At 31.6% G+C, this 60272-nt stretch overlaps 7 protein-coding genes and 1 non-coding gene across 9 annotated transcripts; 3 read left to right on the top strand and 5 right to left on the bottom strand.

Moving 5' to 3' along the window:
- Positions 1–10082: 10082 nt before the first annotated feature.
- LOC107432548 (transcription factor TCP4) lies at positions 10083–11489 on the top strand. Its single transcript, XM_016043705.4, has one exon. The coding sequence runs from the start codon at positions 10086–10088 to the stop codon at positions 11469–11471; it is 1386 nt and encodes a 461-aa protein (XP_015899191.1). The 5' UTR covers positions 10083–10085; the 3' UTR covers positions 11472–11489.
- Positions 11490–13911: 2422 nt separating this feature from the next.
- Positions 13912–18035, bottom strand: LOC107432526 (protein IQ-DOMAIN 10). 2 transcript variants are annotated; one of them, XM_016043676.4, is made up of 6 exons: positions 17881–18035; positions 17337–17435; positions 16832–16945; positions 15505–15765; positions 14538–14651; positions 13912–14444 (listed from the first exon to the last, which is right to left on the bottom strand). In XM_016043676.4, exons 2-6 carry the CDS (start codon positions 17403–17405, stop codon positions 14160–14162), a joined length of 843 nt encoding a protein of 280 aa, XP_015899162.3. In that variant the 5' UTR covers positions 17406–17435; positions 17881–18035; the 3' UTR covers positions 13912–14159. The 2 variants fall into 2 exon arrangements, with proteins under 2 accessions (XP_015899162.3, XP_060668801.1); XM_060812818.1 differs by lacking the exon at positions 17881–18035 and adding an exon at positions 17639–17795.
- A 275-nt stretch (positions 18036–18310) lies between these two features.
- Positions 18311–18384, bottom strand: TRNAI-UAU (transfer RNA isoleucine (anticodon UAU)). The gene has a single exon. It is a non-coding gene; the product is annotated as a tRNA-Ile (tRNA).
- Positions 18385–21273: 2889 nt separating this feature from the next.
- On the top strand, positions 21274–24314 carry LOC107432536 (uncharacterized). The gene is made up of 5 exons (XM_016043686.4): positions 21274–22755; positions 22867–22992; positions 23381–23544; positions 23631–23829; positions 23944–24314. The coding sequence occupies exons 1-5, from the start codon at positions 22132–22134 to the stop codon at positions 24118–24120; spliced, it is 1290 nt and encodes a 429-aa protein (XP_015899172.2). The 5' UTR covers positions 21274–22131; the 3' UTR covers positions 24121–24314.
- Positions 24315–25640: 1326 nt separating this feature from the next.
- Positions 25641–31793, bottom strand: LOC107432535 (sodium/calcium exchanger NCL). Its single transcript, XM_016043685.4, has 7 exons — positions 31222–31793; positions 29470–29655; positions 28538–28719; positions 27439–27584; positions 27051–27327; positions 26670–26978; positions 25641–26117 (listed from the first exon to the last, which is right to left on the bottom strand). Exons 1-7 carry the CDS (start codon positions 31616–31618, stop codon positions 25869–25871), a joined length of 1746 nt encoding a protein of 581 aa, XP_015899171.1. The 5' UTR covers positions 31619–31793; the 3' UTR covers positions 25641–25868.
- Positions 31794–41404: 9611 nt separating this feature from the next.
- Positions 41405–43907, bottom strand: LOC107432478 (L-type lectin-domain containing receptor kinase IX.1). Its single transcript, XM_016043625.4, has one exon. The coding sequence runs from the start codon at positions 43774–43776 to the stop codon at positions 41758–41760; it is 2019 nt and encodes a 672-aa protein (XP_015899111.3). The 5' UTR covers positions 43777–43907; the 3' UTR covers positions 41405–41757.
- A 1940-nt stretch (positions 43908–45847) lies between these two features.
- LOC107432477 (sodium/calcium exchanger NCL2) lies at positions 45848–52295 on the bottom strand. The gene is made up of 9 exons (XM_048465180.2): positions 51638–52295; positions 50107–50298; positions 48485–48666; positions 48059–48204; positions 47457–47721; positions 47213–47358; positions 46793–47081; positions 46382–46684; positions 45848–46230 (listed from the first exon to the last, which is right to left on the bottom strand). Exons 1-9 carry the CDS (start codon positions 52092–52094, stop codon positions 45982–45984), a joined length of 2229 nt encoding a protein of 742 aa, XP_048321137.2. The 5' UTR covers positions 52095–52295; the 3' UTR covers positions 45848–45981.
- A 4076-nt stretch (positions 52296–56371) lies between these two features.
- On the top strand, positions 56372–59842 carry LOC125418171 (glutamate receptor 2.7). Its single transcript, XM_048465179.2, has 5 exons — positions 56372–56745; positions 56868–58123; positions 58215–58527; positions 58727–59124; positions 59229–59842. The coding sequence occupies exons 1-5, from the start codon at positions 56469–56471 to the stop codon at positions 59634–59636; spliced, it is 2652 nt and encodes an 883-aa protein (XP_048321136.1). The 5' UTR covers positions 56372–56468; the 3' UTR covers positions 59637–59842.
- The last annotated feature ends 430 nt before the right edge of the window (positions 59843–60272 follow it).

Genomic DNA, 60272 nt, shown 5'->3' with positions numbered 1-60272 from the left:
TAAAGCAAAAGTAAAATAACAAAATATGCATGTTTAAAATATAGTATGGTTAATAATTTTTGTAATGGGAATAAAATTACCTTTTGAAAAATTGATAATTTTGACCAACTTTTTACCGAATCTTTCAAGTATACCCCTATTTATTTCTTTAATTTATTCGCGGAAGAAGATGAAGTATTAAGGAAGAGATGCAAAAATTTTCACACCCCCTTCTGATATAAATATTGGCCAGTTTTCAATTAATCAGGGATTTACTTGGAAGAAACAGCAAAAAGCTGGTTAAAATTAATATTTTTTCAAAAGTGAGTAAATTTTAATTTTGCCCCTGGAATGTGTCTATGACATGTAATCTCTGCACAATGGATTATTTAGTTGTAAAACTACTATTTTTTTTCTTATAAAGCTTCCAAATTCAAATTTATAGATATACCAAGGTAAAAAAAAAAAAAAATGGTTCAAATATTTAGTCTCCAACTTGCCTTCCAAGATACGGGGAATAAGGTGGGAATGGAAACCCCTTTTTCTACACACATGGAGACAAAAATTGAAAAATGTCTCCATCTCTTTTAAAAGTAGCAGGCATCTTTACTAGCCACATTAAAAACGTCTATTTTGCAAAGAAAAACTAATTAACTAGATTTCTTTTTCCCGAAGAACTGACTAGAATTATTATCAAGTTACGGCCATATATACATGCATCAAAAGCCCAAATCAACTTTAGTTCATATTACAAGTTATTCAAACAGTAGCTTTCAAATTTGTTATTATAATAAAACTAAAATTCTTCTATATATATATATATATATATGGAAATTTTGATCAACGGCCTATTGAAGTAAGAGATTATATATACATACATATATAACATGCACACAGCTCGGCATCTCTCCTCTTTAATTTTGTTGTCCTATACTGGATCTAGCTTTCTGCGTCTCCTTTTGTTTGCCGCTTTCTTATGGGAGAAGTATATGTAAGGAAACCCCACAATCACATAAACCATTCATGTATAAAGATAGCTTCTTTTCTTTATTCAACTCATTCGAAGTTTTCAACCCTTTCAATTCCTTTTGTATAATACAGAGTCAGAGAAAGAAAAACTTTTATCTATCTAATCCCTTTCTCAATGCTTATTGAATTACTTAGCGAATTCTATTTATTCATCGTATTAATTAAAAAATAATAATAATATCAATATCAACAATAATAGAAATATATTGGAATTCGGAAGATCAAAATCAGAAACTCCTAGCATATCTGCAAAAAAAAAAAAAAAAATTAAAAATCAACAAATTAACCTTTGAATGTCAAATTTACGTTTTCAACGGAACAACTGTATCTTCCTTGAACACCCATATTAAACTTCCATGAAAACAATATTTTTTTACGAAAAAGTTGTTCAGAAACACATTGTCCAACATTTATATTTCAATTTAATTAGTGACTGCTAGCTCTATGCAATTTTATGCTAACAACTATTTGCGTGCATCTTTACCGTTCTTCCACATGTCTTTAAAAGTGATGATCTTATAACGTTAACGGATCAATATGACTACATATGCACCATTCTGAGCTTCACTACACTATTTCATTCTTCTTTTTTTTTTTTATGTTTTTTTTTTTTTATGTTCAATGTTAGATCCAAATCGAAGTTGATGAGAGACAGCAAAGATTGAAAATCATAAAGAAAATTAATGCATGATAGAGACCATTTTTAATAGTTTTGCTATTAAAACTAGATTTCTTAGGATTCCAACTAAGATTTGTCTATGCATGTACATATATATATCATCAAGGGCTAGTTATCTAGTTAGGCCTAGGCACAACTCGTAAATTAAAATTATCAGAACATCAGCATGAATTTGAGTTTTAATTGTTTAAAGAGATCACTGGCTCGAAATTGGCTTGTTGGATTCGTGAATTTATACAACTTTAATTTTTCTTCTTTTAATCTAAGAATAAATTTTCTATTCAAATTGATTATTGAATAGCTGAAAAACTAGGCTAATTTTGATCATTAAGTCCAAACTCAAACGTGAACTAGGCCTTCACTATAAAAATATTCTTTTGGCAACTTGTATAAAAAGAACAAAAATGGGCGAGTGAGCCGGGTTGGTCGGCTGTGATTCCCAACTTTTATGGTAGTATATGCCTCTCTTGCATTCATATTTTTGAAATCATGAATTTGACTCACTCCATTTTTTTTTTAATTATAAAATTCTTGTAATCCTCATAAAAATTAAAATAAAATAAAATTAAACTTATATAGAAAGAACAATCTTCAAGAACTTTCCATGCCAATTGAAGATTCATAATACTAGTTTAGACATTTCATTAATCTTCCTAATAGGAATTTTATAATGAATATAACGAAACATTGGAAGATTGAAAATTCATAAAATCCTAGTAAACATTGTGAATTTAATTTAGGATTAACTGGGAGGAACAGTAAATATTCCACATCTTAATTAAAGTTCCATGAAAAACAGGGGTTCAAAAATAAAAAAAAGTTTAATTAAAAACGCAATTCCCAAAATCTCTTTTTAGGACTGCTCTATGTTATTTATCCAAGTGTTTTTGCTTGCATTACTGTTTTAGAACATGTTACAAATTGACCGAATTTAGCAATTAGCATTAACTGCTTGTGATTCCCAATATAATATATTCCCTATCTTCAAAAACCTTAATTTACGAACTTTGCTTTTAAAACATGCATGTACGAATAGCCCTTACAAGAATAAAAAATAAATAAATAAAAATAAAAACATTAGTCTCTATCTAGCTAGCTATATACCTCACACCATAAGAAACATTAAAAGAATGTAATAAAAAAATTAATAAAATTAATCATAAGCACACGCGGACACACTAAGTACTATAGTCAACATTAATAAAATAGTTTAGGCAGCATGTGACATATCTTGGAAAGATCAAACTTATAAATATAGATAAATATATTTTGAAAGTATCCTTAAAATTGATAAACAAGTAACTTTTGATTATTAATAAAGTATGCTTCTTTCTATGTTTTTCCACTTTGGTTTTGTTTGTTATTAAAGTTACTTGCCTGTAGATCTGCAGTGCGCGCGTGTGCAAATGAATTATATAAAAAATTAGTTTTGTTTACTTGAAGCGAATGATTTCCTGTTAACTGCTTTTGTTATTTTATAATTAAATATTTATTGGAAGTTTGATTTGGAAAGATGATATTGAGAAAGACATATATTCTTTATAATTATTTCTGCACTTTGAGAAGGAATTAAAGAAAGGATAAAGTGGATTTAATTCATATATACATTTCTCAAAATAACTTACTTTTTATATATTTTCCACTCCCTTGGTTTTTAATATTTGAAATGGATTGATTACGAAAATGTCAATAGTTATTTGTACATTTTTTTTTTTTGGGTAATATTTATTTGCACATTTGGGTGTTATTTGTTAATAACTAATTATATTTCCAATGAGTATCTTTTACAAATTATGTATTTTCTTTAGGCATAAAATACTTTGTTAATTGACAAGAGACAAAATATTTGAGATTATTTTAGATTCAAAGTATGTATACAAATAATTCTTTCAAAATCATGATGACAAAACTGTAAATATAAACTAATCGCAATAAAACATATGCGCTCTACTAATTAATTTTAGATATAACAAAAGTACAAAAAACACCTCCATTAACAACTAATTATAATTTGTAGCCCTATCTTTATGCAATTTTTTAGTACTCCAATAATTTGTCATACTCTTGTCCGTTATATTATTCACAATTTTATTTTATTTTTTAATTTGCTTCTGTTACATAGAGACAAATTGCATTATACTCGATCGTTTGCTTAAATTTAAGTACTCTATTGTTGACCACAATAATTTTTGCTGATCAACATGAATTATTATGTACGATCAATTTTCATCGCAATTAAATTGAATACCCATTAGCATTTTAAATTATGAGAAATGACATAATCCTTCATTATATTAATAATTGTTTATCAAGCAAGTGGTTATCCTTCTCTTTTCTCCTTGAAAGGACAGGACAAATGAGACAAGTATGAAAATAAGAAAGCGTAGGTTAAGATATATAGTTGATAAAGGCTTGTAACAATTTTCAATATGTATAAACTATAAATACGCATACAAACAGAGAATAGCTCAGCTGAAGGTTTTAGTATTGGTTATACAATAGGATTTGCAAATTACAGATTTGTCTAAAACTAACCAAATTAAGTAAGGAAAAACTTTGTTCAATCAAGCAATTAATTAATAACTATTAAATCATTAAGTAATTGTATATTGTTAGATTCTTATCATGTGTCTAAATTAGTTCATTTCAACTACATTGTCTTTAAACTACTTTATTCATAGCAACATGTTTATATATATATATATATATATATCAGTGGAACTAATTCTGTCCGAAAACAAAACTAGAAACAAGCAAAACGATCCTTCTATATGTGCAGGACGTATAGAAATCTAATATAGATTTTAAATATATACATATATATATATATATATACATATCCTAGTTTAATTTTTGCTAATATTTTACCATAGGAGATACATAATATATCATATCAATTGCCGTAAGTTTATGTATTTATCATTATGATGGGGACTTGGCTACATAACCCACAATAATAATATTTTATGTCGCCCATGGTGCCCTATGTGCCGGACACACGTCATATGCTGTCCCATAAAAATTGAATAAGCTAAAAATGGATTAGAATAATTTATATTACAATAATTAAAATGTACAAAATGAACCAACCGTATTGTTGCTATGTGGTTTTGGTTCCAAACAACTGAAAAATTGAATTGAATTACGAACATGACAAAGTAGAGTATCAGCCAGTATCTTGTTATTTATTTATTTTCTAAAATGAAAAAAAAAAAAATTCCTTGCTGTTTCTATCTTTCATCTTTGTCTTGGGCCTTTCCCTACGTATAGTTTAATTTAGAATGATCATTAGAAGTATAAATATTATTACTCATGCATGTCTTCGTTTAACTCGAAACAACTTCGTTAATTAATTTGATTTTTATCATCCTTTTTTTTTTTTTTTACCTTCATCAATATATAAAATTGTAGTTTTGCTATTTAACTGTTTTTAAGTGGACCATTTGATATGAAATTTGATAATTTGATGATACAAATTAATTAATAAATAGAGAATTTTTTAACTTTTTTTTGAATACTGAGAAAAAAAATTCAAAATCAGATTATTGTTTTAAATAATAATAATTTTATTGTCCAACTATTCCACGTGGACAATTTTTCTATCTTTTAATGCTTATATTATTGATATGTGATTTATTATTCTTTAAATTATAATTACATGATAAAAATTTCATCATCGATCATGATTATATATTTAAGAAATATGTTGGAATATGATTATGAATTCCTATTCTTCTGTTTGTAGATAAAAAAAAATGTATATCATGAAAATAAATCAAAACTATGAACAAGTCTTGCATAATTTACAGGATCAAAATTAATGAATTTTTTTTACCCAAAAAAAGAAAGTAGAATGAATGAGGTTGATAAAAGCGAAGGAAAAAAAAAAAAAAAAAGTGAAAACATCACAGGAGAGAACAAGAGGGCATTAATGTTATTTGATGGGATGGCTTTTTAAGAAGCCGAAGGACGTTGTGTCGCTTTCCAAAGCATTAACTAAAAATCAAAACAAGTGGGGCATTAAACCCAGCCACACTATCTAATAACCCTTCTCTTTCTTAATTTGCCCTCGCCCTACCCATTATTTACCCCCTTTTTTTTTTTTCTTTCTTTTTTTGGTTTTTCCACACGGCACTTCAAAGAAGTCTTCTAGCTCTATATTAAATTAATTTTTCCCCAAAAATAAAAGAAGTATTCTATGAAACTATTTAATTTATTTACTTGGGTAGGCCGACGAACCCATCCTTTTTTCTGTTTTTTTTTTTTTCTTTCACTTCCCTCTTAATAGTTTATAACTTGTGGTTCAGAGGAGTGCAGTACCTTTAGTAAATGTATAAAACATATATAAAATAAAATATTTTTCTGAATATGTATTATGTATTAAAAATTTGAAAATTTGTTTGGAAAAAAAAAAAAACAATGAACAATTATTTATTCTAACTTCTTTTCATATAGCACGTAACCAAATAATGACTGATATTCTTTTTTTTAGATCTGGCTAACACTATCTTAATTAGCATCTTTATCTATTATGGCCTGAATTTTCGTAAGTTGCATAAGTTGATTCATTTAATTCTTTTGTCATGTTATATATATATATATATACAAATTGATGTGATGTAACCAAAATCAATGGGGAAATTTCTGAGGAACTTATATGTGTACATATATGTGTGTGTGTGTGTGTGTGTGTGTGTGTGTGTGTGTGTGTACATCCATTTCAAATGCAGGGAAAGAAGAAGGAAAAAATAAAAGAAAAGGACTATTAAAGCTAACTCATTGGCATTGCCCATCATTATTGAATTTGTACACCAAAAAGTCATTTTTGACTCCATGAAAAGGATACCTAGAGTGGTATAGTTGCTTCCTTCCTAGATGCTAGTTTGGGAATCTTAAGAGTATAAATGATTGTGACTCAGAAAAAAGTTGGCGTGCAATCTAAGGAAAAGCTTGAAAAAAAGAATATATCAGGATGTTTCAATTTAATTCACCATTTTTTTTTTTGTGAATAATTTAATTCATGATATTTTTTATATCAAACATGTCACAACAAATTTGCTTCTTATTTACTTTATTTCCTAGATTTAACTTTTTTCTTCTTCCATAATAAATTAAAGTTTACTCTTTTAATACAAAACTTTTTTTTTTTGGGGAATATTTTAATATGAACATTTAAACTTAAAAGTGTTAGCATTTGAAACTTAAGCTTTATGATTTTTTAGTGTCCCACTTAGTTTTGTTGGTATGGTAATGACTTGGTATAAACATGAATAAGTTCAAGTACTAATCCTTTGAGATAATCTTTTTACGTATCCAAATTTTCCATAGATCCAATTACAAATTCAATGATCTTCCAATTTTATTTCAATGTGTTCGTAGCTTTTTTTTTTTTTTTTGGGTAATAATGTTATTCATTGTTTTAGATGAATAAGACCAAAGAAAAATAATACGAACAAATGCGCTTCAATCATGTCCTACCATCAACTTAATGAAGTCCATAAAAGTCATATATGCATATATATAGTCACTTTTGATACATGGATTGTTGTGGGATTGTCATTCTCTGTGTAAAAGAAAAAAAAAAAGAAAATTGGATTCATTGCAGCCAATCAATGAAGCAGGAAACCCATTCACCAAGTCCGAAGTAGGAAATCAAGTTTTTTAGATGACCAAAACGAGTAAAAATGTACAAAGTGTTGAAAATCTTTAAATTATATTAATTAATTTTTCAAAATTGAATAGAAGATTTAGAAGGTATATTTTTACATTTTATAAGCTGCATAATTTTGTAAAAGTTATTATATTTTATGAAATGCTAATTTATAATAAATATTACATGTTTAAAGATATCTCTTTATTATTTAAAAATATTTTTATATATAAAAAGACATATTTATATTAAGAGATATATTTATGAATATGTTTACTGGTTTATATCCTTTCAATTTTTATAAATAGATTTATTATATTTATATCATTAAGAAGAAAAATTTATTTTTTAAAAACAATTACATATTCATAACACTTAGAGAATATTAAATATTATATATATGAAGGAGTTCAAATTAAATTTGGTTCGGTGATCTTGTTGATGAAGTGCTACTATTATTAATAGAGATCATTATATCTTAAAAGAAGATTGACATAAAATTATAAACATTAGGATGGGACAAATTCATATTAAAATTATTAATTTTTCTATGAACTCTACTTATTTTTATATGATTATTATTTTTATATTTGACATGCTATTTGAAAACAATTTAATCACTGTATTGGTATATATTATTTGATAAATGTATAGTTAATGCAAGCTAATTTTCTTAACACAAAGTAGATGAACGGTAGAACTTTCTCGTTGTGAGAGGACTGAATAATATATGATGAAGAAACAATAATAGAAATTTATTGCATCTCTTCAGTTATTAATAATCTAACATGGATAAATAATGTAGAAAGAATGATAAAAAAGATAAAAAAAAAAGAAAAAAAAAAGAATAAACCAAACTCTGGGTTTCTGACTAAATGGATCAGGGTTGTCAAACACAAGCCCACATGGGCTTTAAGGTGTGGCTGAGTTGGAGGAATTGGGGATATTTGGTAAAAACTGAAAATGTGGAGGGACTATTGAAGTCATTTTGGTCACAAACAAAAAGACAAGTAAGCAAAAAAATATAAATATCAAATTTGTTCCCAAAAAAAAAAAAAAAAAGACAGGCCCTTGAGATGCCATGTTAAGTAATCCAACGAACCAGAAAAGGGTGAATTTGAAAGAAAGATATTGATGGCAAAGGTGATGGTGTTTCTTTGAAGAGAGAGAGGTTTCAAAGACGTCACTTTCAAAAGGGAGGTAGTGGGCCTAGTGGTGGCATGTTAAGGATCTTAATCTAAACCAAAGCATCCAGACACTCCCTTGAGCTTACAACCAACGGTTCTAACTTCTAACTAGGAAGTAAAAAAAATTACATGCATAAAAAACCAACCAAACGAGACAGATATAAAAAGTAGCTAGAGTGAACGGTGAAAGTTGGAAAAAGGAGAGGAAGAGCGAAGATTGAGCTTGACTGAAATTGAGTAAAAAGAGTTTGATTTTTGGTGTAGCGAGAGAGCTAAATAGATAGTACAAAGAACAGCAGCAGAGACGCAGTGATGAGGTCACAGAGATCTTTAATCCCCTTTCTGACCAAACACTGCCACTCTTACCACTGCCATCATCAACCCCTCTTATAGGCTGAGAAAGTATTTCTCTTCCCCATATACCCCACTTTTTTACTTATTGTTCTACCACCTCCACACACACACACACACACACACACACACAAAAAAAAAAAAAAAAAAAACTCTCTCTCTCTCTCTCGCTCTCTCTCTTTCTGTTGAAAAATAATGAAAAATTTGCAGGAAATTTCCCAAGATAATCCTAGTTGAAAAAAAAAAGAAAAAAAAATCTCAATCTCTCTCTAGTGTTTTTTAGGTCCGCTTTTGTCAAGTGGGTATTACCCCATATTTACCAGTTTGAAACAGTACAGAGGCAAGCCAGTATTAGCGTCTTAAAAGGGCACAGATATCAAAAGTGTCTGGGAAAAAGAGAGAGAGAGATGGGTTAGGCTGGCGAATAGAGCTGGTTTAGCTAGCCTTCTGGGGTTTTATCTTTTTGTATTATTATTATTATTATTATTATTTTTGGTCTCTGGTTTTGTGTTTCAGATTTAGCCTGTTTTTGGGGGGGTCTGGGGGGTGGGACTTTGATGGTGGTGTTGGTGATGGAACTGGAAAAATTGAATGGCAGGGCCTTTTGGGAGAAGCAGCAGCAACAGTATCAGATTTCACAGTGTTTGCAGCAGTTGCACAAGCAACAAGAACAGGGGGAGAGAAGGAAACAAGAAAGAAAGGAAGAGATTTGTACCACCACCACCCACCACTAGGAAGAAGATAAAGTGCCCTCCATTAAAAGCTGGAAGAGGAAAATCACAACAAGGGACTGAGTCTGGATCCTCAAAGGAACCATCATCATCATTATCATCACCACCATCATCTTCAACAACAACAACAACAACAACAACAGCAAAACCAAAGCCCAGTTCTGAATTCAAGGCATGTAGTGGAAGAGGAAGAAGAAGACGAAGAAGGAGTAGTAGGAGGAGGAGGTGGAGAGGAAGAAGACCAAGATTCCCCATCAAAAAAACATCAAACTTTCTGCATTCAAAATCATCCTTATCTTCAAAACTTGCAAACTCATCAACATCACCAACACCAACATTTCTATGGAGGTTTAGACACTACGCAGATTCAACCTCCACAGCAGCATCGTCAACAACAACAACAGCCACCCAAAAAACGTTCCTATTTTCCTTCATCATCTTCGACTTTTGGCGAACAGAGCATCGAATATGCAAGAAAAATGGGGGAGAGCCACCACCAAGCAACAGCATCGTCAAGATTGGGGATAAGGAACACCGGGGGGGAGATCGTCGAGGTTCAAGGAGGCCACATTGTTCGCTCCACCGGCCGAAAAGACCGACACAGCAAGGTCTGTACCGCGAAAGGCCCCAGAGACCGACGAGTCAGGCTCTCTGCTCACACTGCTATCCAATTTTACGACGTCCAGGATCGCCTTGGCTACGACCGACCCAGCAAAGCCGTCGATTGGCTCATCAAGAAAGCCAGAGCCGCCATAGACGAGCTCGCGGAGCTACCCGCATGGAACCCAACGTCTTCAAACGCCGCAGCCACAGCAACTCTGAATTCAGCGGCAACCCAGCAGCATGTCAACGAAGAGAACGAGAACGCAATTGGGATCCACCGCGCCGGCACCGGCGATGCGGTGGAAACTATCGCTTCTGTTAGTCGGAGAGCGACGGCGGCGACGATGGTTGGAGGTGGAGGAGATGGGAGAGTCTCCATCGAATGTAGTAGTAGCAGACTCAATCTGCAACAGCAGCAAATGGTCGAACACCCAAACACTAACTCTACTTTCCTGCCACCGTCTTTGGATTCGGACGCCATTGCCGACACAATAAAGTCGTTCTTCCCAATGGGTGCATCAGCCGAGACTCCGCCGTCGTCGATTCAGTTCCACCAGAGCTATCCGCCAGATTTGCTGTCCAGAACGAGTAGCCAAAGCCAAGATCTGCGCCTTTCCCTCCACTCTTTTCAAGACTCAATGCTTCTCCACCACCATCAAGCTCAGACTCAGGCTCAACAACAGCAACACCACCATGCGCATACTGCACACCAGACTGAGCAAGCTCTTTTCTCTGGAACCGGAATCCAACTGGGTTTCGATGGGTCTTCCGGCGGTTGGCCGGAGCACCACCACCATGCGGGTGAGATGAGCAGGTTTCAGAGAATGGTAGCGTGGAGTGCTGGTGCAGATACTGGTAGTGCCGGAGATAGTGGAGGAGGAGGGGGTGGTGGTGGAGGTGGAGGAGAAGGCGGTGGATTCACATTCAACTCGCTGCTGACTCCGTCACCACCGACTCAGCCATCGCCGTCGCCGCCATTGCAGTCGTTCTTCGGCCGAGGCCAGTTCTTTTCACAACAGAGGGGACCCCTTCAGTCCAGTAACACGCCTTCAGTTCGCGCTTGGATCGACCCGTCTATTGCCGATCATCACCATCACCTTCAGATTTCGCATACAACACATCAGTCTTCTCATATATCAGGCATGGGATTCGCCTCCGGCGGATTCTCCGGGTTTCGTATTCCGGCACGAATTCAGGGTGAAGAGGAACACGACGGTATCTCTGATAAGCCGTCCTCTGCTTCCTCTGATTCTCGCCATTGATTGAGCTTTACTCAACCCGAAGTTATCTCTCAGAACAGTAAAAAAAAAGGTGCTATTCTTGAAAACCAGTTCTCATATTTCAATTTCAACCACTGTGCACTTCTTCTACAGATTGTTTCACACAATTAGTCTACCAGTCGATCCAATGTTCGTGCAGGAGTGTGACTTTGTCTTTGATTCAACATGGAGACTGAGAATTGGGTCTTTAGCTAGAGAGAAAGATTTCCGGTTGTTGTTGTTGTTGTTTTTTTTTTTTTTTTTTTTTTTTTTTTTGTTTAATTAAATTCAATGGCATTGTTAACCGTGTGGACGGAAGAAAATCTGATGTGCATTTTCAGGTTTTTCTTTTTCCGATACCTTGGTTTTGTTTTAGCACCTTTGTCTTTGTATCAGTTGCTTATGTTATTTTCGTTTTTTTTTTTCCATGTAAAAGTTGGGTTCATTAGAGCTCAATCAAACTATCTTTTAGTTTCTTTGTTTGGATTTGCTTCTGTGTGCTAGAACTTGTATGCTATTTTATTGCTTTTTTTAAAACTTTTTGCAATTCTAGAGTTTTAATGGAACTTTCATGTTTTTGCTCATTATGTTTTTGATAAATTCTTTTGAAATAAGGTAAAATCCAGATGACCAAATATAGAAAATGCTGCTATGTATTTAGTTTTATGTTAATCCTATAACTTTCATGTTTTTGTTCGTTGTGTTTTTGATAAATTCTTTTGAAATAAGGTAAAATCCAGATGACCAAATATAGAAAATGCTTCTATGTATTTAGTTTTATGTTAATCCTATACACATGTTTATGGTTGAGCTAGTTGTTGCTTTCTCAATTCCGAAAATGAGAGAAACGCATTGGGCCTCTTTCCTCTGTTTTAGAAATGGAGATGGTCAATTTCTTTGTAGAGGGTGAGAGTTTGTGTTTGTGATTGTTTTGTTGCTTTACTGCTTTTCCAATGGAACATTTTCCACGCCCTCTCTCTCCGACAACTTCCTTAAACCTGCAAAAAGAATTGAAAAAAAATAAAAAATAGAATAATTGTTTTACATCTTTTTCCTTGCTTTGATTTTGGGAGCATTAAGCAGAGGAGTCATTTTCCATGAACAGTGAAAATTTGTTAGTGAAGGAAGTGGAAGCAGTAGTCTGCTTTCTCTTCCCCTCCCAAGCTGCAAAATTGGGAAAAACTTAGTTCAAACTTTCAGTAAAAGAAATCCTTTATTCTTAGCTGTGTTTGTTCTGCTTTATAGCCCATTATTTATATCTTTGACTAAGACTATGAAATATATATATATAGACTAGGAATGTGAAATTTTGCTAAACAGCTTAGATATGAAAGGGAAAGCAAAAAAGATTGCAAAATGGGGATGAATCTGAAAAATACCCACTTACCTAATTAGTGCAAGTTGAAAAACAATCTATCAGTACCTTTCAACTTTCAAAAAGAATAATCTTCTAACATTGAGATCCCATCTTTACCTAATTTAGTTAGAAAACTTCCATCAACTTGTTAGTCTAAGGTTCTCGACTTAGTAGTTTCTTCTTTGAAAAATGTTCTGTTAGGCTTTTTCCAAATGGTGGGAGAGAGAAAAAATTTAGGGGTGCCTGTTGCATAAGACAGCTTTAACATTAAGTCAGGGTCTTGAGGGAAGAGGCATCTGAGGGTCGTGGTCTTGTGCTCAATAATGAGTACGATAGATAGATAGATTAAACTCGTACGTCAAAGTGGGACTCAGTGGAGTACATATGCAGGGATAGAGAAAAACCATGAAAGAGGAATTGAGAAGGAGAGGAACAAGCTCAATTATGGAAGAATACACAGATGGATACCACCAAAATGTGGTACTTGGCCATCTGTCTTTGGTCCCCTACCCTGTAATCTCAGTACCTAAATAAAAATCACCCAAGAGTCTAGCTGGAAATTTAACCCAAAAAAAAAAAAAAAAATTTCTTCTAATTAAGATAGTGACATTTGCATATTATGGTTGTTGGTGCTTCTTTATTGTCGGTTGATGAGAGTACTGTTGTTCCAGAATGGTCATTTAGACTATTTCACACTGCACGACAATATAAATGAAGGGTAGGTTGGAAAAAAAAAAAAAGGGGTTTCCAAGAATATCTGATCAAAAGGTCTTGGTTGAAACTTTTTATATGAAGGAAGCTGATTCTGATTTAGAGGAAATTTGAAATGGTTTTTTTTTTTTTTTTTTTTTTTTTTGGTAATATGAAGTGGGTTTTTCATGGTAAAATATATGGAGGTCATCATTGATAAAGGTTTTGAGGGTACAAGGGTAAATATCCCTCTTGGAATGCAGATGATCTAGCAAATGGACAAAATGAGTTTTTGATCATGTTTATGCAACCCAGGAAGATTTCCTATTGAGAAACTAAGCGACAACAAAACTAAAAAAAATCAATACATTTTCACAAGAGATAGAGAGAGAGAGGTTATGTACACAAATGTATATCCATTTATTATGTGCATAAAAAAGATAAATCAATCATAAACAAGCCATGGTACTTCTACATTCCAACATAGAGATTCACACCAAATCATCAAATTAGCAAAAACCAGAATACAAAAACATGAAAAGATTTCAATGAATTCATGCCACTGATTCAAAGCTATTTTACAATATCTGCTGGTTCATCTCTTCTTCAGTTCCAAACCTTTTTAAGATTTGAGTTATTTTGGCTCAGCTATTGAGCAGATGTGTGGAGCAAGTTTTTCTGTTTTTACAATTCCTATTTGACAAAACAGGATTTGCAGAAACTGATACTTTCCTGTCTGACTGGTTTTCAATTTTATCTGATTTGCTTACCAGCTTGAACTGAACTTTCTTTGGATTGGTAGAGTGAGAAGCCAACCGGGTTTCCCATGGTCGGGCTGCTACCCAACGCTCCACCCAGCTCCAGCCCCAGTTTTCTTTGCCAACATTGAAAGATGTCTGGCCAAGATACTGGCTTGCATTGGCTCTCCACTGCAAATGATATGAACAAATTCAATTGAGATAAAGAGGACCCTCAATTGGATTAAGAAATTATGTAGTAAATCTCAACAACATTTTGCAGACCTGATGCAAAAATGCATATGCCATGGCTCGCTCTCGCTTAATTGCAGCTTCTTCTCTCTGTTGTATCCTATTAATGATCTCCTCCATGGTTTCAGTACCACCACACCATTCCACCTGTTGGTCAACCATTTTTTAACCATTGCAATCCAAATTAGTCTATAACATCCCCAATGATCATATTGGTTCACAACTAAGTTCCCTATGCATTAGGTTAGTTCACTTCATAAATTACAAATTACGCACTTTAATTCGCTTTCGAAACCATATAGCTGACATTAATCTAGTTCAACTCGAAAAAACAAACAGAAATGGTTGGCTGAGAAAGTAAGAAATAAATAGCAAAACTATCACAGACAATACTCAGCTTAATTGTTGTACAGCATTTTATTTTATTTATTTATTTATTTTTTACACTCTGTTTTTTACTTTTAGAGGACAATGTAACAAAACAAGATTGCCAAACATGTTTTTCTCATCAAACAAAATCAAGAATAAGAGAACAAAAAAGTGGAACTTAATTTTGTCAGGGAGTGAAAATGTAGGTATCTAAACAAGATAAGAAAAAAAAAGAAAAGAATTAATGATTGATGGAAATCTTTAATTGTAGTTTCAGTGGGTTTTTTTACTCTTAAAACGCTATAAAAAACTCCAACTTCCTTACTTGGCTGACTCTGACAATTGTGTGTACCTATAATATACATGTCCCACATGACATGTGCAGCTATAAGCAAACAAATTTTGATCAGAATTAAACTTTGTTATGGAGTTTGTGAGAAAATGCACGTGACAATGATATGAGAAGTATCCCTCTTTCCATATTCTGAAAGCAACAACTAACCAATAATCCAAACCTTCTAACTTTATATGATTTTTAAATGCCGTAAAAAGAAAAAAATGAAAAATGACAAAAAAAAAAAAAAAGAGAAAAAAAAAAATGAACCAGTGTGACGAATTAATTTATTAGCACCTCCAATTCATGAAGTTTAGCATCGAGCTTTAACTGGTTTTCAAGTCTCTTTTGCCTAATCCTGGCTTCTTTGACCATCCACTGTCTACGGGCTCTGATTTCTTCTTGTATTCTGCACCATGAATGTATATAGCTTAGTGCAGCTGTTGCTTGCTCTTTCACCGTCAGACCTTGAATCAAATCCTGATATCTCACTGTGCATTTCTGATTCTGATGGGTAGTAGCAGTAGTAGTAGTACTGCTCCGTGATCTTTTTTTTGTCTGCAACAACCAGAATTTATTTATTTATTTTTTTTTAATTTTTGAAACCAATAATTCACTTGAAGACAATATATATGAGTTTTTTGATGACCTATTGAGCAGAATTTTTTACCTTATTTTTAAGTTTTGAACTGATTGAACTAGCTTTCTTTCATTCTTAGCTCAATTAGAAAAACTAAACTCGAATGTAAGGATGGTTTTATTTCAAGGTGTTGAACAAGAAAGATTAATTTGCATATATATATATATATATATATATTACATAGATAAATATTCTCTTATCTAGATATTGGCAAAAGTTAAAATTTAAATTAACTTATTATCTAAGATCAATTTTTATTTTATATATAATCCTAATCATATTAATAATATCCTAAATTTGATAAAGTACAGATGTATATATCCTATCAACGTTGGGGTGACGTTTATACTGAATTATATGTTATACCAATGTTGGTGGGACGTATATCCACACAATTAAAGTTAAAACATCCTAATTTTATTAGAATTTTATATAGTTTAGGCCACTCCAAATATTTCTTAAGGAAAAATTGGCTGTAAGTCAGAGACAAATGATAGGAATTTGTAAAAAGTGGAGATCATAAATTCACTGTGCACTCAAAAATGAAGAATAGCTGAAAGTTAGGTAAGATGAGCAGCCATTGTCAATGCTTTTATGGTGAGAATATAAGGGAAAAAAATGAACATTTCATATTCCACGGAAAATCCAGGTTTTGATTCTTCACCAAAGGTGGTGAAGGTGGCGACAAAGATTACAGAAGCAACCTTTTATCTTCATTCATTCATCAAAAAAACCTTTAATCTTCATTCAATGTGAGGTGCACTAAAGCAATATAGGGAATCATGGGGTGGCGGAATTTTATCTAAATTTGGCCACTGAACTATCATCTAGTCCATTTCAGATACATTATTTTCTTGTATGCAAAAACTTCGAATATATATACACACACACACATAAAGAGATAAGAATTGTTTTCTTTTTTTAATTGGTCCAAATTAAAGCGCGTTGATGATTGTAGAAAGTGTTTCAAGATCGGGTTCATACCAGGAATGCACGAAAAGCAGATTGAATCCGAGAGGCAGCTGATTCTTCAATTGGCCTTCCATGATTCTTTAGCTCTTTCTCACTTTGATTCCTCAACTCACTACTTGAGTTTTCCTATTTCAAACAAACAGTCACAGAGAAAATATCTATATTCTATTAAAACATTATTTTATTTTATTTTCAAATATTATATGAAAATATTATTTAAATAAAAAACAAAAGAATGTCTAATAATGACTTTGGACTAGAAAACTTGTATTGGAGTGAGCAGGCATTGTTTCCTGGGTTGGGCTTGAGCACAAGTCCAGCAAGCTTTGTGACGTGGTCTGATTTTGGTATAACATCTAACAATATTAATTTGATCATGCATCTAAGTTGATAAAGAAAAAGATTAATAAATCAATATATATATATATATATATTTTTTTTCTTCTCCAAAATATAAAAATGAAACAAAATTAAATATACGTTGCAATTTTTTTTTTTGAAATATAATTGCCCTTACTTTTTTGGATCTATCCTTTTTCGATTTCTTCGCGCATACTATTGTTCTAAAACAATTTGCTATTCCCATTTCTAATGATCAAGATGTCGAAGCATGAACCTGGCACAGGAAATATTTATAAGCATCCTTTGTGAAATTAAATACAGCCAACTTCATATGTTATGGAACTCTATAAATAATTCTTCCACACAGGCATATGAAAAGAAATAAGACAGAAAGGTATAGTTTATCAGTTTTTGTTTTGTTATAAAAATTTCCATATCAAAAAAATAAAAAAAACCATGAAAGCATTTAAAAGTTACCATTAATTCTTTGGACCACTTTAAAGACCCAAGAGAGCATAAATTACTGGAGCAAGAACACACACATAACCATTCACCCAAAAAAAGAACAAACACATAACCATTTTATAATTGAACATGAGAACGACTAAATGAAATCATTCTTGATGTGGGTCTTAAGTAAATAAAAAGAAGAAAGCAGAAACAAGAAATGAAGAAAATAAAACAAAGATAACAAGGAATTAATGTGTGAGAAAACATACCTGAAGAGAGGGTAAGCAAAAACAGTTATGGATTGAGGATTAGAGGGGAGGTACTTCTGGATTGGAGAGATGGGTGGGTAGTAATAGAAGATGAAGTAGAATAAAAGCAAAAGCATAGAAAGAAGAGAGAGTTGCATGGATCATTTCTTTCACTCATTGCATTTCTCACCATCTTGACAACCCACCTAAACTGAAGCTGCTGTCTGATCTTTATGAAAGATTAAGAGTCAACAACGCACAAAAATACACTTGGAATCACCCTATAATGAGCTATTCATATAGCATTACATATATATGTACTGTATATGGAAAAATAATTAGCTCATTAATAACGAGTTGAGCCAAAGAAAAAAAAATAATAAAAGACAACAAATAGAGAAAGAAAGAAGTAGTTCACTAAGTCAAAATTTCCCCCCAAAAGAAGAAAAACTGGTCCCGGCGGGGCTCGAACCCGCGACCTTCGGCTCATAAGACCAACGCTCTAACCAACTGAGCTACGGGACCATGTTGTCTGAGATTTCCCATATCTTATTTAACTATTTTGACAAATACAATTTTTGATTAACCAAATGCATGCAATACAAAGAGGGGATGTGTTCTCGAAGATGAACAATTGAGTATGTTGGTTGACTATTTTGATACCTACCATTCATTGGTAGAAATAAACGATTTAGAAATGATTGCTTGTTTATGCACTATACTTAAGCTAGGTGGCAAAGGGAGGTCTTTTCTAATGGAGGCACAAGATCCATTGTACATATTGTTAGCAGTTGGACAACCAGTACTATATGACTTATATATATATATATATATATAGATGAGAATTTTTGGGAAAATTAATAAGACCGAATGGGATATGCTGAAATTTACTTACTAATTAATCATGATATCCAATGGACATCTAATCTTTATTATGATTCAACTTCATGGCATTATTTGTGAAGCTAAAGAAAATTATTTAATGATTACCACATAAAGGTTTTACTAAATGGGAGTAATTAGGTTACGTACAAATTAAGAACAAGAATTAAATGTAGTTTTGGATTATTGAATTGTTATATAATTGAACTAATAAGAGAAGATATTAACCGGGGTTCCTGGCTTTGTGGGCCTGATGAGTTGGGCCATAGTGACCCTCTTCATTGAACAATCTACGATGTATTGAACAAATACACACACACACACACACACACATATATATATATATATATATGCGATTCTCATTACCTTTTTCCTATTCATAAATATAATGGCATCATGGTCGTGTCTCCGAAATTCATATACCAACGACAAATATTGTTAAAAATATTATATACATTAATATATTTAAATATAATTGGACACAGCCAGTAATTAATGCAAACCTCATCATCCATTTTGATTTCATCATCAAGTTGATTGAAACATTAATAAGGCCATGACCTCTGATGAGATAATCAATCCTAAAACAAAAGGCCAAAACCATTATCCAATTGATAGATATACATTATATTTAGTGTATCTAACAAGATCTTGGCAAACTTATTATATGAGAGGAGAGAAGATGTCATATTGTACTATACCTCCTTAAAGGGACGGCGGGTAGCTGGATTTCTTCAAGGCACAAGTTTATGTTTTCTTATTGGTAAGTTGGGATTGTTTGTTTTGGGTAAGGTGGGTCCCCTTGGAAAGGTAGGATAAGCTTAGCTCATTGGACTAGATCATATAAATATATATATAACACAATAAAGATTTGAAGTTTCAATCATCCTTTTTGATAAACGAAGTTTCAATTATCTTGACCTTTCACCTTGTGGTGTTTCCTACTTCTATTCATTTTGATCCAAAGTTATCCTCACTAGTACTACTAAAGTTAAGAAAAGGAATGGTTACCCTTAATGTGCCTTATTGGGAACTTTGGTTAGGTTAATTTGATTCTTTTGTGCATGTCAAATTTTTATTATCAATTGTAGTTGATAGCTAGTCAACATCCTTGGGTTTCAAAGCAAAAAATTAAAAGAATGGTATCAAATCATAATTGATCCATTAAGTATGTGTATATTTTTCAAAATAATTAGTATTTTGTGGAAGAAAAAGAAACTTCCAAACCAAGTATAACACTTGCATATGTTAAATATGTTACATTCTTACAATTTACCTTGGTTGATTGTTGAATCATATGAAATTGAGCAAAAAATGAATTGAAAAAGCTAAATAAGAATATTTAGTTTGAAAAAAACGATTAACATGTATGAAACTAATTATCAAACATATAAAATAAAGAATATTATATTTTATTTTTCTTTTCTCCTTTTTGGCAATTTGACATTTCCCCTACCTCCAACCCCCATATTTGTTAATGCTCAAAGAAAGCTTGCTCGGTTTGTATTTCACTCAAATAGGTAGGCATATAGTGTAAAGACATTTATGATAAAACCATATATGTATATATAGAATAATTAAATGCATAGTGTAAAGACATTTATGATATTGCAATAAAAAAAAATAAAAAAAGTAAAGATAAAAAAAGTAGAGACATTTATGATAAAAGTTTGGACAGCTTATTAATGGAGAAACCCCAACTATCCCAACTCAAGGAACGAAGTGGACCAATTATCGTCTAAAAAGTTTATATGCTCTAAAAAAAAAAAACTAAGAAGTTTATATGGAAAAAGGGTCATAGCTAAGTCATTGAAAAAAAAAAAATAAATAAAAAAATACAAAGAAGGAGAAAGAAAATACATAAAACAACAAAAATATTGAAAGAAAAAACAATCTTTCAACTAAAATGTCCAACTCCCTAGCTCTCTTACAAACATGAAATCTTGTACCATCTTACGAAAGAAAAAAATAACAAAACCAAAATTGGCATGAACTTTTGGAGTTTGGACATCAAAATACATACATTAATATTGCTTAAAAGGTGTTTTTTTTTTTTTCTTGACTTAATTTACTACAATATATATACCACTTTACATATCGTTCAATGTATACACATTCCAATCGAAACCCATTTTTAGTAAGCAAAAGTGGGTCTTCAAGAAGCAAGGAGGTAAATGTGTACAGAATATGTGTGATTATAATTCAAATAATGGATAATAACTAAAATTTGAAAAATTAGATAAAAGGGCATGATTTATTAAAAATCTAAACTTTCTGTAATTGGTGCTTCAGCTTGGTAGTACCCACAGGAATAAAGCCAGAAACTAAAGATTAAAAGTTTTTCTGTTTGCTGTTGCTTATTTTTTTTTCTTCACTAAATTACAACGTTAATGGGCTGATGGAGAATTTTCATGGTGCTGGATTTTTCCCAATCGCCATCACCATGCATGTGCTTAGAGAGGGCACTATAGGAGGGCCCCACAGGTGGGTCCTAATTCCGAATGCTGCAAAGTCAGGCTCAGAGGATGATATACCCAAAATAACAAATGAAACAGAACAGGGTAAGGTGACACTGTCAGCCATTACTGGCTCTTTGGCACCCTTTTGGATTTGGAGGTGTCTCAAGCATAATTTAGAGAGAGAAAATCTGAGTTGGGGTTTGGCTTTTCTCAGAGAGAGAGAGAGAGAGAGAGAGAGAGAAGAGAGAGAAAATGGAGACTTCACTTTCATGAGAGTCGGTCTAGGAAGGAAACAAGGAGTGGAGCGAGGATTTGGGCGACAAACGAGATAGAAAATATTATTCATAGTTGCTCTAGATTTGCATACTTTGAATTCGAAAATGATATTAAAAAAAAAATAATGTATTAGATTTTTGGTTTCTCTCTGATCTGATCTGTCTCTCAGACAAACAACTGGGTTTGAGAAAAATCCGAAAATTTTGAGATACTCTCTCTACTCTTCATTTTGTTATTTTTTATTATATATTTGTTTTTATTTTTTTGGCTGAAAACTTGGCTAAGCTCTTGGGTTTGTTCCTCCCTCTGCGAGATTGTGGGTAAATTCCTTTTTAGCTTGGATTCTTCAAATTTTTCTTTACCTTTTGCACTCACCCCCCGAATTTTAATTTTCAAATTATGAGAGAATTGAGTATTTCCTTGTTTCTCTAACCTCTGTATCTGGGGTTTTCTTCAAATTTCATTGACAGATACAAGAAGAGTTGGCTCAGTAAAAAAATTGATTATAAAAACACAAGAAAAAGTTATTAAAAAAAAAAAAGAAAAGAAAAAGAAAAGGGTTTTCCTCTAATATCTTCCTATGTAGATGGGTTTGCTCCAAAATTGGTTTTTGGCAATCTGTTTATTTTTAAAATTAGATGGAAGATAAATAGGAATGGCCCAAGACGATCAAACTCAGAAGTGTAGCAGTAGTAGTGGTGGTGGTGGTGGTATTGGAAGCATTGGTAGATCTTCTTCCAAAAAACCAAAGCAAAAAAAAGTCCCACAAAGAGGACTTGGTGTGGCACAGCTTGAGAAAATCAGGCTTGAAGAACAGCAAAAGAAAGATGCAGCAGTTGTAGCTGCAGCTGCGATATTATCATCCCCATCTTCTTTGTCACCCACCAAATCTTCATATATCTCTCTCCCTATTCCACATTACCATCATCACTCCCATCAATCATCCTCTTCAATCCAGTTCTCTTCTTTACCTTCAGTAGATAATTCCTTATTTAGACCCCCTCTTCTGCCAGCCCAAAACATCGATGTTAGGAAGCCAAACAATGTTCCATTCACAAACCAGGTAGCAAATAATGATGGGTTTGAGATTCCAGGCCATGCCAATGTTCCTAAATTGTGGAATCCTCGTGAGTATAGTCTTGAAAAGGAGATTTCGTCTGGGTTGGATCCTGGATTCGCACATCGCTCTACTTTGAATTTGCCTTATGAACCCATCACCGTTTGGCCCCTCAATGCTTCGGTGCGCAGAGCACAGCAACATTACCAACCTCCTTCTATGGTTAAGACAATCTGCCTGTGTACTTTTCGATATATTTTTTTCTTTTTTATTTTGGTTAAATTTTGCTCTTTTTGTCTCAAAATTATGTTTTTGGTGTTGTGGAACTTGTAGGTGAATGTTCCATTATCAACTTCATCATCATCGTCATCATCATCTGTATTAAGCTATCAGATGGAGCCCCCTTCAAACCAAAGCTATAATGGCAACTTTACACATATGTGGCCAGAGGAAGAAAAGGTATAATAACATGTTTTCCTCCCTAATTATTTCCTTTGATCTTGTTATTTTCCATTTTGATTGTGTATAGACATATATATATATATATATATATATATTTTTGTATTGGCTGTAATTCAATATGTTCTGTCATCAGGAGCATAAATCTTAAATATTGAAATTTGATGCTGGTGGATTTTGTGATATAGTATTATCTCTATTGTAAGTTAGTCCCAACTGCTTGCTTAGAGAGAGAGATGAGCAAGAATGATAGTTTTCCTCTGCGATTATGAGCGTTTTCATTTATGTACATATATTTCATTTCGTTGTTTGTATATTTGTAATTTGGATTTGAGCCATAGTTTATATTGGTGGATTCTTAATTTTACTTATTTCAAATTTGGTATAGATAGTTGGCATGAAAAGGCCATATCCCTTCTCTTTAGACAATCCACCGGGTCCTCCTTTCAGCATCAAATTCCCTGCCTTTGTTGCTCCCATGAGAGTGGATGAACCAGCTTCATGCAGGAATGGAGGCAGCTTTAATTTGGAGACTAGTCACCCAAAGTTAAGGTTAGCTTCTTGTCATCTTTTTGACCTCTTTTATTATGTATTGACATGTTTTTGTTCACTAGTTTTTCAATTTCTGCCACATTCAGAGAAGGCCCTTCATGCTCAACTTCCATTTTGGAGTCGTATTCAAAGAATAGCATCCAAGAAAATGGTGCTTTCAGTGGAGATTTTCTCACACTATCCCTCCCTACTTGGACATCTCAGAGCCCAAAGTTCAACCTCCCTTCTGGGCATCTATCGTTCCACAACTGCGAAATCCCCAATTTCGCTACACATCCCTTTCAAGTGAGACTAAACAACTCAAAACCCGCTTTCCTAGTTCACTAATTTGATATCATGTTTTCATGGTGTCCTCATTCTTCTGCTGCATTTTGTTTGTTTCTACTTGCTTTCTTGAAGGGAAGTGTGAATGACCCAAAGACGAAGTTCCAGCCAGAACCAAGTGTCCCAACTGAACAACAGCGTTTCTACAGTTTCTTCCCACCAGCAACGCCACAAATTGGCCAAGCAGAGACCACAATGCATAATTGCCATGGAGAAGTACGAGAAAATGTTGATCTGAATCTGAAGTTGTAAAAGGCTAAAAACCTCATAATTGCCATGGAGAAGTACGAGAAAATGTTGATCTGAATCTGAAGTTGTAAAAGGCTAAAAACCTCCATTTATTGTAATGTAATTGGCAGGCTAGTTGGTCCTGTCCGTGAAGACCATACTAGGAAATTTTTTCTTTGAATTGATTTCAACAAGTAGGGTTTTTTGCTCTTTTTTTTTTTTTTTTTTGGTGGCAATATCAACAAGTAGTGTAGATATGTCTAAATTTGCATATATGAGAAAAGGACCTCAAATCTTGGCCATGTGAAGAGCATAGAGATAACGATTGTGTTGGTGTAGGGCAGAGTTTGGTTGGTGATTATGTTTTGGGGTTTCTTGGGGTTTATGGAGTTTTCTTTTTATATGTTTCTTTTATTATTGTTATTATTATTATTTTAGCTTGATTGGTTGGTTGGTCGATGATATAGGGGATGAGTGAGGCAGTGGTCACTGGATTGGCAACAAACTTTTTTGCATATGGGATTGTATTGTGAGGATCTGATTTGTGCTATCTTAGTAGTTGTTTCACATGGGGTTTCAAGACCTTACCTTTTGCTATGGTTGCATTGTGAGATTGACCGAAAAGGCCATCTGGCCTGGGTGTATGAAGGAAGAAAAAAAATGCTAAGAATGTTTACCAAAGGAAATAAATAAATAAAGAGAATGAAACCAAAATAAAAAATAAAAAAATGCTAATGTTAACCAGAAAATACCATGCAAAACTCATTTAGTGTATGAAAATAAAAGCTGAATGCCTTTTAACCTACATTGCAAGGTTGCAATTTTTACAGAATTACAAAGACATCTATTATTTTAATTTCGTTACAGTATCTGCCTTTTCTTATGTAAGAGACAATACAAGAAGTTAAAATGAGGTTTATGGGTAAATTCTACTCATTGTGCAAAAAGTGGGATCAATGTATATTATCTTCCAAGTTCGAAAAGCTACTCATTCATGAAAATATGAAGGCTACATACAAGAAAGCACTGCAAAGAAAAAGCATCCTCTGGTCACAAAGTTTAATCTGTGAATAAAAGTAAGTACTAACCATAAAAGGGATTACAAATCGAGCTGTGATTAAAAATTAGTTACAAAAAGTTTTGTTACAGTTAAAATAATTTTTTTTTAGGAAGAGTTTTGGTCTTTAGCATAGTATTCATCATATTATATTTTTAGTTATGCGGGCACAACTCAATATAACATTCAGTATCTCAACAAAAAGTCCTATCTTTTGGCAATAAAAACTGTCCGTATAAAAATTTATGAAGTGTGGACTAGGCAAATATTAGCTGGCTATTAAACATGGAAGCTAAAAATGCAAGTCAACGACAAACTATAAAAAAATTTCTACTGCGGATAAAATTTCCCATTTTTCCTATAATTTAACACTAACTTGTACCATTTTAGTTGTTGTTTGATTCAACAGCCAACGACAGATCAACAGAAATTTAACCAAGTCACGATTTCAAATTTAAAGATTGCCTCTCCAAATTGAAATTACCAGTAGATGTAACAATAAATATATATTTAGAAAACTTGCTGATCATAGAGGTGCTCCAACACGTCTCAAAGTTACACAAAGTAACTAATGGGAATAAATCTTCCTACTAATCAAATCTTAAAAGCAAAATATCTTTCAAATATGTAGACAATACAACAAGTGAAAAAGGAGAAAAGATCCATGAAAGTATTAAGATAAGCCGAAGAACACCCTTTAATATGACTTTTAAATCTATGACCAGCCAAAAACATAATCCAGAACATACACCAGAGCAAGAGAGAATGGATAAAGCAAGAAAGCCAATGAAGATGTCCAGAGAGGGAAACTAGTGCGGAAGCTGCCAAAGATTCCCATGACAACACATACGATAAGAATTACCAGCACTTCCGACGAGAAATCCCATGTTAATCCCCGAACGTAAACAAGGGCCAAAAACACAGATAGGCAGAGAACATTGTTCATTGTTACTGCCCCATACAGCTGCAACAACAAAAACAAGAACAGTGACTTTTCCTTTTCAAGCATTAAAATCCAGTTGACATTTTTTCCTCTTCCACGAAAACAAATTTTAACTTATTTGATTATGTGCAGCAATCCAACTTAGGTTCTATCAGCAGATTTCCAAACAAAGAATAATTACAATGTACTTAATTCATGCTAACAGAAAAACATTACAAATAATATCTGTACATACACATACATACACACAGAATCATAAAGTAACTTGGCAAGAGCAAAATAAAAGCAATGTTTGCCTAAATATCTCACAAAAAAGTGTAGCTGACTTTAACAAATTCTTAAAAGGTCTCAAATACTAAACGAATCTGTTTAGGATGGTTTTCATAGACTGCAGATTTGTTCACATGTTTGTTCCAATCAAATTTTAAATATCAAGGAATGCAGTACAGACATCTATAACTTAATTTATAGGACTCCAACTAATAAATTACCAAAGCATTATGAATTTATCTTACTACTATTAAGTTTACAGAGGTAAAACATAAAGGGAAGAGGAATATGTAAGATGCAAACCTCAGAAAACGTTAAAGAGGCAGTTCTAATCTTCTTTCTGCTAGCAAAGATTATAGCGGATACAGCTTCACTAGAGTTAGTAGCCAGAGGGAGTGCAATGAATGAGATAAAGAAAGTGGGAATGCTTGTGGCATCTGAAAAGTTGTCGACAACATCTACCAGCGGATCTGCAAATGCAGCTGCTATAGCAGCTCCTACCAGTAACATTAATATGGCTCTGAAAGTTACCCATTTGGCATCTTCAACACCCTCAACGACCTCATCACCTTGATCGCTCGCCCCCAAAAGGCTATGCTCATGCTTTATCCGCTGTAAATGAAATACAAAATTGTCAGAAGATTAGCAGGAGTAAATCTAAATGTCTGCATATGCAAAACTTACCAGGTGAAAATCATTTAAAAATTTCATTGTACGAAATCCAGGGTCTTCGTTGGCATCCCCTACACGCTTTGCCTCATCTAGCCATCTAGAGATACCACGGAAGAATTCATCTGCATCAACGTATGCATTATTACTAGTATCAAAATCTTTCATCACTTTCTCCACAGCATCATCCTTATCCAAGTCAATTTCATCAAATCGGATTCCTATAATCAGTGCCTTCAATTCAGAAGCTGAAAGATGTCCATCACCGTTCTCATCAATTCTCAAAAACAACCTAGTATAACAATCATTTGAAAACAAAGCTATTTTAGGTCATTAACACCGCACCCCAAAAACAAAAAGTGAGAGCAACTAACTAATGCGTTAGCATATAACAAAAACTCACTTATGTATAACTTCTTTGTTGGGTTGGCCATCCTCATTAAGTAGCTTTCCCATTGCGCTATTCTTAAAATGTTGCAAAATTCCTGAAATAACATGCTTGTGCTTTGCATAAGCTAACCGTCTTCTCTGTATCCAAGGCTGAAAAACCTGCACCAACAATTAAAATATAGGAAAGTCAAAATCAATCCAAATGACTACCAATATGGTTATGAAAACAACAGGAAAACAAAATTGCATACAGATTACAGTTAGCTACAGAACTTATCATATGTATGCCTTATTCAGGATACATAGCAAACCTTTGAATAAAACATCTAATTATTAAATGCTGCAAATTAGGGCACCAGGTTCCTTTAAGAACTGAAACTATTGTAGGCAGTCAACCTTATTCAAGAACAGGGCTGTCTAATGAGTCAATAATATTGCTTTCCCAGTTAATAATCTTTATATATCCAAAATCATCTATGTGAAACAATGGAAACATATTCCAGGCTAGGCATTACCCAGAAGCCTCAACGAATACCTGAAGTTAATTGGAACTAAAATTTTAATCTCTCAAATGACAACTTCCACCCATTCAGTGAGAATTAATCTTACGTGCCAGCTTAGTTTGTATAAGCAGAACATTTGAGGCCAACTTAGGTTGTAAAAGATTAATAGCACTTTACCCTAGACAAATGTTAGAGCCCACCACTTTTACATGGCTGAGGGCTCATGCCTACTACAGGCAAGGTTTATGTTATAGTAACACATATCAAAATGAAAGATAAACTAACCCCTCTCCTCGATACCTTCTAACCAGGCCCAAAAACATAATGCTAATTATTTTTTTATTAAAGATTTTTTATCCACTTTAATGACATTTATTTTCCTCTGGCTTAAAACAAGCATATTCAAGCTGAGTGTAAGAATGAAGGGGCAAAGCTGTCAGGTATACGGCATAAACTACAACTGGAGAACAAGAACGAACTTTACAACCTATCAGCCATCAATTATATATATATGAATCATGATTATGTCTATCAAACAAAGAGGGGGAAAAAAATACACCTTAAGAACTGTATATGATACATAATTACAATAAAATAAGTCTACTTTACCTGATAAAGGCAATATGAAAGTAATAGTGCAACCGAGACAATAAGCGCTATCAATACTGCTAAATGTCTTCCCGAGTCTGAATGGAGAAGTTGTGGTAGTTGAACAATAATAAACGGGAGAACAGATACAGCCATAATCCTTGCAGCATAGCTAGTCCAGATATCAGTACTGACACCAGAACCTGCATTTATCAAAAGTTCCTTATTTCAATTCTCTTCCACCAAAATTTAGAGTTTACAGTTATTAATTTCATCCGTGAAAGACAATTACTTAACATTCAGTGTCTAGTTCCATTAATCACACTGTTTTGCTGGGTTGTACTGTCTTCTATTACTTGTTCTAATATTGCAGGACACATGGTTGGGGAGGACAGCTTTTAGTCTCTTCTTCGTAAGTTGGACAGTTACAGAAATATCATAGAAAGATATGGAAAAACACTCCAAGAACCATTGAATTTTCTTTTTCTTGGCTGACAGGCAACATAAATGTAGCTAAGATGGGGCTCCCTGTTATGCTTAGCTTGCTGGAAAAAATTCTCTGACACAGTATTTATCTCTTTTGAGGCAAATTTCTTTATGTTCTTTTATTTTCTCCTAAACTTTCACTTTTAAATAATAGTTCCAGTAAAAACAAAACATGGAGAATCCGCTTTCTGACAAGCATTTCCAAATATTTATTTTTCCTTTGTAAGTTAGTAATGTATTTATACACCATATCGATGATGCTGAGGAATGGATGATTAATTATCCCTTGCCACCCCCAAACCCCCCGGGAAAACAGAAACAAAAAAAAAAAAAAAAAAAAAAAGTGTATATATATATATACATACATATATATATATATATATATATATATGAAATGAGACCTTTATCTACGATGATAATATTTGAGAATGCCTAAAACTAACTATTTCTAGAAGATACTGGCATACCAGTCAAACTAAATCCTTTTGTATCCTTTCCATCAACTGCAGCTGGACCTTCAATATCGCATTTGCCAACGAGAACACAGGATCCCCATATTACTGTAAGAAGCATGACAGTAGACCCAGATAGCAAGCCCATTCCAACAGAAACCTGACTTTGCGCGGTTTCTCGGCTTCCAGAAAGTCCAGATACTGAAAGAAAATAAGTGGAAGAAAGGAGAAGCAGTTAAGAAATGAATCATTAGTACATTACCATTATCAGTTGTTATACAATATAAATTGCAGTAATGCACAGATGCGAGAAAAACAGAGAGAAAAATTAATTTGTAGTAACCGCAAAAGTTACAATTCAATGGGTCTCTCCTAATTAGTTGGCACTATATGAGATACTGTCACTTTTTTTAATTTTCTTTTCTTAATATGAATAGCTAAAACTACATAAAACTCTTTATGTTAGCACGTAGCAGAGAGAGATTTACATAATTAACCATTGCTGAGAACAAAAAAAATAAAAAAATAAAAAAATAAAAAATAAAAAATAAAAAAGGAGCTAAAAATGTAATATTGCTCCTAAATTTTAGCAAAACTTGATAAACAAAGTTTCCAGGTCAAATCAGGTGGTGTTCATTTTAAAAAGCTATACAACAAGGATTTTCATGCTTGTCGGCTGCCTGAGATTCAAATAGTCGGTATTTTATAAAGAAAATGTTTCTTATGCAGGGAGTGGTGAAAGCAAACACATGAAAACTGCATACATGCTTCATCAGTAGTCAGTATCATTATATTATTTACATCTTTTCAGGGTCAACCCATTTTGATGTTCCGTTAAGTTTTCTTTTACCAAAAAGAAAAATAATCATATTTTCAGTAATCCCATGTGAAAGTTTTATTACCAATTGAAATGAATGCTATAATTGTATATCATATTTCTTTTCACATAAGCAGAGCTTGACTAAGCCATCTTTTAATGTTGTTCTATTTCGTCTCCGATTCTCTACAATCTAAGTTCCAAATTTGTTTTGCATTCTGTTTTTACTTAGCTAATAGCCATGTGCGAAGTTCAGAATCAACAAGAGAAAAGACAAAATACTAATAACAAATAATGATTAAAATTTTCATTTTTATTCTTTAATTAAAAGTAAATTATGAATGAGAAAGGAAAAAAAAAAGATAAAATAAGAAAATACATAAATAGGATTTTATATATTAATTTTTTTTTTGTTTCAATAAAATTTCTATTATATAATAGGAGGGGAAAAAGATATGGAAGCAGAAGGAACAGAAGTGAAGAAAGCGAAAGACCAAAAATAAAAGGTCATAAAGCACAAAGCAGTGCACAACTTGTAAAAGAGAATAAAACAAAAATAAAAATTAAAGTAGGAAAAGCCACATTACATTGAATCCAATCAAAAGTTTCAAAACTATGTGCAATTGATAAATTTAATATTTTAATAAAATTAACAAAAATCCACAAAATATTCGGATATTTACTGAACTTTATTTATTTATTTTTTAAGTACGAGCCATACCTTCTAGAAAACAGACAACCACCCACCCCTAACACCGCTTTTACGCATCAACGTTTAAACTTTACCAAATAAACAAAAATAAAAATAAATCTAGATCCACCCAAAAAAAAAAAAAAAAAAATCTTCCTTGATTTTCATTTTCCTACAATTTCTCAGCAACCAAACACAGAAAGAAATATATTAAAAGAGAAATAAATTTCGAGGAGAAAAAAAAAAAAAACGAAAGTACCGAGAATGAGCATGGCGTCAGGAAGCGCTCCGAGAACAGGAAGGAACAAACCACCGACAATCCCGGGGCCGAGAATCTCAAGCAAGAGCTCACTGCCATTGGATAGGTAGGTAGCAGAGGTGTACATAAGGTAGCCATAGACAAGGATCAGGAAGAGATTACCGAGCACGGTGGTGGTGCAGGGCAAAAAACCATAGGTCTGCTCGCAGGTAGACTCAGCGGCATAAGAAAACCGGTCGAGACGAAGATACGATGTGTCCCGGTGATCATGTACCCCATCGGATACCAGATCAGATGACGATGTACGGTCGGTGATGGAGCGGCAGTGAGATTGACCGCAGAGGATTAGGAACAAAAAGAAGAAGAAGAAGGTGGTGAATAACAGTGGTTTAGACATGGCTGGTTGTTCATCTAAACCAACTGAGCGAGAGAAAGAAAGTTAATGATTTGCTGATTATTTATGAGTGAGAGAGAGACAGAGAGAGAGCGTTTCAGCGTTTGAGACGTGTATTTTTTTCTTTTTTTATGGAACACTTCTAATAATTTAAAATTAATTTGCTGAAAAAAAGGAAAACGGAACAATTTGTTTCTTTTCTGGTGAAAAAATTGAATAATTTGTTGGATATTAATGATCCAATCGATGGAATGCAAATGGATCGACATCGACCCTTCTATATTTAACGTTTCGTTTTTACCCTTTTTTTGTTCTTTTCCCATTTTGGCCCCGCTGTATCTCATAAATTACAGGTGGTTTAATAGTAAAACAAAAAATGACTATGTTTTGGAAAGGAAATGATTTTCCTTCCTTTTTCTGGTTCCTTCCTTTTTCTGGTTCTCCAAAATCCATAAAGGAAATCATTATGGAAGTGAAAATGGGTGAGGAATTGATGGATGAATGGGCCAGTTTAATTTTATATTTATCTAAAAGGGTCTTGCTGCCCCTGTTTCATTTATAATAATTTGTTTTCTATTTGTATGTTTTGAATTCATGACTTTATTCCTGTTCATTGTTTTAAAAAGTATATATATGCTGGAAGTAAATTAAATATATATATATATATATTTACACTTTTTAACAAATATTTGACCCCTACAGTTTATATATATATATATATATATAGGTGATTAGAGGACTACCAAAACAGGTTATAAAAAGAAAATAACTATTTATAATTTTGAAGCTTGAAGAAATAGAAGAAACACTAAACATCATATATTTTTACTTTTACCATTTTTGTTATCATTATCTGGATTGCTCCAATTGGGATATTTTTTAAGGTATTTTCATCATTTGTTTAGGAGAACATTATAGAAAAAAAACAGTATCTCATGTAAATCATATACATGAGAATATAGTCCGTCTATGGTGTGGATGGTCCTCATACAAATCACAGTATTGGTGATAATTTTCTAAAAAACCGTCGTTAATACTATGAAAAATCGTCACTAATACTGCAGTCCTCATGCAGACCATCTTCACCATAGAATTTCCGCATAAGAATATACTGTATACATTCTAAAGCATTTAACCCTTTCATGAAAACATTTTAAAAAATTATTATTCTTTTAGATTTGTCTTATTACTAACAACTTAAACTCTAAATACTCTTCTTCATTTTTTATGAATCAAAAAGATATTTTTTAATAGTAATATAGATATAAAATGAATGATTTTGTATTGTAACATGGGACAAAGCATATTAAAACTTTTTTTTTTTTTTGGTAAATAAAGCATATTAAAACTCTTAAACCATAAACATAATGATGAAATTAATTTTTTTCGGATAAATTACCACTGTCGGTATAATACATCCTTTTTATTGAATATTTTCAAATATTTTATCCAAAATAATAATAATATTAAAAATAATAAAAAAATATGTGACCATACTCAAGCCACCTGTCTTTGCTTGTAATTATGTAGACTTTTGCTCACATATATACAGAATCATTATTGCATTTCCATACATGCCTACAAACGAAGATATTGGTTCTTATCTTATTCCCATTTTCGCATTTTTTAAATTAAATTCCTTCTAACTTTTCCTTTTGTGAAACAATTAAGGAATTTATATTTTGCCTTTCCATTTATTCTCAAAAATTCCTTGGCTGATCTTACTGTTAAATTAGCTCTTTATGATAATGTTGTTTTTGATTTGAATCTCTTTTGTCTTGATTCCCTCCCTAAGGAATTGCTTGATACTATGGCCCCTGATATGCTTAGCTGTGGCCTTGTCATGGAGTCCTCCTTTTGGAGGTTTTGTTTTGTTTTTTCTCTTAATGAATGCTCTATTTACCCAAAAAAAAAATTATTCCCAAAAATTCATGCATTTTTTTTTTTTTTTTGGGCTGTGACGAGTTTTTTATTCCCCATTCACTCTGCAGTCTGCACTACGATTCCTAAGTGTTCTTTTTTTTCTTTTTCTTTTTTTTTTATTTCTTTTTGTGTGCAACACTTTTTATTTATTTTTTGGGTACTAGCTCGGGCAAATATGAAGCGGTTATTAGTATATAAGCAGCTTTGCTTTATTTCACATAAGATAAATATGAAACGACGGATAATAAGTTCAGAAAATTTATTCCATATATTATAAATGATTTGAAATTTCATGTAATAGTTATACATGTATATAAATTGCTACTAATCAAAATATTAATGATTTACAAAAAGAAATATAATTTTTAACTTTATAATATAATATTTATTCAATTAAAAAAAAAACCCATAATTTAGGATTGAAATGGATGGCCTGGCATATCAGTCACATCCCAAAGTAAGGTTATTTCTAATTTGTAAAGATTTCATACAACTTTTTTATTTCTTAGAATTGAAGTTTTAGAAAATCTGGGATCTCATCCAGCGGCTTTCACGCGTACACCTAAAAGAATATCCAAACCAAAAATAACTTAGGAATGATAGCGATGTTATAAAGTGCCTAAAAAAACAAGTGCCTTTACATGCTTGCCATTTAAGGTTAGCCCAGTGGCATGGTTTAACACCTACACTTGGAATTCAAATGTTTGAAAAGTGTCAAATTCTTAATGGAAATTAAATTCGACAATTTAGATTTTTAGAATTAATTTTCTTTTCAAGAATTATAATTTTTTTTTTGAAAAATTGATTTTTCTCTTTTTTAGTTAGTAATTGAAAATTTAGGATTTTAAAGTAATGAAGTTAAATTTTATGTTACAAATTAAAAATAATTTTTTAGTGATTTTTGAAATGACACACAATAGTTTTCATTTTTTTTTTTTAAATTTGAAAATTTATTTATTTTTTAAATCCGTACCTTTTCATTTTCTAACAACTATCTAAGCATTGAAAACTGGATTTAGAGTTTCAAAAAACTTTACTCATGAGATAGTTTTCACTTCTCTAAAACAGTTTAGATTTCCAAAAACTTGACCAAAAACGGAGTTTTAGTTGAGAAATTATAGTAATTTGATTAAAAGAATAAAATAAAATATCCGGATCCCGCAAGCAGCAACAAAAGGACACGTAGAGAAAATCAAAACGATACACTCTCCACTATTATATATACTCAGAATCCGACGTCGGCCGGCAAAATATGTGCTGCCACGTGTGGAGTAGAAGCTAATTACCTAATGTCAACGTCATAGTCAATTCCTAAACAAGGCGGTGTGACAGTTTGAATGGCCCACATGGATAGACTTTTAGATAAGATTTGTTGATATAGTTGAACAAGGTCCCTTCTCGATATCTCACCCAACTAATACATTTTCTTTTCTCAAAAAAACAAAAAAATAATAATAATAAATTTTTCTCTTTTTTAATAAAAAAAATTCCAGTAAAATTACATGCCTATATATAGATATATAAAATTATAGTGGTCCTAATAAATATTGAATGAATAGGGACCATTTTCTGTGTGCTGAGGTGGTATTATAATCGATAATAACATTTTCAGAATTTTTTTTTTTTTTGGCATAACAGAAAATATTTTATTGGTAAACTATCCGGAAAAGTGTTTTGTACATGGACAAGCCACCTGGCTTCTTCAGACAGACAACCTATATTTTCGTTCAGACAAACCAAAGCACCATAGGCATTGTATCGTTTAGTTCTTTATACAGACCTCTCACACTTGTCATTAATTGAATTGGATAATTTTTTAGGGCAAATTTTATTTACATTTTTTAGATTTTGTGATAATATAATTTTAAAAATTCATTTTTAATCTCTTTTATTTTTTATATCTATTAAATTTGATTAATCTGTCAATTTTTACCCATTAAAAGTTAAATAAATTTTAAAAAAAATTTATAAATTGAATAACATTATAAAAATATAATTTTAGTCTCTAAATATTAAAATTAATTAATGAAAACTTATAAAATTTAATAGATAATTTTTTTATATATTTATAAAAATAAAGAGGGACATAATAATTTTTCAAAAATAAAATCTAAAGGGGTAATATTTTTAAATTTTTTTATTGATAAGTTTTATTTTTCATTAAAAGAGAGAGAGAGAGAGAGAGAGAGAGAGAGAGAGAGAGAGAGAGAGAGTTTAGATCACACAATAATGATATAGATGTTTCTAAAATGTAGTAGAACTTTTAAGTCACGTTTAATATATAGCATGCTTATTTCTACAAAATAGAACTACTTATTTATAAAAATAAAAAAAATATATTTTCCTAACATATGTTTGATTATTATTTTAAATTAGATTCAATTATTAATTTTTATAAAGAAATTTTTTTCTTTTCAAAAATATCAACTTTGGCAAGAGTTAAGTCAAATTTTAAAGTTATTTATTATATGTAAAAATATCAATCTTGATATAAATATATTTTACATATAATAAGAATATTTATCCTTCAAATAAATGAATAACAATCCAAACTTTTTGAATAAAATAATTATTTTTTAAAATAAAAGAATAAATATTCTAATGAAATAAATAATTCTTAAATATAAAATTGATCAAAGATAGTAATAATTAATCATATAGAATAATTATTATATTTATACGTCTATTCTTCATATTAAACATAATCTTAACAATAAATAAATAATTGTTATAGAAAACAATCGAACGGCTCACTTTTTTTTTTTTTTAATAATGATTATGAATTTAAATTTCACTTCTAATATAAAAAGTAAAAGACCAATTAATAAATAAATAAGATGTCTCTAACGATCCATGGTTAATTGAGTGATGTCTTCTTATATATATATATATATAATTACATTGAGCAATGAAAAAATTCCACTCGTAATAAGTTATGAAACTTTGTCTAAGGTTTATAGGCGAACGGCTTCCCGAATATCATGTTGCTCAATCGCTTCGTTAGTCAAATTTTGATTATTTTATGAGGTATAAAATATTCCATTGATGGAAAAGGTATTAAATTATAAATATTTGGGACGCCGGCGTTCCAAACAGAATGCAAAACAAATTTGGAACTTAGGTTGTAGAAAAAAAAAATATATATAAATATATCAAATGAAGTATAATTTGAAATTATGTTAGTTTGTGTTTTATTTTTTTTTATTTTATATTTGTAGTTAATTAATATGTCTATTAAACTATAAACACTTTTAACTAACATTAATAAACAATACAACTAAACAAACTACACATAATTTAGTTAAAAAAAATAAAAACATGTTTATTAACGATATTTTTCCAATATAAGGACCAATAACTAGATTAGGGAGAAAAATATAGTTTGAGAAACTTTAGAAAATAATTTTATTTACTTTCCAATAACAATAGCTATTCTGGGGGATAAAATATAATTTTTAAGAGTACTTTTTTCGTAAATAAAAAGAATATAATACATAATTTTGAATGAAAATACTGAAAAGGCACTAGTTAAAAGAGGTGCTAGTTATTTATTTTGTCTTTTAAGAGTGGCAATATTTGTTCTCTAAAATAATTTTTTTTCCTAGAACTAAATATAATATATTATATATTAAAGGGGAAAAAAAAAAAATTCAAAAGGCAGTTGTCCCCCTATTTCCCTTCGTACATCCACCCCTGAATTACAGGATATATATGTTCTATGCACCAATTAAATAGAGGGTAGTTTAGTAAATTCATTTTTATCCTTTTCAACACTTTTATCTTTGTTTTGAGTCCCCACCCCCAAAAAAAAAAAAATAAAATAAAATAATTGTTTATTCCCACATTAATTTTTTTTTTTTTTGGGGAAAAAATTCCCACATTAAATCATCGCCTATAATATTCTCATTCTTCACATGAGATTACCAAATTAATTATTCACTATGTTTCTTTTTACTTTCATTTCACACGATATTGAGAGCTCTTAAACATTTTTATATTTTCAAATTGAAGATGTAATAAAACCATTTATTCATGGTATAATAATCCCAAATTCTAATTTCATTACCTCTAGGATAGAGGAAAATACAAATTTATCTTTCTCATAAAGAAATTTACAAAAACGTCATTCAAAAGTTTACTTACCATGTTTAAGTATGTCCATAGGAGTCAATTCCTCTTATTGCGTGTATTCTTCATCTACCTCTATATTTAAATAGTTATAATTTTTATTTTATTTTTCACTTTGCAAATAAAAGCGAGTTGATTGAATAGCAATACATTCACCATCACATTTTCTCCCTCTTAAAAAGAGAACAATGTTCTTTTGCTTTTATATTCACTTATCTCTGAAGATTGTCAACTTCCTTCTCATTAACGTTGTCATTATTTCACCAACCCAAAAAAAAAAAAAAAAAAAAAAAAAGGAAAAAAAAAACAGAAAGAAAGAAAGCATTTTGGTTGAAATGGGTTGCAATGTTAGTCTAGTATGCAAATAAAGTTCCATACTGACTGGATTAGAAATTATTTTTTTAAAAATGTTGAGTCACTTTTTTACGTTGAATAACCTTTCATTTTTTTTTTTTTTTGGCATTTAATTTCCATTCTTTTTATGGTGGAATAAGAAATATAACCAAACGAACCCCAATAATTGAAGGACAATAAAATGGAACGTGGTCCCCTTGCAATGAATGTTTGGGTTGGGTTACTATCCAAAGGGGGCCAGAGCACCAAGGCAAAAACGTGCCCATTTAATTAGTAATTAGCCCACCATACCTTCCAGTTCTGTCAGTAATACATACAGGGGAGATAGCCTAAAATTTTAAAAATAACAATCAAAATAAAAACAGTAATTATTAAATTTATTTAACAATTGATAGTTAAAATATTATTAATTTGTATATTTATATAATTTAATTATAAAAAAATAAAATATTAAATAAATAAATAAATTAAAAAATTAAATTGATTAAATATTATTATATCATCTATAATATTATTTGTTAAGTATATTTAATAAATATTTTAATAAATTGAGTATAATTGAAATAAAAAAAACCTAAATTATAACCAGAAATCTCAGTTTTATGCTAATTTAATTAAAAAAAAAAAAAAAAGGGCAAAAGGGAAAGGGTCAGGTTTAGTACTTTTCAGGTACATAACGGAAAGAAAAAGAAAGAAACCTGCAATTTTTTTCTTATTTATTATTATAAGTCTGCTCGGTTGAAACAGCGTCTTGTTTATGCAAAACACCTAACACACGAAAGGTAAAAATTAGGACATGTTAGATGGGTCCCAAATCCTGACTATGATCGACAAGGACGAATTCTAATTTATTGCCTTTCTATGTCGGCATATGGCGATTCTGACTTTTGCCCTTTTTTTTTTTTTTTTTTTTTTAATTTTTATAAGATTTGGTTCGCCTGCCCCATATGCATAAAGGAAGTTATCTGACTTAAATTTTTTTTTCTTTTTAACTTTTTATATTCTTTTTTTTTTTTTTGGCAAAATTTTTATATCCAGTAGTTTTAAGACACTACTTGATCCATTTATTGCGGCTTCCATGTTAACAAAACTAATTGATTTGATATCTTTGATGAATCTTCAATATATTAACTGATAGTGCCATTTATTCTTTTTGGGGTACTAGGTTGTCAGGCTGAATTATTGGATTAATTAGTCATATAATGTACGACCCTTTTGATTGAACCATCTCCAAAACTTTTACTTTTTTTCTTGGAATACAGCTTTTACTTGCTTTGAGAATGAAACGGTATATGTAGCCTTTTATTACGTCAAACTATGGTTAAAACCATCGAAACTATTTTTTTTATGTCTTTAAATTTCTTCCATAATTAAGATTTAGAATTTTATTTATAGTTTATTAGATTTTTATAGGTTTATTTTTTCAAATAAATTTTTAATATATTATTAAATTAATAATAAATTATTTTTTAATTTTTATTAGTTTAAAAGTTTTTAAAGGAAGATTTAGATGTCAATTTTATTAGAGATTTTATTATAAAAAAAATAAAATTTTAGTTTGTAGAGTTTTGTATAATAGATTTTTTTGAAAAATTTTTTTTATTAAAAAGTAAATAAATATTTGACTGTAAAAAAAAAAATATATTAAATATTTAATGAGTTTCCATATAAGCTAAAAAAACTGTATTAAATGCTCATTAATGCTTATTGAGTTTTTATATAAATTAATTTTTTTTTTAAAAAGTATAAAATTTGGACTTATCTAAAACAGTTTTTAAAAAAAATTATTTTTTTCATCAACAAAAATTTGTTAATTTTTACCAAATATATTTATTTTTTAACAAAAAAGCTTTTAACCTTCAAATAGAATTTTTAACCAGAAAAAAAAAAAAACTCCATCAAACAGTCAAGAACTCTCTCTGTATGTATCTCTTTTGGTTAAAAAAAAAAAATGTAATGATATTCCAGAAGAAAATTATGCTATTTTTAAGGGAAAAAATCTAGAAAATTATAGTCAATATACTACTTTAAATTTGCATTTACAAATAAAAAAAAATTGTATTTACAAATTACCATTTTATTATTTTGTCTTGCTTTTCAGAAGCCTTGAATCTTATGCACACAAAGTTATAAGGTTTTGTCCCAAAAAACCAAAGCCATAAGGCCCATACTAAAAAACGCTCCTGATCCTGAAAGTCAGGCCCAAAGTACAATTTTCTTGTAGCCCATAACAACTCCACGTGGGCACATTGTAAAAGAACCATCTTCAAGAGGTTCACCTCCCTCGTCTAAAAATTATATGGCCACTAAAAAGAACATTCTCAATGAGTCTTTTTCAATGTCTTATTAAGCTGTGGAAAAAAATAATAATAGTAAACACTATCATAATAATTTTCTATTTTTGAGGGCTCTTTAGATATTATTATGAAATTTCATAAAAACTAATTTTTTAAAAAATTAATAAAAATATATATAATTAATTAATAATCATAAATAGTTTTCTTTACATTATCATTAAAAATTTATTATAAATTTATACTATTTAGATCTATACAATATTAATTTTTATATTATATATATACGACAATTAATGTTTATATTAAAGATGCACCCACCACAACCACTTCAAACACTTTCAATAGGGAAAACAAAAAAAATACCTAATAAATTTTATTTATTTTTTCAAAAAAAAAATCAGCTTTTTTTTTAATAAGATATAATTTATGATTATTTAAAAAGTTGGATATTTTAAAATCTTTAATATATAGTCATTTATACTTACTGACCAGCTTAAACCGAATTAATAAGGGCCATAGATCTTATGTAGTAAATTTTTTATTTTCAAAGATTCTTTTTCTTGGAAAAAAAAAAAAGATTAATTTTCTTTCCTACTTTAATTTCAGGTAGCTTATTTTTTCTTCTTATTTTTCTTAAAGGAATTAATTTGGGTAGTTTTTATTTTATTTTATCAATTTAATTTAATTAATATAATTTGGGCATTTTTACACCAATAATTTGAATAGTTGAGACTTAAGGTCAGAATGGGATAGGTCCCTCGACTATAATATAATTTAAAAGTATGATTAATTTGTTATTTTCTAAACAATGTTAAACTCATTTTAATAGGAAAATAAGAAATTTCACCCTATCAAAATTTGAACTCTTAATTTGAGCTAATAGTTTTATCATTAGACGATATCTACCAATCAAAAATATGATTTATTTCAGCAACTAGTGGATAATCTACTATAAAAGAAAATACTGTATCAAATCTCCATTAATTAAAAGTTCATCCTGTTGTTAGGCCATAAACATCAACAACAAAATGTAGATTTTACCCCCAAAAAAACAAAAAAAAAAAAAATTTGCTGAGCTAATAAAAATTGCCTAGCTATTTCATAGAAAATTGAATGTCTATGTATCTAAAACATCAAGTAAAAATATAAACAAATTGGATTGCAATCTCTAAAATGTTAATGGGGGAAAAGTCTACAGAAAGATTCATTTTTCAACAAATTCTAAGCCTATATAAAAAAGCTCCTTTGAAAACATTTTTCATAAATTTGAATCCGGAGTCAATATACAGCTTCATAAAAAAAACAAAATATGGGTTTTTTTTTTTTTTTTTTTTTTTTTTTTTTTTTTTTTTTCCAATGAAATTAATGATTTATAATGAAATTACATTTAATTTTCTTACAAAAAAAAAGAAAAAAAGAAAAAAAAAGGAGGATACTATTCTAACGACCAACATTATAAGAGGCATAAGACATGACTTCACCGGAATGCTGCAGTGGTTTGGAACCCGAACCCACACCCTCTGAAGAACCCGACGCTTCGCGACCATCCGAATCGGAATAAACAGGAAAAATAGGAACAGGCAATTTCTTGGCAAGGTTCGGCAATGGCGCTTCGAAATGCAGAACCTGCAGAGCTTGTCTGATAGAAGGTCTCTGATTAGCATCCGGGTGAGCACACCACAACCCAACAATCAACAGCCTCTCCATCTCTTTCGTCTCGAGCTCCGAACCCAATCTCTTATCCGCTGTTTCCAAAACCTTGTCATTTCCATAAGATCCCCAAACCCATTCGACCAGAGAAATTTCATCCTCTTCGAAATTCGGCTCTACGGATCTCCTCCCACATGCGATTTCCAGTGCCACAACCCCAAAGCTATAAACATCGGACCCTTTATTCGCTTTCCCTGTTCTCAGATATTCGGGTGCCATATACCCCAATGTCCCTGCTCTTTCCGTCGTCAATTGTCCAGCCCCTTCTTCCAACAGTTTTGCCAATCCGAAATCACCGAGCTTCGTGTTGAAGTCTGAATCCAACATTACGTTGCTTGTTTTAATGTCTCTGTGAACCACGGATTCTTCGGATTCTTCATGGAGATAATAGAGCGCTGAAGCTAAACCCAGGATTATTTTGTACCTTGTTTCCCAAGAAAGCATGCTTCTTCCTTTGAAAAGGTGGAAATCTAGGCTTCCATTGGGCATGAATTCGTAAACCTGAAGGAACTCATCATGTTCATGGCACCAACCCAGAAGTTTCACGAGGTTTCTGTGTCTTAATCTGCTGATGATTTTGACCTCCGAAATGTATAATTTTCTTCCCTGGTTGGATCTTTTTGATACCCTTTTGACTGCGATTGTTGTTCTGTTCATGTCGTTTAAGAATCCTTTGTAAACTCCTCCGAACCCACCTTCACCGAGCTTTCTTTCGTTTGAGAAATTGCTTGTTGCCTGTAACAGCTCGTTGTATGAGAAGCTTTTTGGTCCCACATCGTTTTGGAGCTCTTGATCCATGGAAATTTTATGATCGGTCTTTGCTTTCTCTGTCTGTTTTGTTCTGTTCCTCTTCTTCAGGAAAATCAATATGAACAAAATCCCGCAAACTGAGACAAATATTCCACCGGCTACACAACCAATCACCAGTCCAACATTGACATCTTTTTTACCTGACCCAATATCTTGTGCAAATTCGGATTCGAATTCCCAGGAAAATATGTTATGGACTGCTGATCTGAAAACAGCTGTTGAAGAAGTGAACCCAACCGAGACACTTTGATGAGGCAGAATTTTTGTTAGATTGATATCAAAGAAAATGGTGTCGTTAGCTTGGACGATTGGGTTTGGAGGGTAATCCAAAAACACCTTCAGTTTGGCTTTTTGAGAATCATAACTTATAGTCACATTGATTCTGGTTTTGCCGAGCAAAACTTCACTCAAATCCACTAATTTTGTTGATTGAATGGAGTTGACATTGATACCAACATGGTTACCACTTGCATCCCACGTATTCTTATAGGAATCGAATTCAACGGCAAATATTGGGTTCTTTGGTGTTTGGAAATCGGAACAGTTGCTGATGAGTGCAAGGCAGCCACCTTCAGCATTGCTTGGGAGAAGAGAACCATTCTTTTGAAGAAAGAAAGCAAAACCTTCTGCTCCATCTTGGTCAGAGAGGCTTGAAATGTTAAAGGAAAATTTAGTGGTAAAGTCAGCAAATTTACCTGAAATGGGGTCTTGAAGAAGCAATTCTTCAGAATAAACAACTCGGCCTGTGCTATTCCAATTGTTATGTGTCAATGGTAGAGCTTCATTTACAGGGAAAGCATTACCAGAGAAGTCTAGCTTGTCTGTGTTTTTAAAACCAGAGAAGTTGAACGATAACGAGTGATGAAAAGGAAGATGGGAAAGCAAAGAGAAAAAATATAGGACGATGGATAATTGAGTTTTGAGGTTTCTGAGAACCATATTGTGAAGAAAACTTAATGCAAATTTGTAACTTTACCGGATGATATTGGAGGACGGCCTAGAGATCAATAGGGAGTTTATAAATTACCAATGATATATAAAAGGTCCATGCAAATTTTGGAAGTTTATTCCAATTATATTTTTTCTTTGCCTTATCAGATATTGAATTTGTCAATTTTGGATTCTGGAGTGCTGCTATCCAGTAAATACGTAGGGATCTCTAACTACTCAAAATTGAGTGGTGAAATGGTCCATGCAGAGGACTCTAGCTATAGGGTCGTCCACCACTGCTTCGAAGTTTCCATATACAACACACATGAAAAGAATTTGAGATTAGCTGTTGTAGCCTAAATTGTTGACATTTTATCCCCCTATTAAATAAGATTTTGGGTTATCAGAGTTTCTTTCTAGGCATGCAAAGTGCCATATCAATTAGTATTTATTTAGTTATTTATTTTTTAGAATAAAAGTAATAAACCCATCAACTGAAGCCAAATAATTAGACAAGAAAACTTAAAAAAAAAAAAAATGGATATATGCATGTATTTATCTATCACGAGGCATTTTATTGTTATTATTATTTTAGATGTTCTCTTTGTCTTAACAACTTTCAACTCGTTAAATCATATGCTGATAATTTGGCAAATAAAAAAAAAATGCAGCTAATTCTGCGCTATGACCAGTTAATGTATAATATTCAATATTGTCAACTAAAAAGAAAGGTGAGGAAGTCCATGATAAAGACAGATCTAGAAATCAAAGGGGGGGTTTTAATAAAGAATCCATTGACAAATTAATCGAACTTGGAGCTTTCTCTTTCATCTCTTCCTTCCATTTTAGTTAATATGTGGTGAAGCATAAGACAAGACTTTACAAATATAGATAGAAGGATAATAGAGTTTTGAGGTTTCTCAGAAACATATTCTTAAGAAAATTTATGCACATTTGTAGTTTTAAGTGGAAGAGGACTAAAAATAATCAAGAAAGAGTTCATCATATATATATATATATATATAAATGGTCCAAGCAAATTTTGAAAGTTTATTCCAATTATCTATATTTTTCTTTGCCCTTTTCAAATCTTGAATTTGTCAATTTGGATTTGGAGCGCTATCCGGTAAGCATATAGGGATCTAGCTACTCAAAATTGACCGGTGAAAGGGAACATTGTTAGTTTAATATTTGACTTAATGACTAATCAACTAAACCTGCTTTTTTTTTTTTTTTTTTTTTTTTTTTTTTTTTGGGTTTTTTGTGTGTCGGGGATAGCAGGCCATTGACACGACTCTAGCCTAGGGTCGTCCACCACTACTCTCAAAGTTTCCAAATACTTTTCCCAAGAAAACAATTTAGGATTTATTATTTATAGGAAAAGTCCATTCCTAGCCATTGTTATCTGTATTCGGATTAGGCTTTGCCGGTTCCAAAATTATGGAATAAAGTTTTGAATCTGCCGTGATCCCAGGAGGGTTAAAAAAAAAGAAAGGCATTTCCAGCGCTCTAATTAAAGCATATATTGCCTAATTTTTTGACCTTTTTTTTTTCTCTATTGAATAAGATTTTGGTTTTCAAAGTTTCTTCATAGGCATTTTTTAATTGCCACATCAATTATTATTTATTTATTTTTCTTTAAAAACCATCAACTGAAGAAAACTGAAAATAAAATTAAGATATATGTCTTAGGAGAGCATATGTTGTTGTTGTTGTTGTTGTAGTTATTATTATGTCTTTGTCATAACAACTGTTAAATCGTAAAACTATATGATGCTATTTGGCAAATAAAAGCACAAGCAGCTAATTCTACGATTAGGAGTTACCGTATAACATTTAAGATTGTTAATTAAAGAGAAAGGTGAGGAAGTCTTTGATAGATACAGAACGAGAAACCAACTGGAGGTTTTGATGTAGAATCCATTGACAATTTAATCGAAGTGGGAGCATCTAGTTTGGTTCATCAAATATTTCCAGTTTAACATAATTTAGACGATATGTGTTGACTATATATATTTATATATTGCAAAAAAAAAAAGAAGAAAAATTGACTTTTATTTTTGGAATAATTAATAGCGTAGTAGATTTTAATTCTTGACAATTAGTCACTGATTGCATATAACATTACAGAAATCAATAAATTTAATCACAATTAATCACACGGTGGAATCAACATAATACATGACTAATCTCCAAACAGGAAATTGACGTTAATCAAGTATAATTGAGAACATTATTGAAAACATAAACCAATAGAAGTGAGAAAGGATAAAACAAATATGCCATGAATGATATCCAAAGAGGGAAGGAGGACTGCAAGCTTGCAATGAGACCCATTCCTATGCATACAAACACAACTACCAATACTTCAGCAGAGTATTCCCACCTCATCTCTCGAGCATAAATAATTCCCAAAAGCACAGAAAATCCTAAGATGTTGTTCATGAAAACTCCACCATATATCTGCATTAACATATTCGAATAGAATCAGATAAAATTGTAAAATATAATTCTATTAAAATATTTTATTTTTCTTTTATAAGTCAACCATGCAACCAAACAAAAAAAAAAAAAAAAAAAAAAAAGGAATACAGAGATTGGAAATAAGAGAGACCTCAGAAAATGTCAAAGACGTAGTTCGTGGAGTTTTGTGAGTAGCAGCGGTGATGGCAGAAGTGGCGGCTCGAGCATTGGTAGCCAAAGGCACCAACACGAAGGAGACGAAGAAGGAGTTAATGCCAGCAGCTTTGGAGAAATTCTGAACGCTTTCTATAAGAGGTTCTGCTAAAACCGCCAACATGCAAATTCCAGCTACAATGTACATTATAGCTTTCAACCAACCCCAAATAGAGTTATCAACTCCTCCATTCTTTTTCTCCTCATTATCCACCACCTTATCAATTTCCTCCCAAGTTTTCTACATAAATACTTAACACTAAAATTTATTATCATTTCAATCTAATTAATTAAAGTTTTAATAGAGAACATAAATGAAGATATATATGTTTAATTTTTGTTTACTTACTTGGAAGATATCTTCTTGAGACTCATGATTTGAGGTAGTCGGAGAAGGTTTGGTGGTTTTATTGTCACTATTATAAAATGTATTTAGCCAATTTGCAAACCCAGTCACAAATTCTTCCTCGTTGATCAAATGGTCTCCACTTGTGTCCAATTCTTCCATCATTTTTCTAACTGCTTCCTCTGCTTCTTCACCATCCATCTTATTACCAAATTTCATACTTGCAATAACTTCTTTTAATTCATTTTGAGATATGAAATTATCTCTGTCTTTGTCTATTCTTTCAAACAACCTGTTTATCGTTTGGTGTAGAAATTGATAATCAGTCAAAAGAAAATTTAAAATGTACGTTCATTAAACTAACTCATAAAATTAAATTCTGAATAGGGATTCGAACTCAATATCATTGAAGATCGATTTAACCTTCTAATATTACGTATATCAGGAGTTCCATCTTCTGTTAATAGACTTCCCAATGCATTGCTTTGAACATATTTTTGTATTTCTGACATTAAATTCCTCTTGATTTCTCGTTCTTTTCTTTTATTTTGTATCCAAGGTTGAAAGACCTATATGCAAAACAGTCAAATAGTGATCATAAAACAAATCAAATATCATGTAATAAAAAGTAAAGAAAGATTATTTGAAACAAGTACTAATTAATTACCTGATGTATGTCACTTAATGATCTTGCAGAGTAAGACTGCTTATCCTCAGAACTCTCCATCTTACAAAGCCATTTTGTGAGGGCATTGACAAATTCATCTTGAGCGATTTTTCGATCGCTATCAAGGTCTAATTGTGTCATTACCTCTGCTATAGCTTTATTCATATCCACTTCTACTGTTTCAAATTTGATTTCAAGAAACAGTTCTTTTACTTCCGAAGTCCATATAAAATTGTCACGATCTTCATCTATTTCCTCGAACAGCCTGTAATATTATGCACATTTCCATGTTCTTATTGCTAATGAGCCAGCTATTATGAGAGAACTTTTATGCCCCTAAAATTAAAATGAATACACACACACACACACACACACATATATATATATATATATATATATTTAAAACTTATATGGACAAGCAAGCTATAAATGATTTGTTCTCATTTCTAAGCAATGTCTACCATTTCCTGACAAATTTTTTTTTAATTAATAAATAAACAAACTAGTAAATTAATTCCTTTATAATTCATTAGGTTCTGAAACTGTAAACACAGCCTAACAAAGTGATTTAAAATTAAGAAAATCATATCCTAAGGCCTTACCTTCTAATGGCAGACACATTTGGTGCTCCAGTGTTAGTTAGGACTCTTCCAAGAGCACGTTTTTGGACATGTTGTAAGATTCTAAACATCAAATGCCCATGTTTCACGTATTCCAAACTTCTTTTTTGAATCCATGGCTGGAATATCTGATTGTTTTTATCAGCACAAATATGTGAGTTAATTTCAGGACTCAAAAATTAACAAATATCAATTTTCCATTTTTGTTTTGTTTTTTTGACATAACAACAGCTTATTTCAAATATTGACCAGTTTGATTTCCAAAATAATTTTGTTAATTTTGACTACAATACAATGTCGGACTTTGAGCCCAATACACCAATCTTTACGGCCCATCTAAGCATTTGTTTTTCTAAAGCAAGAAGAGCTACGAACGTTATGCATGAATGTGAAGAAATTGGAGAATACCTGATAGCAAAAGAAGAGGAAAAGAAAAACAAGTGAAAAAACAAGTGAAATCAAGATTGCAATGCGTTCCACAGAATAGATTTGGAAGATATTGGGGATTTGCATTATGATAAATGGTATCACTGACAAAACCATGATCCTTGCAGTATAGCTAGTCTCTAAATCCGTAGTAATACCACAACCTGCTAATATTCAAAGAAGACAAAATTAATTGAGGTTGGTTTAGTGGTAAATCCACCACATCTAAACCATGAGATTATGGCTTCGAAATAATTCAATTATAAAAAAAAGATGAAATTACAAATGTATTCTATAAACATATATAGAAATTTATGACTGTCCAACAAAAAAAAAAGAAAAAAAGTGGTGCATTATTACCCCATCAATTTTTTTTTAAAAAAAATTTAATCAAACATTAATTTTATTGAAAATCACAATTATATTATTTTCTTTTTGGTGGAAAAATTTCATCTATATTAGATGAAATCTCAATTATTTTGGTAAGAGTCGCACATTAATCTATTACATATGTTGACCAAAAAACAAGTTTCTAATTTGAATGTAATAGATAAATAAAAATTAGGCCTTTTCAAAATATAAGATAAAAAAAATTTAGTATTCTCTCAGCATTGGGGAGTGGAGGTGTTTATCAGTCCAAATCTACTTAATTTGTGAAAAACTGAACCAACTCATTTACTAGTCAGTTTAATTTTTCAATCGAAACCAAACCAATCCATACATAAAATTTAATTCAAACCAAGTTTGGATTGGTTTAGATTATTGATTTTGGGCTTGGGTTTTTTTTTTTTAAAAAACTTTTGGACTTTTTGTTTTAAATTTTGGACAACAATTTGGGCTTTTTTTATTATATAAAATATATATTTTTCATTTTATAGATAGATTGTTTAAAAGAAAAAAGAAATAAAAAAAATTAATAATACATAAAAATATATAAATATTTAAACAAAAAATACAAGTTAAAACTTAATAATAATGATACATCAATTTTTAAGCAAATATAACAGCAAATATAAAATGCATAGATAGTAATATAAAATTTAAATACATATAATTTCATTATCTTTTAAGGTTAATTAGTTCGATTTGGATCGGTTTAATCAGTTTTTCATTTTAGAAATTGAATCAAATCGAACGATAATCAAACTTTAATTTTGAAAATCAATTCAATCCAATTACATTGAAAAAACCAATCCAAACAAATTGGATTAGCCGACTTATTAGTTGGTTGATTTTTTTGGTACACCCCTATCGAGGAGTGAAAACACAATTGAACTTTTAAGCATATATGAACTACTGTATATCACTATCCAATGAAGTGAAATTTCAGCTGTAATTTCGACTTTAATAATATATTAATTGAAAATTTCAATTATATTATATATATTATATTGTAGTAGTTAGAGTTGTCTTCAACTGATTTTCAATAATAATAAAAAATTCTGGTATATATATATATATATATATATATGCATGCAATTTGAAGTTCAACTCTTCAACATTAACGACAAATCGGAAAATTAGAAAATGAAAAAATAAAATAAAATAAAAAGGGCCATGCAAAAACAAAATGGAAATAACGAGGAGAGAGTCAGAGAGATGACTTGTCAATAATGATAGGAGTCTTTGCCAAGGTGTCAATGCTGTTGTGGAGACATTTGAAAAGTCTTGGCGGCCAGCAATAACACAAGTTCCCCAAAGCAGTGTTAAGACCAGAATTGATGATCCAGCCAACAAACCAACCCCAGTGAACACATATTCTTCTGCAATCTCTTTTTTGTTTAGAAGCCCCGAAGCTGTGAAAAGTGAAATTTTTAATAAAGTATATTAATTTGTTCAATAACTTTCCTCTTTACTATACATGTATATAAATTTTTTCTATTATATGGACAACTATATTGCCACATCATAGTAAGCGTTTGACAATATGAATTTAGATGTGGTCAGACGTCCACCGTAATATGGACAACATTTGCCCTTATAAGATTGGTATATGTATACATATATTGCAATATAATATTAAAGTTAAATCAACCTAAAAAGAGATTAATAAAAGAAAAACAACATTAATTAGCCAATTCTGATAGAATTGTTCATTAATTTATGAGATTATTTAAACATATAGAAGTGCTAAATTAGGATGAAAGAACCCGTTTTAATTACCTCATAGATTTGTACTTGTTTTCTGTTATTCGATCATCTGATAATTAAAATAATCACTAGTCATATAATGGTTACTTGTGGCTAAACCTACAAGGCAAAACCAACTAGTCATATATGTAAAATTAATCGATAAGCAAATTAGACAAGATGGAGAGATTATCCGATCGAGTTCAAGTTAGAATTCAATGGTCATAATAATGAAAATTGAAATATATATATATATATATATATATATACACAAAAGAAAAATATTGGTTAATTTGTTGCGTGTTTAGACTCTTTCAAGCAAACAAAATGTACGACTTTTTGCCATGGTCCATGGAAATGATGGATGTAATTAAGTATAGGTTTTTTCCACATGGGAAATTTTCCATCGCGTCTAATAGAGGCTACGCCTCCTTTATAGACTATTGATCAACAATTAAAAGACTCCATGACATATAAATTCAAAATATATACAATTGTTATTAATTAACACAGGCATCTTAATTGGTTTTATATCTATCTTTATATATACACAAAATAAAATATCATGAAAGTAATTAATCAACTTTTTGGGAATTAAGTTAATTTTGTAGCCAAATTAACAACAGTAGTATTTATAGCATTTCTTGCAGCTTTTGATTTAAATCAAACTTAAAACATGGACATTTATATTAAAGTAAACTGACTCTTTTTTGAAGACATCAATTAGCAACTGCTTTAATTTAAATACTTTGTTTTTTTTTGGGTGGTAATTTTAGTCATCTTGTGGGACACTCAATTTGGTTAAGATTGGGATTATTGGAAGCAGGTTTAATTAGCTAGATTAAAACCCATTAGCTAGCATTTAACAAGCAGGCCAGGTTTTCAGCATAAGTTTTATAAAGAAGGATCAAATATATATATATATATATATAATGGAAATCAATAATTTCTATATGATATGTATGATAAAGTTAAGCAAAGAAATTAATAGCAAATTAAGCATACCGAGAAGAATCAAAGACTCAGGAAGAGCACCGAGGACATGGAACGCACTAGCCCCAAAAACACCAGGACCAAGAATCTTGAAAATATTCTCCCCCCCAGCGGCCACATATGACTCTCCATGGAACAGCAGGTATTCATACACCACTATCAGAAATACATGCCCAAATATGCTGTTCGAGCATGGCAAAAATCCATACATTTGCTCGCACTCCTCCTCTTCCGATTCGGACCCTTTCGGAAGCACGAGGAAGGAGGAGGAGGAGGAGGCTTGGTTGAGTCCCATATCATCTTCATAGTCAACGTCGTCGATACCATCCGAAACCAAGTAGGAATCATTGGACCAAAAGTCATTTGGTAGGCCACGGGCTCCTCTAACCTTGTGGATGTTTATTGCTAGTGGTACAAGCAGCAGAAGGAGAAAAATAAAACATGGTGTTTTTGTTATGCTCTTCTTCATACCTTCTTCGATAGCCTGTGTAGTTGTTTGATCATTAGCAAGAAGAGAATGACGATGGAGGCCATTTTAATATTATATATGTATATATCTAGCTTGATTTATTCAATAGGTTGGTAGTAAAGTTAAGGAAACTAATTATTAATATTTTCCTTTAATTGAACACTATTCAAGTCTATGAATCTTTGCTTGTTAATTTATAATTTCATATGGATTAGGTGAGAGTCTATTCGAATCTCATATTTGAAAAAAATTAATAATAATAACAACTAGACAAGTCTTAATATATATATATATATATATAGATAGATATACTAATCGAGTTTATGTGAAGATTTAATCCACAAATTCATCTTGCAAAGATCTGGTGACTCGAGCTAATTCAATGGATAAGTCTCAGAAGAGCAAAACGCATCGTTTCATTTACTTGAAAATAAAGAAGGGCAAAGCAGTCATTTCCAGTATACTGTAACAGAATAACGGCAAGCTACGTGTCTTAATCTGAGTGAGTCTTCATAATAAGTTGGACGACGTCGTTTTGAAGCTGGTGTGTAATATATATGCACAGAACTCTTTCTCTTCGAGTGTAGTAACAGATATAACAGAAATAACAGTCTTTCTTCAAGCTTGTGAACGAGAGAGGAGCTCCAAGATTCTTGTTTACCTTTTCTTCAATTGTATTCTTTTCTGAGTGAGAAAACATTTCTAAGTGAGATTGAGTGATTGTAAAAGGTTGAAAGGGTGTAGAAAGGGGCTTCGGGTTTGTGAGTGTGTTTTCTATGTGAAAACCTGTTTGTATACAAGAGGTGATAGTTTGTGTAACTACTGCAAGATCAATAAGAGACCAGAAGCTCTCACCGGAGCAACGAGGACGTAGGTCATCTTGGCCGAACCTTGATAAGTTGTGTTGTGTTTGTTTTGTTCTGATTTTCCAACAGTTTACTTGTAGAACTTTTTAATATTATTTTTTCTTCCATCACTCATATTTCATAGGTTTGATTTGAATTTGATTTAGTTAATTAATTAATTGGTGGTGGGGATCAAAACACATTTCTTTTGTGTGTCGTCGCTTGATGCTTTGGGGATAAGGCTAGTACTGTCTTTTTACTTGAGAATTAATAAGAGTCATATATATATATATATGTGTGTGTGTGTGTGTGTGTTTGTATATATTAATTGCTACCCAATATTCAATGGCCACTAACATCTAATTAGAGTACGGAATAATTATGAAGCTGCTAATATATGGTGAAACTGAGTTTTATTCTTATTATTTACATAGAATTCTTCTGGAAAACAAATTTTTGATAAACCTTTTGTGTAAAATAAAGATTGAATATCAGAATATGCATCTTCTATACATTCGTGGTCCAAAAAAGTTAGTTTAAATAGTTAAGTTTCGAGGTAAAAAGCCGAGTCTCCTTAACTGATGAAATTAATTGTAGCCGAATATATAGGGTGAGTTTAGGAACAGAGAAGGTTGAATATTTAAAATTTAGATTGAAATAGGATAACTATTAAGAAGTTAAAAAAAAAAAAAAAAAACTACCAAATTACCAAATGGGCCAATACACTGCCCAAATTATCAATGAGAATTACAAACTACCATTAAGAGGCAAACGAAGGAAGTAGAAACATATTAAAAACAAAGAAAAGAAAAGACCAAAAAGTTAACGGGTCAAGGAGAGCCTTGACGTTAAATTTTTGCTAATGATCTTTTAGGTGTTTTGGCGTTTGTTTTGATTATAGGGAAACAAATAGAGTTTTTCATTGTTCACATAGTATGAGATTTTTTTCATATTCTTTCAAATTCTAAACGGATAAAACAAAAATTGTGAATTCTGAATATTGGTTAAAGTTCTAAAAATAATGTATTAAGCTTTTTTTCTTATTAAAAGTTTTTCTTATTTTGAAAGAATAAAAACAAGGAGAGCCAGTAAATTGAGTTTACTACTAATTCCAATTAATTTTTAGTTTTTTTACATTCATTAGTCTTGGACATTGCAGAATCAAGAGCATCAGCAACAACAGAATGATGGTGTTTTTGAAAGCAACTTGAAACAAGAGCTTCAGCATCAACATGTCCATAACATTTCTGAAAGCAGTCGGAATTAAAACATCAGCAGCAAGAGAATGTTTCTTTGTCCAAAATGTTATTTTTGTTCTTTTAAATAACATGTTGTAACATAGTTCTGCTTTGCATATATAAGCTGTGCAATAGCCAACTCCTCTATAACAAAATGATGAAAAACATGCACCAACTAATTCAAATATAAGAAAAGTTCAAATCGATCAAAATGACTACCCATATTTTGATCACAACAACATGGAGATCAAAATTGCAAACAGATTTATATGTGTATGTATATATATATATATATATATGTGCCTTACTCTGTATTATGAGGTATCAAATCTTCGGACATATAAAACATCTAAAACACAATTACCAAAAAAAGAAAAAAAAACCTAAAGGACAGAACATAATGTTTAGATAACCTTAATCAAGAACAGGGTTGTCCAATGACATCTGAAAAGTTTCAATATTGTATTTTTATATATTCTTATAAAAAATAAAAATAAAAACAAAACAAAACAAAACAAAAAACCAAACGATAGAAACTGAATACTCTCTTTGGCCACGTGCAAGAAAACTGTGTTTGTGCGTCTAAAATCATATAATTTACATGGCCAAACACAAATAGTATAGCAGATTCTAGCTATTTTTTTGTTTGGGAGAAAATTGAATTGAGGTTTCGACTGAGTCAAGTATACCGTTTGTGTTTAGGAAATAGCAACTCAGTCAAAGATTATATGGGAGCATTATTGTACCTTGGCTATAATTTTGCTGATGTTTAAGGTTATAAATTTTTTGGTATCTAAAGTTAGGGTATTAATCAACACCTTTTTAAAATATATTCCAATTAATCGATATATTCAATCTATTATTTTTTGAAAAATTAATCCGAAATGATATAACATTAAATCAATATAATCAAATTTGATTAATTAAATTCTTAGTGAGTCTATTTCATCAATTTAATAAAATTTGTCTTAGAAAACCGACCTCATACATTGTTTAATTCATAAAAGTTATTTTTGTCTTTCTAAAATGATCTTATAAGAAGTACTATAATAATTGACTTCTATAAGTTAAATACAGGTTATTGATATATATATATATAAACGGTTCCAAAAGTCAAGGTCAATTCAGTATCCTTCACAGGAAAGCACTAGAACGCCATGACTCATGACTCGGTTTAAAAAGAAATCAAAAATTTTACCAAGTCATCAGTCAAAGATTCTTATGCCAATCTAATTGTCAGAGAGGAATGTTACTCAAGAATACGGGGACGATTCTTATGTCAAGGGAAATTCATCAGTCGAAGACCAATTCTAATTTTACAAAATTCAAATGTTAGAACAGGCCAACCTTTAACTTTCCCATACTTCGATGCCTTTAATTTTTTTTTAACTTGTCCATACTTTGATGCCTCTAATTTTTATATATACTTCTCCGCACTGTATATAAAATTGATTCTTTCAAAATTATGTTTAAAGTTAGGTTCTCATTTTATAGAAAAAATCTAGTCCCTTCTACAATAAAATTTATATATATTTAGATAATTCTACTATATGGAAAGAGCCTGTTCATTTGATATTGTAAATACCCAACTATAATTTTTTTTTTTTAATAATTATCAAGTGCTATTCAAGTGTACGTACTAAAATTTATGAAAATTAAATAAAATAAAAAGAAAAAAAATTAATAATCGAATGCTCATATATGAAGTGGACAGGTTCTCTTTATAAGTAAATTATATATATATATATATATATATATATATCTATATATATGTATAAATGAATTTTCAAGTCAAGGATCCTTAAAAAACCAACCAATTTTGTATATGGTACTTACGGTATGCAATGAATATATATAAAATTATACGTTTGACTACTAATTAGCCATATACCATGTGGTTTAGTTAGATAGTTGTCTTTATGATTAACAAAACCAATGATTTGGTCAGCATATGCCAGCTAGCTTATTCATACAAACTCTTTTAACAATATTTACTCCTCGATCACCTTGGAAAGTTTCATGAATGCACGAGGAAATTGCAGTGGCATTTGCACCATTTATACTATCTAGAATGTTTGACTCTTTAGTCAATTAATTGATATCTAACTAGCTAAATGCCAAAAAAAATAGAACATTATTTCTATGTTGACTGAAAACAAGACGTGTACTAGTTACTTTCTCATGCATGCATGACTATAAACAGGAGCAGAGAAACATGGCTATGGGACAATATTTTTGTCCATCATAAGGAGATAGAGAAAGAGAAAGACACAGACAATACTAAGCACAAAATGTACAGACTTTTCCCTCTCTACCTCTTCTTGATCTTGGTTCTGATATCTACCGAAAACTTCACAGCTGCTGATCATAAAATTGGTAGTGAAACAATGAAGGATGGGGGTGTTGTAGGCATATTAGGTGCCATTGTTGATAATACTAGCCGAGCCTGCAAAGAAGAGAAGGTAGCCATGAAAATGGCCATTGAGGATTTCAATTCCAACACAAATCAAACCTTGATTCTCCATATCATTAACTCCTATGGGGATCCCCTGCAGGCAGCTCTGGCAGGTAATTTATTGTCCTTCTAGGATTATTTTTAATTTGTTTTTTTTTTTTTTTTTTTTTTTTTTTTTTTTTTTTTTTGGGGATTTTGGTAATTTGGGTAACATTTTAATTGATCAATATTGCAGCTAGAGATCTTATAAGTAAGCAGCAAGTGAAAGCGATTCTAGGACCGCAGACATGGGAAGAAACGTCATTAGTAGCCAAGGTTGGGAGCGAGAATCATGTCCCTGTTCTTTCTTTTGCTGAAGATACTCCCAAATGGGCGAATGAAATTTGGCCATTTCTTGTTCAAGCTTCACCTGACCAATCAAACCAGATGAAAGCCATAGCTGCTATAGTTAAATCATGGGAATGGTTTCAGGTCACTGTAATTTACGAAGAAGGAGACTCTTCTGCAAGTAAAGTTTTACCTCAACTATCTTATGCCCTGAAAGAAGTAGGTGCAGAGATTACTCATTTTCTACCACTCCCACCTTTTGTATCCTCTTCTTTGCTGTCTGAAGAGCTTGAAAGGCTAAAAGGAAACCAAACCAGAGTTTTTGTTGTTCATTTGTCCTCTTCGTTGGGAGTGAGCCTATTTGAAAAGGCAAAAGGAATGAATATGATGGAAAATGGCTATGTATGGATCGCTACTGATCCTTTTACAAGCCTTGTTCATTCATTCAATTCCTCCATCATTTCCTCCATGCAAGGAGTTCTCGGAGTTAAGCGATACATTTCCGAAGATTCTGACCCTTTTCGTTATTTTGATAACAGATTTCGTAAAAGATTTCGCTTAGAACATCCCGAAGAGGACAACTATGAGCCTGGTATTTTTGCAGTGCAGGCTTATGATGCTGCAATGACGGTAGCTTATGCAATGAAGAAAAGCAGCAAATTAGGGGGTCAAAATTTGTTAGAAAACATTTTGCAAAGCAAATTTCAGGGCTTAACAGGGAAGGTTGAATTTAGTACTAACCAAAAATTACCTCCAGCAGACATTTTCCAAATCATCAATGTGATGGGAAAGAGTTATAGAGAACTTGGTTTCTGGTCTGAAAAATCAGGTTTCTCTGTGAGTTTAGGTGAAAATGCTAAGAACTGCTCTTCCATGGGAGATTTGGGGCAAGTATTTTGGCCAGGTGCACCTACTTCTACTCCAAAATGTTGGACTCCAACAAATTCAAAGCCATTGAGGATTGGTGTCCCAAACCTATCAACTTTCCAAAAGCTTGTGAAAGTAGAGCAAGATAATCAATTGGGAAATAACTTTTCTTTCAGTGGACTTTCAATAGAGGTCTTCAAAGAGACTTTGAAGAAACTACCATACAATTTTCCTTACGAATTCATCCCCTACAACGATGGCACATATGATTCTTTAGTGGAGCAAATACATCTCAAGGTAAGAGATCTACTTCTTAATTAGATGAAAAACACAAAATTAAATGATACAAACTTTTACTCATTGAATTGTACCTGTGTTTTTGTTTTAGAATTTTGATGCTGTAGTTGGTGATGTAGCTATTCTGGCCAAGAGACAGAAACATGCAGAATTCACACAAGCGTACACAGAACCTGGATTGATGATGGTTGTCCCCGTTCGACAAGAAACGCGTAATAGAGCTTGGTTGTTCATGAAGCCTTTCACAACATCCATGTGGGTTTTCATAGTACTTGTCAACGTTTACAATGGCTTTGTGGTCTGGTTTATAGAGAGAAACCATTGCCCTGAACTCAAAGGCTCCATGATTAACCAAATTGGAACTTTGATTTGGTTGGCCTTCTCCACTCTTTTCTCCTTACATGGTAAGATGATAATGATATATATATATATATATATATATATATATATATATATATATATATATATATATATATATATATATATATATATATATATATGTATAGATATATGATTTTGCACTCAAACTCTTCAGGGGGAATTTGATTATAATTATGTGTCTTTGATATATATATATATATATTTTAATTGAACATATTAAAGGGGATAAATTACACAGCAACTTGTCTCGGATGACAATGGTAGTGTGGCTATTTGTGGCACTGGTCATCACACAGACATACACGGCTAACCTCACCAGCATGCTCACTGTCCAAAGGCTCGAACCCACCATAGCCAACGTTGATATACTGCGTAGCACCAACGCTATGGTCGGTTATTCCAGGGGATCCTATGTTCGAAGTTATCTAAATGAAGTCTTGGGATTCAAGGACAACAACATAAAAAATTTCTCCACACCAGAAGAACATGCTAAAGCCCTAAGAAGCAGAGAAATAGCAGCAGCTTTTCTTGAAGTCCCTTTGGCCAAACTATTCCTTGCAAAACACTGCAAAGGGTTTGTCACAGCTGGACCAACCTATAAAGTTGGAGGCTTTGGATATGTAGGCAAATTATCTTTCCTTACAATTATTCCAACTACACACATTATACATATGTATCTATATATATTAATATATATAAACTATATTTTGATTGAAATGTATAGGCATTTCCAAGGGGTTCTCCAATGCTTCCCAGTATAAATGAGGCACTACTAAAGGTATGCGAAAGCGGGAAACTTCTAGAGTTAGAAGAAAAAATGCTTGCATCTGAGAAGTGTGAAGACGTGGATGAAGAAGGTGAAGAAAGTACTAAAAGTCTCAGCATCAATAGCTTTTGGTTACTGTTCATAATCACAGGAACCATATCCACCATTGCTCTGGTGTTTTACTTGTGTCTTTTGTATAAATCAAAGTTTGAGCAAAAAAATTGGATGTGGAGGTTAATGATGGTTGTGATGAAATACTGGGGATATGGAAAGGGAAGGTTCTCCAGAAGAGTGAGTGATGTTCCTGAGAGTGGGAGGAATTCTGTGGATAATGGATCTGATTCTCATGCACATACTTTAGTTTAGACAAACAGATCAAGCCCAAATTTTTGGCGACAAATTGAAGCATATAATCTTAGAAATTTTTCCATTTCTTGTAGTGTCTCTGCAGGATATGTTTAATTATTGACACATTTTATTGTTGTAGCATTTAACTCATATTTAGCTCAAATTTGTTAATGTTCTAATGAACCTGCTATAGAAGCCTGCTCTTCGGAAAATTTCAAACGGTATATATGATTTACAAAAGAAGCTAGCAGAATTTGTTCAAAGCTTTCAAACCATCAGTATTTATAGATATGTGAACCATTGTTTCCTGCTTTTTATTTCATTTAAAAATAAAAAAATAAATAAAAATTTAAAATAAACCATAAGAAAAAGTAAATTTCACATGTCGTGATGACGTCACGCTGACGTCTGCAGAATATGAAACGACAGGTCGTTTTTTGTCTTCCCTCTCATATCGGGTCGGGTTTGACCCTGTTTCACTGCAAACGGGTGGCGAGACCAGTAGTTTCGACCCGCCAATTCCTCGCACGTCCAGGGTCTATTTCCTGCCATTTTTGAGCCGTTTGATTCGTGTCTTTATGGGAAGGAATTTCCCCATATCAATTTGGCCAAAACCAATCTGAAGAACGATGCCCAAGAAGCTTATTTTTCGGC

Source organism: Ziziphus jujuba, chromosome 11 (assembly GCF_031755915.1).
Source record: "Ziziphus jujuba cultivar Dongzao chromosome 11, ASM3175591v1".
NCBI classification, from domain to species: domain Eukaryota; kingdom Viridiplantae; phylum Streptophyta; class Magnoliopsida; order Rosales; family Rhamnaceae; genus Ziziphus; species Ziziphus jujuba.
This window is presented reverse-complemented; position numbering and strand designations above follow the sequence as displayed.

Bases quoted from the DNA above. Each gene is read 5' to 3' on its own strand.
- LOC107432526 (XM_016043676.4), bottom strand. From the start codon at position 17,405: ATGGGAATAGCAAATTGTTTTAGAACAATAGTATGCGCGAAGAAATCG. The intron at 16,946-17,336 runs GTAAGGGCAATT...TGTTTGAAATAG, and splicing joins AAAAGGATAGATCCAAAAAA to GAAAACTCAAGTAGTGAGTT. The intron at 14,445-14,537 runs GTCTGCAAAATG...TATCATTTGCAG, and splicing joins CATATGCATTTTTGCATCAG to TGGAGAGCCAATGCAAGCCA.
- LOC107432536 (XM_016043686.4), top strand. From the start codon at position 22,132: ATGGCCCAAGACGATCAAACTCAGAAGTGTAGCAGTAGTAGTGGTGGT. The intron at 22,756-22,866 runs GTTAAGACAATC...TGGAACTTGTAG, and splicing joins ATTACCAACCTCCTTCTATG to GTGAATGTTCCATTATCAAC. The intron at 23,830-23,943 runs GTGAGACTAAAC...GCTTTCTTGAAG, and splicing joins TCGCTACACATCCCTTTCAA to GGAAGTGTGAATGACCCAAA.
- LOC125418171 (XM_048465179.2), top strand. From the start codon at position 56,469: ATGTACAGACTTTTCCCTCTCTACCTCTTCTTGATCTTGGTTCTGATA. The intron at 58,124-58,214 runs GTAAGAGATCTA...TTTTTGTTTTAG, and splicing joins TGGAGCAAATACATCTCAAG to AATTTTGATGCTGTAGTTGG. The intron at 59,125-59,228 runs GTAGGCAAATTA...TGAAATGTATAG, and splicing joins AAGTTGGAGGCTTTGGATAT to GCATTTCCAAGGGGTTCTCC.
- LOC107432478 (XM_016043625.4), bottom strand. From the start codon at position 43,776: ATGGTTCTCAGAAACCTCAAAACTCAATTATCCATCGTCCTATATTTT.
- LOC107432535 (XM_016043685.4), bottom strand. From the start codon at position 31,618: ATGTCTAAACCACTGTTATTCACCACCTTCTTCTTCTTCTTTTTGTTC. The intron at 28,720-29,469 runs GTATGCCAGTAT...TGATAAATGCAG, and splicing joins AAAAGGATTTAGTTTGACTG to GTTCTGGTGTCAGTACTGAT. The intron at 27,328-27,438 runs GTGAGTTTTTGT...TTGTTATACTAG, and splicing joins AACAAAGAAGTTATACATAA to GTTGTTTTTGAGAATTGATG.
- LOC107432477 (XM_048465180.2), bottom strand. From the start codon at position 52,094: ATGAAGAAGAGCATAACAAAAACACCATGTTTTATTTTTCTCCTTCTG. The intron at 50,299-51,637 runs GTATGCTTAATT...CACTTTTCACAG, and splicing joins TGAGTCTTTGATTCTTCTCG to CTTCGGGGCTTCTAAACAAA. The intron at 46,685-46,792 runs GTAAGTAAACAA...GTATTTATGTAG, and splicing joins CTCAAGAAGATATCTTCCAA to AAAACTTGGGAGGAAATTGA.
- LOC107432548 (XM_016043705.4), top strand. From the start codon at position 10,086: ATGGGGGAGAGCCACCACCAAGCAACAGCATCGTCAAGATTGGGGATA.